The following is a 63,202-nucleotide window of genomic DNA, read 5'->3' on the forward strand; positions in this document are numbered from 1 at the left end:
AATATCTCGAATTTATCTTTATTTATTTATTTATTATAATTTTAATAATATCTAAATTATCGAAGTAAATCTGCTTATGACATCATGAGTTGACTTATTTAAAATTATATATCCACAATGACCTAAAAGTAGAGTTCTCGTTAAAGTTCCTAGCGTCCTGTACGAAATTTTCAGAGAGAGATAAGAAGTCTGCTATCTGCCTAGCATGGTGGACTTATAACCTTCAATATCCAAGGTTAAGGGAAGTTGTCAAATGTTTATTAATGGACTGTGTCATCATACCGTCATGCATGATATGATACTTATAGATGTCGCAAACACATTTCCGACGATAAGACATGATAATCGAATGAGTAGAATATTTGTTGAAAATCATGACACAAAAATAATTGTTCATAACAATAATCATCGAAAGGTGTACTTCCGGTATGATTAGGAGAATGAAGCAATTAAAATTAGTAATGTCAAATATCCAACAAACAATAGCAGCTTCAAATTGTGTTACATCCTTTATTTATTAAGCTGGCTATTTCTTAAGCGATTGCGAAGGCTCCCATCTTGTCCCATTGTGGCTTAAGTTACTGAGATTAGGTGACTGACTTAATTCTTTGCCGCTCGGTCGTCCAATTTCTTGTTTACGGGACCAAATACCGGCATTCAGACATAATAATGTAAGACTTAAATAAAAAAATCAGTAAACAGTAAATTTTATATCAGTCCGTATAATCTCCTAAAATGTCTCCGAGCAACTTTAGACAATATTAAGCACTACTTAATCGCCTAAACTACCAATACATCTGGCTATTGTAGACAACGGGTGGTCAGCCTATAAGGGCTTAATTCACTAAATTAACTAAATCAGTTCTTAACTTCTGTCAAACTAGAAATTATATTTTGTTACGAAAAAAATATGTTATAACAGTTTCTCTTACAACTAATTCAAATTTGTCTACTGTAATATTAGAACGAGTGCTTATAGAAGGATTTTCAATTTTATCTGTCCTTAAATCTTCAAAAACATCAATTTTCATTTTCACTTATTTGCTATCATCTTATAAATCTATAGAACAGTTCGAAGTATACCATTCTAACGATGGATACTAAATCAATGTCAACAGATATAAGTACTTTCGCTGTATGGGCACATAAACCATTAATGTTTTCTTGCGTCGTTACAGTTTCCGTCTTCGCTGTATAATGGGAATGTAAATTGTTGAGCTCTGTAGCAATAAACTCGTATGAGTGTTTACGACTGAATCATAAACGTTAGGCTGAACGGAAAGAATCGTTACAATTGCTTTTTACTTCTCTTCTGCTTATTTCTTGTCGTATCTGGCTTTTGCTCTCGTGGGAATCGCGTTTTATTTGTTTTTAACAACGACTCTTTCTTCGTTTCTTTTGTTTGTTAGTTTTTATCCGATTGTGGAGGGTAATGATTTTTGAGCGTATGCGTGTATATTTGTCGCATTATTTGGCATGCCCTGCAGCCTAACGGTTCGACAAGTTTTAACATAATTATGATGTGTCGTTAGATTCATCTAAATTGTGGAAGTAACATTTTAAGTAATCGAGTGTTTTTTTCTATACTTATATGTATATATATGAGTGTTTACGACTGAATTATAAACGTTAGGCTGAACGGAAAAAATCGTTATAATTGCTTCTTACTTTTTCTTTTGTTTATTTGTTTGTTCCTTTTTATCAGTCTGCAGAGGGTAATGTTTTTGAACGTATAGGTATCTCATTCTTTGGCACGATATACTCGTACAGTACAAATGGATTGATGGATTTTAACATAATTATAATGTGTTGTTGGATCCGTCTAAATTGTGGGAGGAATATAGCCTACATTTTGAAATAATCGGATTTACCTCTAATAGTACCCTTTTCTTAGTCGTTATTTACACATAGGCAGATAAGAACTTCACGTTGTCCTGAAGTCCTGAAGACGGCTTAACTAAAATTATCATCAAAGTGTTAGTCACTAATAATTACAAACTTCAGAAAATTAAAAGAAACTTTTGTTTCCAGTCATAATGTAAACTCTATAAGTAGTGTAAATATTGACTTTGAGATGGCAATAAAAATTAAAACACGGAATGAGTCACATGTAATTTGCCTTTTAACAGCAGAACGTCTTATCTTATGCCATTAGAAACACGATAACTGCGATTTGTAACACAAAAATGTATTTTCGATAATTACTTGGATTTTTTTAACTATTTCTATATACTAACTTTACAAAAGATTCAAATTAGTATTAGTATAGATTTAAATAAAATTATATATGAAAATGGATATTGACAATCTTATTTATGATTATTTTTTCTCATTACAGAGTAAGATCTTCAGATCAAAATCGAGTGACTTCGAGAATGAAGCCCTTGAAGTCCACAACGAATACAGAAGAGAACATGGGGTAGCTCCATTAGTATTGAACAAAGAAATGAGTAAAGTAAGTCAGAAATGGGCAGATGAACTAGCCAAGAAAGATGCTATGGCATACAGCCTCAATCAGGACTACGGCGAAAGCGTCTATTGTGGATGGTCACCAGATCCTAATGTTAAGATAAGAGCTAGAGACTGCATAGATAAATGGTACAGCGAAATCAATGATTTCTCTTTCGGAAGGGAACCAGAAGTGTTGAATTGTGGTCATTTCACGCAAATTGTTTGGAAGTCGACAAAGGAGCTTGGCGTGGGGTACGCCAAGAGCAAATCCGGGAAACTGTACGTCGTTGCTAATTATTATCCACCAGGGAATTACAGTAATCAGTTCGCGAAAAATGTCCCACCACCAGGAGCAATGCAATTCAGATCTTCATCAAGCTACAGCTCATCAAGTTCTACGCGTGAAGCGAATAATAATTTAGCTCCTCCATCACCTAAAGAAAAGAGAAATAGTAAAAATTTTAGTGATATCGCGTCAGATTTAGTGACTAAATTTAGATCGTCGTCTATATCCAGCGATAAAGGAGACAGATTCGAAGACGACTTCTTGAAAGCTCACAATGAATATAGGAGATTACATGGCGTTCCACCTCTTGAACTGAACAAGAAACTCTGCAAGTACGCCGACGAGTGGGCTAAAGTGTTGCTAAAGAAAGGGTCAATAATACACCGAGACCAAAATGATTATGGCGAGAACATATTCTACGCTTGGTCTTCTGATCCCAATTTTGTAGTATCTGGGAGAGACCCAGTGGATAAATGGTATTGCGAGATCAAAGACCATAAATTTGGGAAGGAACCTACCTCTTTGGGTTCGGGACATTTCACACAAGTTGTTTGGGAAGACAGTAAAGAAGTCGGCGTTGGTATAGCCAAGTCTAAAGAGGGTCAAGTTTACGTCGTAGCAAACTACTTCCCTCCAGGCAATGTAATGGGCAGTTTTGCGGATAAAGTTCGACCTCCAATAAAATAGTATAGTCCTCAGTTATATAACGTTACCAAAGACAAGTCACATTCCAAATATAATTAGGTAGATTTTTTACATTTTTATTATCATGTTATTTATTTTGTTTATTATAAATGTTATTACTTGTAAAGACGATTAGGTTATGATCGTACGAAAAAATATTTTTAATGACAAAATATTTTTTATTCCATTTTTTATCTGTTGCATTTACAATATTAATAATAATGACAGTATTATTACATAATAATGACAGTATGCTCTTTTACGCTCTTCCTAATGCAGTGTTCCTTAATTTTAGAAGAAATTTGTCTGTAGATAATTTTAAGAAATATTTTTATATTTAAGTATAAAGTAGACAAAAACATTTTACTTATAAATAGAAATAGGATTATGTAGGAGTTGTTAAAGACAATATTATATTAGAATAAAGAACTGTTAAAATAAGGTGCATTTTATTTATACCATTATTGTATTTACTTATAACATTTTTAATTATAACTTTATTCATAGGTCAACTTATAAAAAATATAATTTTACTGCACCAAAGAAAGTTATCGGAAGTAGAACTATTTTTAACAAAGGATCAATTAGAAATATTTTCGTTAAGAATTCTAGGAAGGTGTACGAATGGCTGTATAAATATTTAAAATTTTGTACAATATTTTGCATGAGCTTTATGAAATATAAACTATCATGTACTACGTATACAGAAATATTTAATTAATCTTATATATAAAATTCTCGTGTCACAATGTTAGTTACCGTTTTCCTCCGAAACGGCTTTACCGATTTTTACCAAATTTTATATGCATATTCAGTAGGTCTGAGAATCGGCTACTATCTATTTTTCATACCCCTAAGTGATAAGGGTTATTCACCCTTAACATTTTTTTATTTATATGGCAACACAACGTTTGCCGGGCCAACTAGTAATCTATACATATAAAATCATATATATATGAGTATACAGACTTCTTAAAACCCGTCAATGTATAAATCTTTGACCGTGAAACCGTTAAAACCTTAAGAACCCTCTGGATTGGTCTTGAATTGATCTGCAAGTGGCCTTACCTCCCCTGATGTAGATAAAGCATGAATACCTCCACAGCTGTCTAAGTTTACTTGTTAACTAACTGTTAGGCAAACTTCAACCTTAGGTTCTTAGTTGCAAAATATAATTTTACTAGAAATAACAAGACGTTGTATTATTTTATATGAATGAACATGATGATAATATGTAATGATTATTGTATTTGAAGGTGGTAGAATCATTTGTGGTTCGACTCCGGCGGCACCACCGCCACACCTATTTCTGCCTCATAATAGCAGTGTTAAGTGCCGCAGTGCTCTGATTTGAAGGGTGTAAGGGAGGCATACTTTTCCGATGCGTACCAGCTTAGTCCTCAGGGGTAGCGGCGCATCTGTGATTGACCTCAGGTAGGAATGTCTAATCCTATCTGAGATTGATTACTGATGTCCATGGGCGGCAGTAGCCACTTACCATCAGGTGGACTGCATGCTCAACTGCTACTCCTATATTATTAAAAAATATATATGAATGAACCTTATTCAATGTATCTTATTCATAATTATTAAAATCATTCTTCAAAAACAGCTGCATCTAAATTTTATAAAAGCTTTCTTGAAAATTGTTTTACAGAATTTCATTAAAATAATATGAGCGACATTTTGTACAAAATATATTAAATTACTTTGAAAATTTCAAGTAAGACTTAGTACAGAAGCTGGTTAATTTGGTTATGAAGTTTAAAATATCCTCATAATCTGAGATGGGAATATAATTATAGTAATATAAGAGGGTTTATTGACTTGCTTCCGTTCGTCTGAATGCTAAATGACGTGCTTCACCGTCGCCAAGTACCGATTTTTTGTATACTATAGAGACTTATAGTAAAAATAAAAAATACGACTTAAAATATAGCTTATGTCACTCCCACAATTACGACACGATTTTCAATAACACGATATTAAAATTCTATCAAGCCGTTTTGAATGCAGCGTGTGCCAAAGATTGAGGAATAAGTACTTTATATATTATATAGGGAATATTAGATATTGAAAGAGGATTGTTTTTGGAAATTAGTCGCTTTGTAAATACGAAAATACAGGCATAATGCAACATTTCTATGCTCACGAACAATTCGTCGAATAACTTGCGTAACACTGCATACGTACATAAATACAGTAGCATCATTGTGTCATTCGTACAAAAAATCATACATATTCGCTGTTATTCGTCTGTACTTGGCGGCTATCTAAATGTTGCATTAAAGTACAAAAAACAATCACTAGTTGCATCGCTGTATTTCAGTGTGAAAAAAGTGCTGTAACCTTTTTAGTTCGAACATTCGCGCAACTATTTTGACTTTAAATAATGAGGTTATAGAGTTCATTGTGGCGTAAATAGTTTATTTCAGTACTTGATAAGTTTATAACCACAATGCCACAATCTTAGCATTGTTCTATAAGGTTGGAACTATTAACTTCAGTCGAGATGTGTTTGATTAATGTATTATATTCTTGAGCTACGAGATGAAGATCTTATCTCGAGTTATCTGAGCCAGTCACTCATTTTATATTAAGATATTCATGATTCAAAATGAGATTTCGAATACTATACTAATAAATCCATTACTATTCTGCTCAGTCAGAATATCATTTTGCAATTAAGATTCACATATGTAACCCCTTTGTGGTTCGACTCCGGCACCACCGCCACACCTATTTCTGCCTAATAACAGCAGTGTTAGGCAGAAATAGGTGTGGCGTAACGGAACTGCTGTGTTCCGTTTTGAAGGGTGTGGTAAGGGAGACATGCTTTTCCGAGGCGTTCCAGCTTAGTACTCAGGGGTAGCGGCGCAACTGTGGCCGACCTCAGGTAGGAAATTCTAATCCTATCTGGGGTTGATTACAGACGTCCACGGGCGGTAATAGCCACTTACCATGAGGACTGCATGCTCGTTTGCTACTCCTATATTATAAAAAAATATATGCGCACATGCACGCATGCCCACTTTCAAGTATGTGTAGGAAACAAAGCGTTAATCAGATATTTTTCGTTTTATTCATTTATTTATTATTTTTTATATACGAAAACAGCTAAATGGTGCAGTATTTTTTATTTAGTGACACCTTTGTACCTATAACTGTACCTACACTGTAAATTTCCCTGTTAAAATAAAATCAAATTATATTTTTCTATCCAACATCCGAAAGTGATTAAAATTCAAAACATTTAAATACCTTTAACTATACATTGAATAAATCAGTCGATTTCACGGTGTGCATTCATTACTCCGGTCTCTTAGCAAGTGCAATTGATGAGAAAAGTTTATTGCCGCTGTGGAGTTGAAAACATAACTGATATTGACGTTAAGGGTGGGTTGCACCGTAGGCCCCTTAAAAATTGTATTTAAGTTAACTATAATAATAATTGTGACAATAGGGATAGAATTTAACAAATCTGTGTTGCACTAACAGAGAGGTTCATCATAGGTCTATTTAAAGTTTGCATTAAAGAGAAGTAGAATAATTACTTTAACAATAGCGACAGAATATAACAATTTTATTTTGCACTAAGTTATATCGTCATTATTTTGTGACACTCACCAAAATTTTAGTCAACGTTGACAGATACGGAAATTGACAAAAACAAAATTTTAACCGACGAAATTAAAGCTTAACGCTAAGTGTTAGTTATGACGTCTTTAACTGTAAATAAAATAGTGCAACGAATGAATTTCTTAACCGTAGATTTGATGGCTGGTTAAACTTTTGTTAACGTTAAAGTTACATGGTGTCAACCACCCGCGGTCGCGGTCTGAATTCAACCTTAACGTTCAATATCACTTGGTTGAAGTCCATGGACCTGGAGTAAAATGGATTGGACTGTGTTATTTTGTTTGCTACTCGTAAGTCCGGATTTTTTCATAACTTAATGTGTTTTAAGGGCTTTTTCAAGATGCGGTTTAATCCGGTCTATTTCTATTTCTTTTAGGACGGTATGGGATTATGTTTATAAGTTTATCTTTTTAACGTAAAAAATATAAATAGCAGTGATAGCTTAGTGGTTAAGAAACTCGGCCTCTCGATCGAGGGGTCCGAGTCACTGCTTTTCTTTGAACGAATGCCTTAACCTACTTAAATTTATAGATTTTTGAAGTAAAACCTTTTTCAGGCACGTTGGAATGAGAAAGAAGCACTAAACTCACATGAACAAATAGATTAAATGATTTTTTTTATAATATAGGAGTAGCGGACGAGCATTCAGTGCCTACTGCCGTAAGTGGCTACTGCCGCCCATGGACATCTGTAATCAACCCCAGATAGGATTAAATATTCCTACCTGAGGTCGGCCACAGATGCGCCGCTACCCCTGAGGACTAAGCTGGAACGCTTTGGAAAAGTATGTCTCCCTTACCACACCCTTCAAAACGGAATACAGCAGCGCCTAACACTGCTGTTATTAGGTAGAAATAGGTGTGGTGGTGGTGCCGCCGGAGTCGAACCACAAAGGGTTCTACCACTTTCAAGCCATGATCCAAGTAGCTAAGACATTATCCGCGGACTATATGACTATCGTCAAAAGTAATAAAAACTATTTATTATTTGCAGAATGTAGTAGCTAATGATGCCCGACACCGACAGCGCGAAATTCAAAAAATAACTGAGTATATAGAGGTAAGTTATTACTAGCAATTCCAAGGTTTCATTTCTTTGCTCCAAATGTTCCTTTTTATTACTCTCAAATATTTTATAAGAAAAGTATCAAATGGATACATACTTATTAATAATAGAAACAATTACATAGAAAATAACACAGTCTAAAATATAAATAAGTAACTGATCGAAAGGTGATATATTTGAAATAATTAAAATATAAATTACAACATATTTCGTTCGCTTGAAAATAAAATGCTATTTAAGACTCACGTGATATAAATAAACAAAGGCAGCTTAATATCCAATTCATAATAATTTATTCAGCCCTACCTAACACAGAACTCGGACTGGCTTGACACCTGCCAATAAAAGGTCCCTTTTAAAAGTATTAATCACTCAAAAAAATAATAAAACAAAATAAAAGCGCTTGTTATTTTAAAAATGTATGTCGAGGAAAAACTGCCTGTAAGAATTAACTATGAAACAATTTCTATGACATAAATGACCCGGCAAACATTGTGTTGCCATATAAATAAAAAAAATGTTAAGGGTGAACAGAACAACCCTTATCACTTAGGGGTATGAAAAATAGATAGTAGCCGATTCTCTGACCTAATGAATCTGTATATATTTATTTCTTATGTGCGTGTGTATGTCACTGAACTCCTCCTAAACGACTGGACTGATTTTGATGAAATTTGTTCTGTGTGTTCAAGGGGACTTGAGAATGGTTTAGATTCACAATTTAGTCGGTGAGAAAAGGTTTTGTTAATTAATTTTTAATTCGTAATTAGTTGTTGATTTTGGAATGTTTCACATTGGATTCGACAGACTTCGCTACCATCGCAGTTTCAAATATTCTATCTATTTTTCAAACCCGTAAGTGATAAGGGTTGTTCACCCTTAATATTTTTTTATTTATATGGCAACACAACGTTTGCCGGGTCAGCTAGTATGCATATAAAATTTGGTGAAAATCGGTAAAGCCGTTTCGGAAGAGTACGGTCACTAACATTGTGACGCGAGAATTTTATAAATAAGATGTACCTCATGAAGAATTCAAGCAATATATTTGGCAAAATCATTGTTTTGCAACTTCAAAATCTAATACACAAACAGTATTTCAAGATAGATATAAACGTCAGTGAATAGTGGAGAATTGAAATGGAATATTATTTTGAAGCGAACAATGTACAGTCTCTTTCAGCTAAAGTGACGCAACGTTATAGCTTGAAGAGAATTTATTTACATCTGAAATCTCTCAATAAAATATGAACGGAGTTTTTGAAGAACCCGTCGTGATTGGACCTCGGAGGCATCACAACACTTATTTCTATTAAATGACAACAGTGACTAGCTGCAAGCAATTACTAAGTCCACTGCTGCCCATGGACAACTGTTATCTACCCCAAATAAGAATGTTACCTGAAGTCGGCGACAGATGCCTTGCTACCCCTGAGGACTAAGTTGAAACGCTTTGTATATGCATCTATCGGCAACCACACCCTTCACACCAAAATACAGGAGCGCTAAACACTGCTGTTATTTGGCAGAATTAAATGGGATTATATACATTCATCTTTTTGTGTACATTTTGGTTATAAGTGAAGAAATATTAATAGTTATAGTGAATAGTCTTGCGACTAGAACATTACCATTCAATTTCCTTTTGAAAATAATGACCATAATTTAAAAAAAAATCAATCCCTTTCATTACTGCTCCGAGGATTAAATTGGAATTATTTATGTGCTTGGTATATAATAGGCTATGAGCTTTGATTTATTATTTCACCTTTCATTGAATTTAATAATATTCGTTAATTTTGACCTTCACTTTTTATTATTGTGACAATTTCATCCACCACACTATTTCTGCCATATTTATAACAGCAGTGGTAAGCGCTGCTGTGTTCTGAATTGATAGCTCTAAGAGAGATTAGCTGTAAGAGAGAGAGCATCATTTAACTTAGTCCTCAATTTCGGCCATGAGGATTAAGTTATATTTGTGCTTTCTCTTACTGTACCTACCATGGGTGGCAGTAGTCACGTAATATAAGGTGCACTGCCTGTATATTTGTCATTTCGATATTATAAAAAAGATTTACACCGTCCGTTTAATAACTTTAAAATCAATCACCTACTTATTTTATCCCAATTTATTATATTCTTGGAACTAGTGCTTTAAATAAATTATATACAATAATTTTACATTCATTTCAGTGAAAGATTTCAGTTGTAAATAAATTTCATAGTGTTGCGTCACTTCGTCAGCTGACAGAGGCTGAATATTGTTCGCTTCGAAATAATGTTCAATTTCAATTCCGCACACCATTCGGACGTTCATATCTGCCGCATGAAATGCTGCAGAAATTCGGTGTTAACTCGTATGAACTGAGTTAGATTCAAAATAATGATATTTGGGAAAATGTGGAGAAATAGACAATTCGGTACTGTGATTTGGTTCACAAGTAGGTAGAACCTTCTGTGGTTCGACTGCGCCACGTATCTATTTCTGCCTATTAACAGCAGTGTTAAGCGCTGTTGTATTCTGGTTCGAAGGGTGTGGTCAGCGAGACCTACTTTATCAAGATATTCCGGCTTAGTTCTTAGTTATGGCGCATCCGTGACAGACCTAAGCTAGGAATTTAGGTTGATTACAGTTCATGGGCCAGGCATAGGCAGCAGTCCCATAACAGAGGCATTGGCGCAGGATACGGGGGTGTTCTGCGTCAAACCAACAAGCCTCGAGGTGGCGCGCGCGGTGTTCCCGCACGCACCTCAACGGATGGAGCAGCTCCAGCTCCATCCCAAACCGAGACGAACCCGGACGCGGGCAAACGCTGTCGGGACTGCGGACGAGTGCTATTAGCGTACCCGTGGTCCCGACAAAGAGCGTTCAGAGGAACACCGTGTGGTTTTAGCCGGTAAGAGTCCGGCATATCCTCTCCACTGCCCCCGCAGCTGAGAGGAACCCATGAAGGGTTTCCCCACGAAAAAAAAAAAAAAAAAAAAAGAAAGGCATAGGCAGCAGTAGCCTTACCAACAGGTGGACTGCAAGGTCGTTTGCTACTCGACTTTAAAAAAGAAACTTGCAAAACAAAGCGCGATACTCGCTACCAATATAAATACAATTTTGTGAACTTTTGAGATTTAAACAACCAAACAACTGATTGAATAAACAGCAACAAAGCACAAAGCCATTTTGACGTCAGCACAGAGTCTAGGGGCGAGTGAAATTCCATGTAGAACTTAAATCCCTTTACCTGTAAACCAACTACGGACCAGCTGAAGCTATATTTGCTAATGAAATTGGTAAATTTTAAATGGATGTCAAAGTCTATTACAAAATTTTGTACTAGCATTTTCATTTAAATATGTTTGCACCTGTTGTATGAGCAATTAAAGTATCTACTGTATTCGTATGTCTATTTTTGATATATTAAAACAAGGTATATTTTTTTCTTTTTATAATAATTTTATATTTTAATTTTACCTGCAGACTCTTATGTTCAGGATAAAGATCAATAAAATGAGATAAACGATCACATGGCCTTCGTAATATCAATTAAATAGCAAAATGAAAACTTAAGTCAAATCAGTAGAAGAGCGAACAAACGACACAAACAATTTTTAATAAAGTAAAATTAACCTATTTCGAAAACGGGAAATCTTTTTCAAATTCGGTTTAGAAGTCACCAATGATAAAATAATTTGATGGTGGTTTCGTATAAATAACAAAAAAAAAAAAAAAAAATTATTTACACAAAACAGTACACAAACACGACGTCCTCTTTATTTGTAAATATCAAGCTATAACATCCATCCGTCTTGTGCCAAACGGATTGTGTTTCCAACACCTTTCACGAACATTGGAGCGTACCGAGAATTAATATCTGCCTTTGTCACAAAGAGCTTGGCTTAGGAACAACACGAATGCTTTAATCCTTTGCCTTTTACTTATCTTTTGTTTTATTCACGGTTGGGTTTAGACAATATTAATAATTTGTGTCATGGAAAAGGCGTTTGACTTAATTTTGTTGCTTTTTGTTGCGTGGGTTAAAAGGAAAATGAAAGCGGGAAATGACTATATTTGTTGTTTTGTTTTTATTATTTATTTTAAAGTAACAAATTATGAAACAAATGGTGATGCAGCCCGTATAATGTTAAATTACAGATGCCTTGGATAATAAATGTTAACTAAGGTCGAAAAAAATGTTCCTTCATACCAGGACGAATATAGATATATAGAGCTTAGAGACATCTTAATTTATTTGATGACTACACTTGGCCCAAAATCGCGCACAAGATAATATTTTTGTACAATTTTTATACATATTAAAAAATCCTAAATATTGTTCAAATTCATAGAATCCTCCAAGTCAAGACAAGATCAGGATGCTCATTACAATACAATCCATTGCCTACTTTTCGTTCCAGTAATCCATATTGGTATTACAGGGAAATGACCTCAGGGATGAAGGGATATTAGGCATGCCGAGGTTCCCAGAAGATCTGCCCCGAGCGGAACCCATCATTCCAGCTCATACGCTCCTTAAGCCAGCGCTTGGTATGCTTAAGTCATCTATCAAGTACCCACTGAGGGAAGACGACATGCCTGTTTATGGAAATTTGAATAACCTTGGGATAACGTAAGTTTTATATCCTCTGTTGAAATTACTTCAATGACACCGTAAACAATTTTCAATACAAGTATATGTTGACCAGAAACCCAGTGATAATTGGGTGTGAATAACGGCCACTCGCAATGCGGTCCAGGATTTAAATACTATCACCACAAGCATTTCTGATGTTATGTGCGTTTAATAAAATTGAATAATACATGTGCTAACACTGAAGAAAACATGATAAGAAAATGTACGTGTCTGACAGTTTCAAACATTTCTTAAAAGTATTTTAAATCAATAATTCTGCGCTAGAAGTTATGGACTTTGACCTAAACTCTTCTTATTCTAAGAAGAGGAACGTGTCCACCAGTGGAATAATACACGGTTATAATGAATCATTTTTCATTCCAAAAATAAAGTACGAACATACATACGTAATGATGTAAGACAACTAAGGGATTAAAATTAGGAACAGGGAAACTTCTTCTGAAGCTATTAACTATAATTGTTATTTTTCAGATATGGAAAAACGAATGAACGAGTTCTTTATACTGATTTCAGAAAAACTAATGATATGTTGGTAAGTTTAATTTCAAATATCTCGCCCAAAAAGTTATACTAACCTATTTGGCCATTAATCCAATTATATTAACCTATTGCGGCCGGCCACGTAGCGGAGCCGTTTTAGTATTTGTGTGACACGCAATGTGCTCCGGGTTCGATCCCCGGCCAAAGAGATATCTAAACGACAAAGAGAATCATAGTATAGTATTTATTCATTCTTATGTTTATTTATTTGCTTTAGGATATGTTACTGCAAACATTGAAAAAAGGAAACAATGTTCAAAGGCAAGTAATGATTTTTTTCGGACATAGATTTAATTAACGTTTATTATTTGCAAAACAACAGAGGTTGTTTTGTTGAGAAGTTCTAGTACATTAATTCTAAACCTAACATTTTCAGGAAACCGATAGTGGTAAGAATAATTATTAAAATCATCGTCCACATCAATACCATCATTACCGTTATAGAATGCTTAAAACAGATAACTGATCCTATTGCAGGTTTACATTGGACCGAACCCCAGATATAAAAAGTTGTAAGTAAATAAAGATACAAATTTAATAAATAAAATTATGTTAAAATGATAATCTAATAATTTAGAACCCACAAATAATAACATATGTAAAAGAACCTGATAAAATATATCTAATGCTTATTTTTGACGCTTTGAAAAGAGAAGCAGATAATCCTGAAAAGGTAAATATATTTGTTTATTTTTTAAAGAATAATACGTAAAGTCCATGTCACTACTAATACTTAATTAAATGATAAATTACATAATGTATGTTAAAGATATCTTTTCATCTATCAAATATTATCGACTAAAAATCAATAACAAAAGTTCCCCACACTTTCGAAGGTATGTGTATTGAATTCTAAGACATCTTTACGCTCAAGACAGTAATGAATTGATCATACCTGGAAGAAAGATCTTAAAGAAAAGTAGCAGCTGTTGGCATCTAACTTCAAATTTACCTCGTCAGCTCTTAAAACTTAGGCAACACATCTAAAATTTCGTCAGGTGCTAACCAAAAAGTTGCTAACAAACCGAAAGTATCAACTAAACTCGTAAAATAAGTTCGACGTTGAATTAAAAATAACGTTTCACAGGTTTTTGAAGAAGAGAATAACGCAAGTGAAATTCTAGACGAGTAAGTTCCAGTAAGTTTGGTTGAAGCTAAGTTTAAGAGAATTTATGAGCTACTGAGCTTCGAAGTTGTGGTAGTAAAATAAATAATTACTGACGGAATTTAAGAGTTCGTTTGGCTTGGCCACTCAAAGTTAGTTTATGCGAAGACCTAGATGTTTTAACGTGAAGAAATGTTTAAGTAACTTCAATTTGGAACTCTTGCCTTAAATATTTTACTACTTTTAAAGCAATGTTAATGATGAACGATTTTGTAGTTCTCTCTCGATTTCTACTAATGGCTCTTTATTAAATGCAGCCTGAGTCCGATGGATACACATACAATGAATTATAAAGCTCCATAACAAATATCTAAATTAATTTAAGTATCCCTACGTCGAGGGATCGAATTCTAGACGATGAATGTATAGATTTAAGACCGCGAGACCACGTAGTCAAATAGCAATATGCATTATAAATAATAATAATATATGTTTCTACAATAATTAAAGGATTCGTTGTGCCACGAACCCACAAAGGCACAATGCAAAAATATCCTAAAACAATACAAAATAACTGGACTCAAACCCAGGACTAACTGTACCACCACTTATAACTAACAAATGATATACGTTTATCCATACATATATCATAGATAGTACACGATATGACTTTCATAAAACTGTCCGAGAACTAAAGTAATAGCAACAATATTCCATTACAGCGTGGAGTTTGAAGAGCCTAAGAACGTGAGTATTGTTTACTCTAAACGTAAACTCTAACTAATACTGTCTAGTTTTATTTAGCTTTGTGCTTACGTTACCTCGCAGTTGTTAGACAACTTGAATGAAGCTCCAACTTGCACACATTCATAGATTCACACTACTATGAGTAACGTGAATCTGTGTGCGTGATTTCTACGTCCAAATGATTCATAAATCAAAATTTTATTACCAAGTACTTTTCGTGTCTTACGATATCTTTCGTGTCACGCGTGTGTATTCCCGCAAGCCTGAGTATAGCCCGTACAGTCACTTTGCGAACCTTGTAAAACATATGACAGGACAAGTTCTCATGAAACAATGGGATGCACGAGGGAGGTCTGCACGCGCAAATATTCCTGCGTGATAGGAAATTAACTGGTAAAAATTAATATTGAAAAGTCTATCAAAATTTTAGCGCAAGGAATTTTCATTGAACCAAGATGAATTATATTTTCTTTTTTAAAAGTGTGTTTAATATTGCGTTAATTATCATTATTTTAATTTTAAATTAATGACATTTTTTTGCAGGTGAAGAAGGTTTGTTGTCTGTAATATTTTTAAATAAACATTTTTTCTTTACTGATAAACTGATACATAATGTTGTTTATTTGTTGGTCAACCGGTATAACAGAGGTTATGAAATTTTATAGAAACGGGATTTCCGTCGACGTCGAGACGAGCACATTTACGACTATCTGGACAGCACGGAGTCTAGTGAAGACTTCTCAGAAACCTCAGCATCATCGGACTATGAGCGGAACCCTGGGAACCCGTACACAGTTCATAAGGACAAGTACCGGCAAAACTGGATGTGGAACCATTTCGTAAGTTTCTTTCGTAAAAGTCAGGAGCGGCTGTAAACTTGATCTGGAGTTGCCACTGCCAATGAAGGAACAAATATATGTATAAGCATAATATTGACTGAAATGCCTTCTATATCCTTCTATTGGGCACGTATCTATTCCTATAATGCGGAGGAAAGGCCTGAAATATATTCTATTATGCTGCTTCAATCAAAATTGTGAAATGCGAGAGTGGAGGAAAATAAATGTTACTGTTTGAACCCTTGTCGGATGCTTTGATGCAATCATACTATCTGTGATAACAATCGGAATCGATTATTTAACATCTCCGAGTAAAAATAGATTAGAGGCTAACCTTCATACCTTTGTTTTACTTGTGTATAATGTTTTATTATCTAAACCTACAATAAGGTCATCCATTTTGAGAACCTTCTAAGACCCCATGGTTCCAATTATTTCTTCAGTCACTGGATGTGACCTGATATGGACCTATACTTTGAGTAAAGTTATGGACAGACGGTTAATGGTTTCTGTTAAAAGTAAATATTCATTTCCCAGATGGATGGTGACCATATGAATATAAATCCATATGGTCCGAATTTCAACAGTCTGGGACCATCAGGCGCAACTCTTTTCTTCAACCGAAAGTGGTGGTATTATAATCAGGTAAAATAAAATGTACTTTGTTTAAAACAAGTTGAGGTGATATGAAATTTTACTTTTTTAATTTGATCACGTTTTTATTTTTTTTCAGGACGATTACAGACCATTCGATTAACATGGAACAGTTTTGTAAAATTAAATTTAAGAATTTTGTTTTCGTTATTATACTTCTATTAGTATTGTAGTTTTTCAAATTTCGTTCTCAATTAATCAATACCAGATCCGGAGTCAGAACCCACAATTTCATATACACCGACAATTTTCTAATAAAAATATTAAGGACATTTTTTATGTTCATTTGTAATTTACTTGTAGCATTGGTTAAAAAATTTAAATCTTAATAACAATTTTTCGGATTACATGACTAAATGTCATCGCACGTAACTTTATCTCAAATAAGGTAAAGTAAATTTAAATAAAAACAAAATAAAAATGTTCAGTTCCACACATTGCAGTCTAGCGTTATTTCTCCACAAAATCAAGAAATTAATTGACGTTATAACTACAGTTGTAACGTCATATAGTAAATGAACCGTTTGTTCGGTTCATTTACTATATGACACTCCAAGTGAACACTTTAGCGGCGTTATTTCGCACTAAATTCCGCCGTCATATTGCAGTTGACGTTAAACGATTTGAACTGGAACAACCTTCTTCGAGCTCCACGTACTAATGCAATAAATCTCTAAGACAGTTAAGTGAACGATAAAGCCCGTTTTATCGGTATTGTGTAGCTGTTAAATTAATTTTTACATTTTTAACACGGTTTTTTTAAAAAGCTGGTTAACAAAGAGTGGTAGAACTTTGTGGTGCGGGAGAACCACCGCTACACCTATTTCTGGGTAATAACAGCGTTTAGCAGTGTTTAGGTTTGAAGGGTATGATAAGGAAGACATACTATTCCGAGGCGTTCCAGCTTCATCCTCAGGTAGGGTTTTAATTTTATCTGGGATTAATTTCATATGTCCATGAGCGACAATATCTTCTTATCCGGTGGATTGCATGCTCCCGAGGCCCACGTCAACAGCCAAAAACCACAAAAGAAATCTGCTGTCGTGAAAATATTTAACAAGACAATGAAAGAAAGACACCTAATTCTAATAAATTTCGTTTTGATTCACCAATTTTAGAACCAGGAAATAAACATAGCGTGATCCCTGAAGGGTAAGACGCAGTACATGTTACGAGTGTCTCCATCAATCGAAGGGCACGATAAGCGTAGTTCCGACTGTTTTAGATACCAATCGTTGTGACAAATCCGAAGCATTTGGTGGCTTTATCACCCCATAAATCAGTTTACGGTTCTAGCAGACTAGCTATTTACAGGCGGTGATTCGTGTTTTAGCGGTTTAGAAGATACTGCATCCTGTTTTACCGTCTGAGTTCGACTAAAAGTGTCGGATCGCATTTTGACAAGGAATAGTTTAGAGATCGCCGATCGGCGCGACAGGCGTTTTAATGCTTGCAGAGTAAAATGCTTAGTCGCTGCATCCAGCTTTCATAAACCAGTTTAATCGTCGATCGCGTCTGTTAAATAGCTAGTTTACAGGGTATATTTTAAGTCCATACTGATTACAGCGGAAACCAATGTGGATAACATGGACACACACAAAGACGAATACACAAACACCAGAAAAGAAATCCAAATTCAACATTCATGTCTGTCTGGGCGGGAATCGAAAATGGAGCCCTTTGTGCGTCAGAGCAGTTAGTGCTTTAAAAAAGGACACTTATAATTATCATCTTGAATTACATCAAAAACTTGAAAGTTGTAAAACACAAGCAAAAGTACTCGTATATTCCTCTTTCGAATAGTGCAAAAGTTGTGCGAAATAGAAACACAAACTTATGTTTACTGGGGAACAAAATTGGAAACTGTAAGTAAGTAGACTTCAGATGTAGGTGTAAGGTGCTTCGTGAAAGTATACCTTATTTTAGGTATTTGCCGTATCGAGAACGAAGACTAAAACGTTACGTTACTAAGTAGTAAAATAATAACAAACATAAGAAAAATTTTAACAAAAAAAATACAATCGACTTCTATGTGGCTACTACGTAAAAAAATATTGAAATAAATGTTGGTTTAGTACATAGTACTGAAGTCGGCGCTCAATACATTTCGTTGCTGGAATACAACGTAATCAGCACACTAAAGATCACAATGGAATGTAGAGAAACTATAATACATTTTTCAGCATCTTGACTGACGGTAGGTCCAATAAGCGCCCCCAGCGGACTGTATCAGAACTGATTGGAAATGTAGTGGAAATACGTAAACAAATACAAGTATAGTCATTTTTATTAAAACGTAAAAACTCATACTAAGGGTACAGTACTCACAAAATTATCGCTTATCGCTTCATGTCGATAATGAACTCATTGATTAGGTTCTTCAAGCTGAAGGTGGATTAACCACCTCTCCAAATGTCTGACACCTAGAACTTTTGCGTTGGAGTATTTGGATTAAATATAAAATGAAAGCGCTGAGTCAGTAAGGATTCGTTCGGTAAGCTTATTAATATCTTCGAGATTCCACATATTTGTATTAGGATTAATTAAAAGGCTCATGCCCAACGGTTTTCATTTGAACATTTATTGAAGTTTAATACATTTATTTAGAAGATATGTATGTATGTAATACATTTATGTATAAGGCGATGGACCCGTCTGTGGTCCGACTCCGGCGATACCATCCCCATACCTATGTCTAGTTAATAACACAGGGTTAAGCGCTGCTGTCATCTTGTTTGGGAGGTTTTTTTTTGTTTAATAATATAGGAGTAGCAGACGAGCATGCAGTCCACCTGATGGCTAGTGCCGCCCATGGATATCTGTTATGAACCCCAGATAGGATTAGATATTCCTACCTGAGGTCGGCCACAGATGCGCCGCTACCCCTGAGGACTAAGCTGGAGCACCTCGGAATAGTATGTCTCACTTACCAAACCCTTCAAAACGGAACACAGCAGCGCTTAACACTGCTGTTATTAGGCAGAAATAGGTGTGGCGTTGGTACCGCCGGAGTCGAACCACAAAGGGTTCTACTACCTTCATACTCAAAGGAGTCTTACTTTTAAGAGGTATTCCACCTAAGTAATCTGGGGTAGCGGCACTTCTGTGGCCGACCTCAAGTATGAATCTCATCATATTTTACTTACCATCAGGTGGACTGCATGCTCGTCTACTACTCGTATATTATAAAAAAGGTCAATACGAATTGGGATCGGTCAGCTTTTGTTAATATCTTCGAAATTCCACATATTAGTAGTAGGCATAGATAAGAATAGATACCTCACCGCCTTATAATTGAGAGGAGCCATTAAATGGCTTAAACGGCTGACAGCCATTTAATGGCTGTCATGGTGTAATTTATGCTGAACAATGCCGACATGCGCAGTTAAGACACGTAATCAAAAAAAAATTTCGGATAAATATCGTTTCGTTCGTAAATGATGTAAAAGCTACATATTTTTAAAATTTTTCAATCTCGAAAATATATGCCAGTGACAATTGTCAAAAGGTTACATTTTCTTGTTAGGAGTGAGTAATCTTTACTAATCTATGGTGTTAGGGTTAATTAAAAAGGCTCATAACCCAGCGGTTTTAATTTGAATATTTATTGCAGTTTATTTAGAAAACTGTTTTTATAATTATGTATAAAGCGAATATATACGCAATCTTAAGCGCTTATTTTAAGTCATAACCACACTACAGCTTAACTGAGTGAACAAAATATTGACGTAACCGTGCGATATGGTTGTTGTATGTATGTAATCAAGCCCAGATTCGATTCCTACTAGAGGTCAACCACATATGCTATTGCTTGTCTTGAGGAAATAACTTGAAATGTTGTTTAACTATATTTTCCTTACCACATCCGTCAAACCAGAACACAACAGCGATTATTACACATAAATAGGTATGGCGTTGGTGCCTTTAGAACAACAAAGGATGCTTCAAGAGGAGAGAGAATAGAACGCTTGCGTTGTCTGATTCGAAAAAGAATACATTTTAAAGTTTTACAAACAAATGACAAGACATCCGCCAAGCATGACGGGTCAAAGAGAATCGTTTGAATTCACTTAAAACATAGACGTGCGTATTAAATAGACTCCAATTTGTATTGTTCACTGTATAAGAAGCAGAAAAATGTCTTACAACCATACTTATAACTTACAACCTAGCTGATTTAAGTACTTCCCACGGACATCGGTAATTTACCTTGTATATATTTTTAATTATAGAAGTAATAAATGAGCATGTAGTATCTGATGGTATATAGCTACTGCTGGAATATCTGCAATCAATTCAGATAAGATGAGAGATATGAGGTGGGCCACAGATTGCTACCATATGAAGATTACGTTGGAACGCCTCATATAATATTCTTCAAAATATCTAACACAGAAATAGAAAATAATTTGAAGATAGATAAGTGTAGACGTCTTGACACCCAAACTGAACTATACGTAAAGTAATCAGAATCATTCCAAATTTGTGAAAGCCAAGGTAGATGATTGCGCGCTGATCGATGATTGCTCTGTGATTGGTTGGATTGTGCATTGATTGACAGTGATTGACACAGAGTGCACGGTAATTGAATCGACCTGGCTTTATAATGAGACCAATAATTAATATTCGTAGATTAATACTTATTACTCTATTTTCGTAAGATGAACTACAGCCATACATCTAATGAAAGATAGGCTACGGTCACATAATAATGAAAACATTGTTAATAAGTTATGTAAAATATATGTTTTGAAAAGTTAAAGGAGAAAAAAATGAGCATGCTAATGTTTTGTGGTCACTTAGACTATAATACATCTAAGTATTTGAAACCGCTGGATCCATGCACGGATTAAGATGGAGCACCTTAGATCTCATATACTTTTCAGAATATAACAGCTTTACAAAGCAATTGAAATGTAAAATAATGAAAAATAAGGTGCATTATCAGCGTAAAACTAACATGTTTAGCTATTTAGAACCATAATTATTACAATTTTAGGAGTCTATATGTTGTTTCATCTACGTTGGCTCAGAGCACGGAATCGCGTCGTGACAACACAATCTCGCTGTCTCAGGTGTGAGCCTTCGAATGTTTACTGGGACACGGAAATAGAATCGTTGTAAGCGCTTGCAGACATCCGTTTTTGTATTGAAGATCCTGCATTTTTGCTGAATTTCTTTTTGATCTGGAATTTGTATCTAGATTTTATCGAATCGAGTTGTTTTATAGTTTACAGTTTTTATAGAAAAGACAGATGCGCTACCTGCTTGAAAGTAGTTATCGTCACCTTTGGACATTTTTAGCAGCAAAATAGTCATCAATGCATCGCCGGCTCTCTTTGCACTTTTTTTGAAGAGCCTCATATCATAGCGCTCCGAGAATAACTGAGGAGTAAGATCATTTCCCATGTTGCTCGTTTGTGGTAAGAACGTCCGTGCAAAGCAAACTGTGGAGGATCGCTAATTGGTGTGGATGGGATTTCAAGGATGGATGACGTAGCCACCAGGTATATATAGTTCATTGTTAAAAGCCAGTAGATGTTACGGTTTACCGTAATTTCCGGGTATCCAGCGTAAGATAGATCACTTCGCCGACTCTACGTTCTACTGAGTAACTGAAATACTAAAGCTCTTTTGTTTAAAATGTAAGTATTTTAACTGCTCCTTATCATGATTGACATAAATACAAGGCTACCAAATATCTACAAGGACCCTTAAACCTTCGTAACTTTAGTTTATATTTTCTTCACCTTTAAAGCTATTATATTTTATAATAAAAATTAATAATATATTTTTCTAAACTCGTACGTCCTATGTCATCTTCGAGAAGATTAAGTCTCTACAGTAAGAAAATTTTCTTTTAAATATGTAATTAAGAAACGATCATGCAGTCTATCTGTGGCTACTGGCGCGCGTGGTCATCTGTAATCAGCCAAAAAATTTTGACTTCTAAACTCCAGCACGGAAGCGTTGCTGCCCCTGAGAACGTGGAACCCCTGAGATAGATATGTCGCACTTACCCCAGTATTTAAACCAGAATGCAGCAGGGCTTAAAATTTTACTATACAGAAATAGAAGCAGTGGTGACGCTTCTGGAATTAAAGCATAAAAACTTCTAGCTTCAATTAGAATAATACACAGTACATACATTTGTAAATCATCCCTTCCTAAAATACATATTTTAAGTCCCGATATGTCATATAACTGTTATTGAAAAGATCAAAAAATAGATTCAGACGAGTTCGACTTTTCCAATAAAACGAAAAAAACGCAACTGTTCCGTCAGACATTCATTTCAGCTCGGTTTCGTCGAAAGTTATTTTCAGCGACAGAAGTAAAAAAGGCTCACGTTAGCATGTGCTTTATTTGACGAATGTTTCATTAAAACTTAAGAGTGTTGGTTATTTGTTATGTAACGTAATTAACCATTCTGATAATTATAATTTTTGTGATGATTTTATGTTTAAAATGCTTGTGTTCTGGATTTAAAAGTTGCTTTACTTTTTTAATGTCCTGATGGGATATTTTAAGTTACTCGTATATAGCATATGTATTTTGGCTTGATTTTCTATGAAATTAAGGAACTTGATGTTTCAATGTATTTATAGTGCATAATTGATTATTTTTAAGCTACATTAACAAATTAGGTTACCCTGTAATGTAAGTGAATGAATAAATAAATGTTTTAACGGATAAAACATGTTACTTATTTGCCTAACAGATATTTTAACGTGCCCAGATGTGGAATATTATTTAATAGGAATTGTTAATTACTTATTACGAGTACCTACTTTCTAAAAAGCAAAAGTATATTTTAAGAAGTTTTGTATAGTGAAATTGATTCAATAAAGATCAAGTAGGCATTTTCAAATAAAAGGCAAAACGCTACGTTACCGTATACGTTCATCTCAACGCTTTCGTCGAAAACTACTGAAGTCACTGAACCGAAGAATCGTTAAACAGTATTCGACGAATGTTTTATTGAGATCCCTTTGTATTTTTCTATATTGAAATATAACAAAAATCGAAGCCTTTAATAATGTATAATATTAAAGTAGATATATGATAAAGCCGTTACCTGAAAAACATCAAATACTACGGACACACCTGGTTTGTCACTTTGTCTATAATATAAAATATTATATACTTATGTGATTTGTTAGCAATTTTCATACTTTTTTCTTCTATGGCCAAATCCCTTCATTCTATTTTTATTTTGTGTAAACTGATTTGACTCTTAACAAGACTATTTTTTTGTTAACAGTAATTTCGATCATTATTGAGCTGACCTCTCCCATATATGGCATTAGCGAAATTTTAAAAGTGCACTTTGAAACCAAACCAAATGTATAGGGGTAGCGAAACCCTAAAGTTTACTTTACGTTTTCGTTCTTCTGTCAAGGAAATAACACAAGTCGAAACTTTATGTAACGCACGTGGACCATTCTGCTTGGGATCATCAAAGCGATAGTTTCTACTTGTTTTGAAAGAGTTCCAATTTATTATCTGTTGTCGCTTCAGTGCCTTATTTCCGGGAGTAAGTTTCCAATAAACTTTACAGCGGTTTTATCTGTTTTTCATGTGACGGGGACTCCAAATGCATTCTTGGAATAGGGCACTTCGATAATCGGTAATATATTAAATATAGCCCAGACTTTAGGCTAAGGGGTTCATTCTTGGAATTAGAGCACTTAGATTATCACCAATAGTTTAGTTATAGCCTAGACTTTAGGCTATAACTGCTACTAAAGACTGAGTTTCAATTTCTAGGGCCTAGAGATGGAAACTCAGTCTCTCAGGTGGAGGTTCCGAAGTTCAAATCCCAGATATGCATTGAGCTGATTGTGTGTATAAACGAATTTAGATACACAATAGTGGGATATAAAAGGGCTGACGACGGCGATTTTTATTGTAACCCAGTGCGCAACAGTGGTACAGATAGTGATAATGGATGGGGTTCCAAAACGGCAGTCTACGTAGAAGACAGGACATAATCATTATAATATCTAGCAGGCATTGACTATACGCGGTTTTAATTTCTTTATTGCCGATATTTCATGAGTACCCGTTACATATTAAATATCTCAATTCCACGATAACATTAGTCTAAAATCATATAGGACAGAATCACATTACGTATTCCACAAGCCCAACTTTTACGTACAAAATACAAGTGGCTTCAAGATTCAAGTCAATTTGTATAGAAATTTCACTTAATAACTTCGTAACAATTTCACGCATATTGCCTTTTAATAGCGAATAAATCAAACAATGGAAGAACTTTCTAAGAAAATTTGCAGTCGGAAGAAATAATACGGAATGACTCTGAAATGGATGCGGAAATCAAACTTTTTCTTATAATAACTGTGAGTTATTTCAGTTAGTCAGTGTTGGTTTTAGGCTTAGTTCTCACAGGGCGTTTTTCAGCCGCGAATCCACGCTGACGTGGGACCGCAATACACGTAGAAGTGTAGGTAAAAGATAGTTGCTATTTTCGCCGCGTACGCGATTGTCAATTGTTTCCGCTGTCACGGTGAACAACTTATTTCGATAGTTTTGCGATTGTTTTTCGACGAGTTTGCAGATGCTTCCATTATCTTACCATCGTTGTCACTGCATAGAACTGCAGTTGAGTGAGTTTTACAATAAAACAGCAAACGCGCGGAATGCATAAGAAAAGCGCCCCGTGCATTCTCATTCTTAGAAAAACCATTTACTCAGCTTTTAAAGAAATTTATTGTAACTGACTCTTTTAACTGATTTTCTTAAAATAATAACTTTGTTGAACTAACTAAAGCTTCACAATTTCACAATAAAATTGACTGATATTCTTTATTATTTTTTTCTTTTTGTCGGTAACGTTTTTGTCTCTTACTCGTATCAGTCATGGGTGTTTCACAACTGGAGCTAATTCTACCACTTTGCTCCATAACTGATCGGCAGAGGGACGATTCGGTCGCCGTTGGAACCACCAGACTATTTTTACAATTTACTTTTTTACCATTTTTACAATTAAAATTTTTGTTCACTAATAATAAAGAATAATAAAGAAAATGCTCCCAAAATTAATTAAGAATTTCAAGTATCTAGTGTGTTTACTCCGGATTCAGAACGCAAAGCGTTTTTTGCGCCTTTGAAGTCAGTTTCACAAAATTCTTTTGCATTTTTGCATTTTCCCTACACATTTTGGAAAAATAAAAATTATCGTGATACAGAAGAATACACAAGAAAATTTTGAAATATAGTTTACCTTTCGTATCTGTGAAATTATTTTATAATATTGGGTGCTTAATTTTCTTGTCTTTTTAATTTACGACGATATTTTAAGTTCTTCTGGGTTCTAAATATTTTTGGAATCAATTGTATGTACCTTATTCCTTTATATTTGTATATTTCCAGGGTATACTCCAAGGTAATGGTGTCAGCTTGCGTCGACAGCTGGAGCATATTGCTGTAAGATTTATGAGACTTATTTATTAATTTAAATTATGTGACAATTACTTTATATTAAGTACTAAGTTTGTAAAATTAATAATTTTAGTCGAGGTGGTACTTTGGCCAATATTTTATTAATTTAGGAGTAGAAAACAAACATGCAGTCCATGATGGTAAGTGGTTACTGCCGCCCATGGAGGTCTGTAATTTTCCTAGATAATATTTGATTCCTACCTGAGGCAGCGCATAGTTGCGCCGCTACCCCTGATGACTAAGTCGATTGATTTGATTTTGATTTGATTTGAAGTAAGCTTTAAAGTTTCAAAAACCTATTTTGTTTCAGGAAGCCCAAATTGAGAATCAAGGCCTTCATAATGAAGTGCTCCCTTCAGTAAGCGACACTTCCTAACATATTTCTATCTCTGTTACTTTCTCTATATACAGTCGTGGTCAACTAATTAGGGACATGCAAGATAGTGAAGAACAATAACCGGTTATGTACATACAAACAATAAACCCTATTGATTTCTCAGTAACTATTATTTGCATAATTTGATCCGATTATTATGCTTTAAATGGCTGTAAATAAAAGAATAAATAAATAGAAAAAAGTATTTAATATCAAAGGTTGAACATGTATTCAATTTTAAGGTATAATTCTGTAGCTGGACATTTAATTAAGGACAGTAAACTATAATGAAAAATAGAGTTAAACAAAACTAATAATCTGCAGTATTATAATATCTTTAACAGCTCCATTTTATTACGTGTAAAATCAGTACCCAGTAGCAAAACCTTTGTAAGTAATTACCGCTTGACACCGATGTGGCATAGACATTATCAGTTTCTGGCATGTTTCGACAGGAATGTTTGCCCATGCCTCACAAAAAGCTTCATTAAGTTCATCTAAAGTTGTGGTACGATAAGTGGCTACTTTTTTCTTGATTTCGTGCCAAAGGTGCTCGATTGGGTTAAGGTCCGGGCTATTTGCTGGCCAATCTAGCACCGATACTGACTGACTGGTAAGAAACGACTTGACTGAACGGGCGGTATGTTTCGGGTCGTTATCATGCTGAAACGTCCATATAATAGGGAGATGCTCCTCAGCATAGGGAAGCATCGTTTCCTCCAATATTGCCTTGTATTGATGTTGGTCTAAGTTACCCTGAACTATCCTTACAGGTCCCACTCCACGTCCAGAAAATGAACCCCACATTTTAATGTTTCCACCGCCATGTTTCACCTGCTTTTTTGTGAATCTTGGATTCATTTCCGCTTTTACTGGACGCCGTACGTATTGCCTTCCATCTGAAGAAATCAAATTAACCTTGGTCTCGTCAGAGAATAATACATGTTGCCATTGGGCGTAGGTCCAATGTCCATATTTACGTGCAAACGCCAAACGAGCATTTCTATGTTCTTTCTTCAACAACGGTACTTTGCGAGCCACTCTTCCGAACAACCCTGCTTCTACCAGACGTCGTCGAACGGTCTTCGCTGAGACACCAGCTCTTTCGTCTGTCCCAAACACTTCGTGCTTAATTAAAATAGAGCCTAGAAACGGATCTTTCTTAGCTAACGTGGTTATCATTCTATCTTCTTGCGGAGTTGTTTTTCTCGATCTTTTTGTTCTGGGCACATTTAAATCTGTGTTATTGCTTCTGACATGTTGCACTGCATTGTATACCATAGTTTTTGAACAATTTAAATGTTCTGCTATCCTTCGGTATGGCCAACCATGCTCGACAACAAACTTCATGATAATTTTTCGTAGTGTTGGATCGCAACTTTTATTTTTACCCATTTTTCTTCAAAATATTTTTCAGAACTTAAAATAAATATCGGGATTGCCGCCAAAACTACCACGAAACAATAAGAGAAGAAGTAAAAAAGTATTGAGATTCAAATTTTGAAAATAGAACGCAATATCTCAGTGTCCCTAATTAAATGGCCAGCCAGCATTATTTGAACAAATAGCACTACGATAATCTATCAGCTATACTGTAAAGAGGTTTAATGTTTAAGAAGTTGTTATTGTTTGTATAATCGGGCACATAAATGACTAATTATACTTACATGTAAGAGATATGGAATATGGTTTAGACTCGTTGGAAAATAAAAATAAATTCACAATTCGGTTTAACCAAAGAGTGTCCCTAATTAGTTAACCACGACTGTATATTATTGGGATAAAGGTTTTATTGTTGGTAACATGATCACTTTGGCAGAAAGTCACAGATGCGGCCACGGTTATTCTATTTTAAATACTTTGGGAATTTCGATTTTTATTCTAAAGGTTTCGGATTCTATCCCCGGCCAGCTAGATATCAGAATTGTAACTTTTGATATGTGTTCTGGGCTGGGTGTTTGTGTATTCGTTTTTGTGTGTCTATGACAACGACAATAAGGGCTTTTTAACCAATGCGCTTTTATATATTTTAAAACAGTTAATTGTATCAGGCGTTACTTTGCGGAAATCCATGCTATTAAGTTAAGATTAAAACTACTTCGCAACAATCCGCTACAAAAATGTATGATGATATATATTTTTTAAACCATGCAGTATGTATAGTATATATGCAGTATGTGTATATATTTTAAAACTTTAATATTTCCCCAAAGAATATTTTAAAACAAAGCAGGTATGAATTTCCTCTCGCGTATGACACGATTTTCATTCGTTCGTCTCTTTTTGAGCAAAATCACATGTTTCGTACAATATAATGCCTACGGGACAAGTCAAAGGCATTTCAGCCTCAATCACAATGGATGTATTAAAACTCGAAACTGGGTCTCATTTCTATTTTGTAATGACGAGAGCTGAAATATGCTCTTGTAAAGGACTTGTTTCACTGCTGACAAGTAACGAAAAAGCATTTTTACTGGGATTTTCTCATGGCTTCAATGGATTAACTTGATGATAGAAAATACACTTTTTGTTGATTAAGAGGAAACTTTTAAACATGTGGGATTATCCACTATTTTTTTATATAAAGACAAGTATGAAGTCCACATGATAACTGTAAGTGGCTACTGTCGCCGTGGACATCTGTGCACAACCTTAGATACGATAAGATGAGAACTACACAAGGTCAGCTACAGGTACACCGCTACCTCTGTGGGCTAAGCTGGAATGCATCAGCCAAATATGTCTTCCTTACCACACCCTTCAAACCAAAACACAGCAGCGCTTCACACTGGTTTTGCTTGCTAGAAATAGCTATGGTGTTACCGGAGTCTAACGAAAAGGGTTCTACAACCTTAAATGCATACCACGCTTTAAGCAGGTTATTTCTTGCGCAAAAAAGTTAGTTAATAGTTGAAAGTAAGACGCCAATGAAGATTGAAGAGGTTTGTTCGTAACCTCGGGGAAAGGTTTGAAAATTCAGATTTAACTTCTGGTATACAGATAAATTAGGACTCTATTCGAAAACCGTAAGGCAGGCTTTCAATTCACGTCTAAAATTCCTCTCGAAAGTAAGTACTTTTCTTGCAAAGTTTGACAATTCGCAGCTCACATTTGCTCTTTTCAATGAGTACCAATTTATGTTAAACGAGACTGCTCCTGTGTTCGTTTTGCTTTTTGGTTTACCTAAGAGCCCTAAATATTTTTAAGAAGTAAAGGTATACTTGTAGTGTTATGAAAGGTGGTAGAACCTTGTTCTACGGTACGACTGGAGAGATACAACTGCCACACCTATTTTTTACCACGCTTTTATTAGCTTGGGTTGTATCTATGTATGTATGTATGTAACGGAATCTTTGAACTCGATTTTTCCCACTTTGAACGGTCCGATTAATTTAAAATTTTGAACAATTATTAAGAACCGATGACAATAGACGATTTTAATAATTTTGTCCCATTCACCTCAACAGGATCGTCAGGAATCAAGTTAATAATCAAGGTTAACGATTTTTCCTGTGCGATTTTAGCGTGGTTTTTAGTTTTTAAACTATAATTATTGTATGTGGAATTTCTTGCGTGGATAGCGTCTGACTAAGATGACCGCCTCATATGTGATCATCGTAGTCCTCGGGAGTTTGAGTGAGATCTGAGCGAATATGTTCTATAATTGAGTTGTTGTTATTCTGAGTCGGTTACCTATGTCCATAGTTTGCATGCTAAGTATGTTTTATTATTGTAACCACACCGTATACAATTCGATAAAAAAATTGTATCCTACAATTATTTTTTCTTCTTATATCTCACCATTTGGCATGCCCTCCAACCCAAACGGTTTGACAGATTCTAACATATGTTGTATCGATTAAAGTGGCAGTAATTAATAATTATAGGCTATAATTATATGCAGTCGGGAGTTTATTTTTAATAGATAATACTGTTTACAGCGAAGGAGTTTCTACCAGTATGATCCACGTGAATTATCAAAGATTCTAGGGTTGCCTTCAATGCCTAGCCATTTGCCAGAAGCCGAGGCCATAGTACCCGGTCATACCCTTATAAAACCAGCAATGGGGATGTTGAAGTCTGCTATGAAGTTTCCCCATAAGGACTTGGAAGATGGCTTTGGTGTATATGGAAATGTGGATAATATTGGGATCAGGTGAGACTCTTCAATTTCTGTAAAATAAGAGTGGTATTAAAGCATGCGCGCACAGGGTCACATGAAAACAGTTTTTTGTTTTGTTTTACCGAATTTCCGTACGTGTTTTTTTATTTGGTAACCACGTTGTAAATACAGACAGAGAACGTATCAGACACGATCCGTGTCACGCAAAATCACATTGTAGAGAGAAATCTGCCCAGTAATATAGAAACCAATGTACCGTTATCATAAACATTATATATTTTCGCAGGTATGACTCCAAAAACGAAAGAGTCTTATACAGTGGGTTCCGTAGAATGCCGTCAGACTATGTTATGGTAAGAAAATAATGTAAATAGAACAATAAGTAAATTAGACAAACTTAGTAATTAGCTTGGGTTGTATGTATGTGGCGCTTTTCGAAAACTGATAAATTGAGCACCCCACGCTTTTTTCACAATTATACTATTTACTGTTCCTTAATTGATTCCTAGATTGAACATTATTTTCTACCTTTTAGTTGATTTTATCATACAAGCGTGTTGTTTATTTTACTAAACAAGATTTATTTCATAGTAGTAGTTGTATTATTTTATATTCGAAGTAGGATCCTCTGTGGTCACCACCGCCACACTTTGAAGGATGAGGTAAAGGACATACTTATCCGAGGCGTTCCAATTTAGTCCTCAAAGATAGCAATACATGTGGCCAACCTCAGGTAGAGCTTCAAACCCATCTGGCATTGATTATATATGTCCATAGACGGCAGAAGCCATTTACCATTAAAAAGACTATGTGCTCTTTGGCTCATTTAATATTAAGGAAAAATATATGAATGTTATGTTTATTTATTAGTTATATACCTATTATGATTACATTTTGATTCAGGTAATGCCTCCAAAATCCGGAAATTCCACACAAAGGTAATCCTTTTCCATTTCACGCGATTGTATCTTAAAATAGATTACTTAAATATTAACTGAAACACGTGTTAGGTAACTGAATAAATTACAAAAGCTTTCAGTAAAGGGATTAGTTTAAAATAAATGTTAATGTGAGTTTCCACGTTTATTTCAGTATGTTATTTAAGTAAGATGGGTATTTATATCCTCTTAATGCACTAAATATTTAATTAACTTTGAAAGTAATTACCATTAATTTTTGGTTTTAGATTTACGATCACATCAGCTGTTCTTGATTTAGTAAGTAGTTTGAGTGTTAATTTTTTGAAAAAAGATAATCTAAATATATATAACTCAAAGGAGAGTGACTGGCATAGTGATCTATTAACGCACAGCCCAAACCACTGGACGGATCGGGCTGAAATTTGACATGCATGTAGATGTTATGACGTAGGCATCCGCTAAGAAAGGATTTTGATCAATTCTACCCCCAAATGGATATAATAGGGGATGAAAATATTACTTCGTAACGCGAGTAAAGCTCGTAATTTTATAATCATGCTTATTAAAATTTGATGTATTATCAATGTTTTATCACATGTAAGAATCACAATAATTATGATGATATATTATAAAATGGAACATTTTAGGACAAGAAGGAAAATATGAATAAAGAACTGTTGAAGATTATTGATAAATTAGATATACCCAGTTTCAAACGGTATGTATTAAAATAATTGTTGTATATTAGTTGTATAGTTGTGTCTATTACACGAATAGTAATGTAATCTTTTTATTTTATTGGTATTACAGCAAAATCAAAATGTTTGTGCCGAAAACGGCCGATTTTAGGGTAAGTAGTATCCTACTTATATCTTTCTATTTATATCCTACAGGATTTCTTATATAGCAGGATCAAACTAAAATATTACATGAGGCTTCGCTAAAAAATTTACACAAATATGTTGTAGGTATGTAATTATGTATGCTGTGAGTTGAGCTATGTAATATCTTATTTTACTTGAAAAACTTATCGATACAAAAATACGAGTACTTAGGTATAAAACAGTAACATTGCAATTTTATATTCACATAAAAGATAAATTAACAAGCTGCAGCGGAAACTTACCATAAAACAGAAATAAATTAAATCAAACTACTCGTAGTATTACATTTTAATTTCATAACTGCAATATTACCTCGTTTACGCTTCCTCTCTCGTTGGGAAACTAATTAAGAAGCCAGTGTTACCTGAAGTGCCTCTGCAGCATTAAAGTAGCTTAGCTTTTGTATTTTAATACTATTTGCGTCGATGCTTCAGAATTGCATTATCATTTATACATGGAATTTACAAAAACATTATTTAACCAACGGCGAACGACGGTTTAGCTACTTTTCGGAAGTTAGATCCGGCGATCAAAAGCACACTTTAGATGCCGCAATCAACCGTACAGGTTACATGCAGCGAGCAAAAGCACACGTTAGATGCAGCGATCAAACGCAAGCGTTAGATGCAACGATCACACGCACACGTTAGATGCAGTGATCGAACGCACACGTTAGATGCCGCAATCAAACGCAAATGTTAGATGCGGTGAACAAACGCACATATTAGATGCAGCAATCAAACGCACTCGTTAGATCCAGTGATCAAACGCACTCCTTGGATGTAGCGATCAAACGCACACGTTAGATGCGGCGATCAAACAATGAAATCGCCGGTCTTAAAAGTAATACCCATGTCTGCTAAGGCCGTATACCAGAAAGAAAATTTGAGGCATCTCCTTATAGTTAATACATGTTTTATTTTTTATTAACAAATTGTAGTAATTTTATATATTACTTGCAGTAGTATGTCCAGGATTACCAAACACAAATTTAGGTAAATCCAATCATTCGGAAAAAGGAAATAGGTCAGACACGTTTATTTTTAGAAATATTACGTGGAGTAATATTTTTTCAGGCGCCTGGCTCGAAGATACGATCTAATAACGAAATATCTTTATATCTGTAAGTATGGTTCAAGTTTATTTGATCTATGTGGGTGTACAAGAGTGCGGAATGAAGATACTAACTCATCTCTTTATTACTTCAGGAATGACAATAAAGAACTACTTAGCAAGGTAGGTGGTTACTACTCGACTTTATTGTCCTGTTAAGTTAGGTATGGTATTTAAAATCTAAAGGTAGTAAAATCCTTCATAGTTCGACTGAGAAGACATGTGCATGGTAACACATATTTTTGGCGTGAGACGGATTTTCGGGTGCTTATGTAAAACATATATTTTGCGTAAGACATAGTATGCGTACTGATGTGACCCATAATTTATCTGCAGTTTTTTTCTTCATTCGCCCTTTATGCAATTCAAATGTCCTCCAATGTATACATAGTTATCCTTCAATGGTCACAGTATCTGCAGGTATAAAGCTACCCCCTATGTCTGAACTGTTATTTAACCTTTCATAAACAACATGAGTTAATAATACATAAATGTTGCATTTACAGAAAGATCGTGGAAGAATATATCTTAAAAAGTAAGACGCAAAACCCAAAAACTAAAATGCAATGAAATGTGTATTAAAATTCTAATTTTAAAATTTCCCACAGAATTCATCTCACAAAACCTGTAAGTGTTCATGATAACTTTAGAAGAATGGTCGATTTGGGCATTGAAAAAATAATTAATGATATAAAAAGTAGGCTCAATAAACTTTTAAATTGTTTACTAAAGTCATTTTGTGGGAAGAAGAAAAATGCAACAATTGCATCAACCGTTAAAGTTGAGAAGACCACAGTTAAAACAACTACTATACAGAAGAATATTGAAAGTGACAATTAATATTATAAAATTATTTTTAAAATCTTTAGAAATCACGAGGTAAATTATAGTGATGTAATTAATAGTGCAGATACTGCAGAATAGTTAGAGGATTAGTTAAATAATGGTATCATCATTGCTGGTATTTTCATTGCCTACGATTGGAACGATGAATCTTGCTTTATCTGTATAGGAATTAATATTTAATTAGGACAAAAAATAATTATAATGAAAAGAAAACGATAAAAGCAACCAATATAAGTAGCTAAAAATAGGCACTTATTTGTACTTTAAATTTGAAAATAAATAACGGATCTGTAAATTCAAATCTATTGTTTTACAGGGTACAAACCAGTTGATGGGGACTGAAAACGATCATTATCTTTAACCTAAACCATTTAACATAATAAAGAATTCTAAAGTCCTAATGTGTTTCTTTCTACAATAAATAAACCATAATAATATTTTTCACAATAATATTCAATCAGCTTTAAACATTTTGGATCAGGTAAAATTGAAAAAAGATAAATTTAACCTGATCTGTCTTTTAACTCGAATAAACGATTAATCAATAAAAAATAATCAAAAAAAGAATAAATAAAATAATAATTTTATAATTTATGAGTGAAATTTAAATTAAAAAATATGATAAAACCAATGGAGTATGAGGCGACATCTAGTGATACAATTTGTAACTTGGGCCAGTGGCGCCGCTGCACGCACAAAGTTTGTTGGACTCTAACTCAAAGTTTTATATCCTTATACTGTGGTTTTACTGAAGTAAAAACATAGATGGCGCTATTTCATTATTCTAGGTGACATTTTAAACTATTTAATTCCAATAGAGGTTTCTATCAATGATTCTATCAAAATTTGTACAATGCCCAATTTAATGGTAATGTTTATTAAATTTACGTTTGTTTCATAGATATCCTAAATTTTATAAATTAGACATTATATAAAAAAGAATTACCTACTAAAGAACATCCAAATGACAAATATAATTTGTCACTTGGATGTGGCTACTATCGTGGCTACTACCGCCCATGGACATGTAATCAACCCCAGATAAGATTAGATTCCTACCTGTGTTCAGCTACAAATACGCCGCTGCCCCTCGGGACCTCGCTGAAACGCTTCGGATGAATATTTCTTTTACGAAGCCCTTCAAAGCGGCACTCAAAATTCCTGATGCTAAGAAGAAATAGGTGTGGCTGTGGTGCATCCGCATTAAATGCAAAAATCAAGTTTAGTTTTTTGGGTATAAAAAAAAATGCAAATACAACTGGTCCCTACTGCAAAACTGGTCTTAACAAAGGTTGATCAGAATAAAAATAAAATATACGACCGTATCCAATAATATAATCATGTAATGATAGCTGTGTCTTTGTAAAATAAATAAATAAAATAAAAAAATGAGCGCCGATTTCGAAATTAAGTAATATAGCAACATTAATATCAATTACAAGCTGTGCTCTGCGTTTTTACCCGCGTTTATGTATTCTTCTTGTGCGAGACTACTTCTTGTTAAAAAGTTACTCCTTATAACATCAACTAACTGCCCGCAGTTATAGCCTTTTTTTTCTTTTTTTTTTTTTTTTTTGTCGAGGGGGAACCCTTCAAATGTACCCGACAACGTGGGAGCGACGCCGAGTTATGTGGGATTTTTACCGCACTAAAACCCCCCCGGTGGCCGTCCTCTGCGCTGCGTTGAGGGCTCCGGGATCTCCAAAGGAACGCAACCGGAGTCCTCTTAGCGCGTTGCCCCGTCGGGCTCCGCCCAGGTGAGCTTGACGCTCGCCACACCATCTGGCGTATACGACGGTATGCGACCACACATACCGTCGTCCTTCCCGGGGCCGCTGGCCGGGCGGTTCGAGCTCCCACTCTTGCCGCCCGCAACCCCGGAAGCCCCCTTTTAGTCGCCTCTTACGACAGGCAGGAGATACCGTAGCCCTATTCTAGTCCCGGAACTACAGGGACACCGCGCCGGGGGCCCTTACCTACGGCCGCGGCGGCTCCTCCTCCGAGCGGGTTCAGCGCGCTCCCTTGCTCGTTCGGCGTCTTCCTTCGCAGACATGACCACGTCGCAGAAGGTGATCATGCCGTTCCAGGCCTCGCTGCGCTGAACCATCGCTCCGACGATGGCCGACGGAGACAGATCCGGTCCCACTTTTTCGACGAGGATCCGCCGCTGCGACTCCCACGCTGGGCAGTACTGCAGCGTGTGCTGTGCGGAGTCCTCGTCGTGTCCGCAGTGATGGCAATGGGCCGTCTCCTCTCTTTGTATCCTATTCAGATACTCACCGAAACAGCCATGTCCGGTGAGTATCTGAGTAAGACGGTAGGTCATTCTACCCCTACTTTTCAGCCAGGCCCGCAAGTTTGGTAGGATAGCGTCAACCACCCATTGGCGTGTGTTCCGAGGCTCCTGGAGCCGTTCGCGCCAGCACCTCAGAGCGCGCCATCTGGCTCTCCTCCGAAGCGCTCCGATCGTCTCTTCGTCGAAGGGTTCAGTCCTCTGACGGAGGTCGCGGATCTTATAGAAGACCCGTGCGTCCATATCCGCCAGAATGTCCAGGGGCGGAAACCGCCCCAGGACTGTCGCAGTGATAGCCTAGTGATTAAGAAACTCGGACTCTCGATTGAGAGGTCCGAGGTTCAAATCTCGGGCACGCACCTCTGATTTTTCAAAGTTATGTGCGTATTAGAAATTAATTATCACTTGCTTAAACGGTGAAGGAAAACATCGTGAGGAAACCTGCATACCTGAGGGACTTATAAAAAAAAAGTTTCAAAGGTATGTGATGTCTACCAATACTCACTTCGCCAGCGCGGTAGACTACGGCCTAATCCTTCTCATTCTGAGAGGTGACCTGTGCCCAGCAGTGGGCGTATAATGGGTTGTTGATGATGATGAACTGCCCGTGAAAGTACCGTCAATTAGCGTGACAGACAGAGAAACAGTCATACAGTCATTCTTTTTAATAATTGTTTTTATAAGTACCGTATATAATTTTGACATTAAAAACAGACAAGTCAATCTTATTTATTTGTATAGATATATAGATTTTTTATTTTTTAATGCACTCGCAGTCTGTGATATTGTTTTGTTACTTTTATGTAAATTGTAATACTACAAATAGTAAGTAATAGGTAATAAATAACGTTACTATTTACCTACTATTCATTATGTGTTATTCAAAAATATGTAAACAGTTGTTGTTAAACACATATCGTATGTTACACTCAGAGAAATTGTTATCACACAAGATAAGCTGATGCACGAAGATGTAATAAAGTTTGAAGACATGATAAATGTTATATAAATAGAAACTAAATATCAAGTAGATATTGCTGTCTGATTTTTATTAATCTGAACAGCTGAATGTAATAAATGGTGGTAGAGTTTTGTGGTGAGACTCCAGAAGCACCACCACCACACATTTTTCCTGCATAGCAGTGGTAAGCGCTGTTGAATTCAGGTTTGAAGGGTATGATAAGGGGGTTATACTTTTCCGAGGCTGTCCAAATTATAGCTCAAGGGTTGCTACCCCCAGTAGCCGACGTCAGGCAGGAATCTAATCTTATCTAGGTATTTTTACAGATGTCTATGGGTGAGGGTACTAAAGGCCTACTGGATCCTCGTTTGCTACAAAAGTAGCTAATAATAAAACATATTATACGGCTGATGCGATGCAAGTTAATATCAAGGTTTTAGTTTCTTTTAAAGGTAAGGCAATATGAAAGTCTATTTAGGATTTAAATAGTGGTTCCCGCAAGCCACAATAACATCACACGCACTATCCAAAAATAGATATAGTACAAGGATTTGAAGATGAAGATAAATTAGTATGACATTGTAAAGTTAAAATAGTTTCGAAAGACACATCTAGTGTGTTTAGTAATTAAAATAAATTTGATATCGCGCTAGTTAATTTAGGAGAAGTCATTTAATATAAAGCGAAAACAAAGATCATATCCATTTAAGACTTAGAAGTGAACTCAACTAAAATGTTCAGTGTTCTAATTTAGTTTACTAAGAATAAGATAGATAAGAAACTATGTTATTTATAATACAATAAAATACAAAGATAAATGTAGATAAGGATAGAGGAACAGATAGTAACAAGAGGTTAAACGATGGAAGTATACAAACACAAATGTATTTTAATTGTGATTGCTGTTTCAGTGATTACCTTCTGTGTACTTTTGACAGCGTTTTTTGTGTTTCATAATAGAAGGTAAGTGTTAAGAAAATATATCTTGTGTAATATTCTTTACTATTCTGAGTACTATTTTGAACTTGTTAAAATATTCCTAAAAATCACATTGTAGCTGTTCCATTTTAAGAACAAACATTAACTATTTCTGTTGATAACATAAGGTGAACTTTGGAAAGCAAATCTGGTAAAAGACAATCATATTATCGAATATAGATGGCATAAAAAAATAATAAAAATAAAATAATTGATGGAATAAAAATAAGCCATTAGTAATATGTTGTATTGATGTAAACCAGTGATTTTGTTTTGTCAAAATTTAGTTGAAATATTATTTGTTTTATTTACATTTCCAAATTCATTTACATTTTATATCACTAGCTGACCCGGTAAAAGTTGTGTTGCCATATAAATAAAAAAATGTTAAGGGTGAACAACCCTTATCACTTAGAGGCATGAAAAATAGATAGTAGCTGATTCTTAGACCTACTGAATATGCATAAATTTGGTGAAAATAGGTAAAGTTTCGGAGGAGTACGGTAACTAACATTGTGGCACGATAATTTTATATATAAGATGTACTTCAATAAATAATATAATAATCAATAATATCAATAATTAATATATATTTTTTTAAATATTTCAAAGCCAAGATGCAAATCGTACACATTTATAAATTAGGTACCGTAAAAAATCAATAATTAAAAATAATTACGAAATCAATATTTTGCGGTTACCGATTTAATTCAGTTAATTTTAAATCTTACCATACAGGTGACCTTTCATGTGCCATTAAACCTTGTAGTCCACCGGCATAGATTAGTAAAGATTACTCGCTCCTAACCATAGATATCCCTACGTCAGTAGGATAATATATCTATGCTCCTAACAATAAAATGTAACCTTTTGACAATTGTCACTGTAATCTATTTTCGTGTTTGAAAAATATTAAAAAAATGTAGTTTCAAGATCATTTACGAATGAAACGATATTTCTGCGCACTTCGATTTCGTGTCTTAACTGCGCATGCATGTTCCGCGTAAATTACACCATGACAGCCATTAAACGGCTGACAGAATCGTCAGCCGTTTAATGACAGAATCGTCAGCCGTTTAAGTCATTTAATGGCGGTGAGATATCTATACTTATCTATGTACACCGGGTTAAAGTTTTCTAAATTATGCCATTTTTTACAAACTACTAATATCAATGCTTTTTATGGTAGACCGTGATTTGACTCCAGAGGCACCACTACCGTAGCTATGCCTGCTATAAAAAAGTATATGCTGGTGTGTTCTAGAATAGTTAAAACTTTTGCTACCTTCATGTTATAAACTTATTTTCAACTTAATCGCTCTTGTACATTATACAGACAGACATGTCGACTGACAAACATATAAGTGATCGTATCACTGGTCGGTTTTTTAGGTATGGAACCCTAAAAAGATGTAAAAAGTACGCGACCTTCATTATGTATCGTTTTATTACCTACATAATAATATTATCTTTTAGATACCAGTATTTTTTCATTTCACTAAACAGAATGATCGCGTTTAGTCATATCTTTCTAAGTGTAATCTTATTTTTCTTACAAATCATCTGTAGGTATGGATTTAAAATTTGTTTTAAATTTTATTATCGTTTTTGTGAGTGATTGCGTATATACGTGGATTAATTACTTATTTTTACAGTTTTATATATTTAGTTTTATATGTCACCTTAATCGGTACAACATGGCTATAAAGACAGCATGGGTCCTGTTTTAATTTTAATAAGACAAATCTATAATAGGAACTACTATTTGCATAAAAAAATCATATTAAAAAATGAGGAAAGTGTCTTTGTAAAATATTAAATTATTTTAGTGAATTTATAATTCGTAAATAAAATTTTGGTCTTAAAATATTAAAATATTATTTAAATATTCTTTAATTTTTATTTTTGAAAAACCGTTACATTTATCGTATTCTTCAATTTTAGATAAAGACTATATGATAAAAATAATGAAGACAATTAAATACGGCCCTCAAAGTGATAACGACACTATATCAGTTTTTTTTTTTTGGAGGAACATTGTTATCCAGTTGTTTATTAATAGGCCCTAACTTTTTATTTGTTTTAAAAACTTCTGTTGCTGTGGGAGTTATATAATGCGTCGGGATGCAGCAGCCAGGATACAGAAAGACCGAATTACTTATATAAATGTATTTAATCAAAATAGAATATTACATGTTTTGGATTAAATCTTACCTAAATTAAAACTAACTATCCTAAGTGACTTGCTGGGGCAATGTTAGCGCCCAGAGTCAATTCCCACGTTCGGGACTGTACGATGGAAACGGAACGGTGGTGCGGAGTCAGCGTTCCCACGGCACGGCGGCGGTGCAGGATCGGATGTCTTTCTAGTAATTTTGTTTAATTCGAATTTCTAACTATGGTGATTAAGGCCAATATATAACATGGGCAAAAATATTTATGATAAAAGTGATAAGTGTGATATACATGCTAAAATTTATAAAATCGAAAGACCATTAGTATTTTTTTTATTTTAGTGTAGAAACGACCAGTAAAAGGCTTAACCTAGTCATAGATCAAGATGGAGGTGCAGACGATGCAATGGCCATTTTCATGGCTTTGTTATACGAAAAATATTTTTATGGGTAAGTAGATTTTCCTTTATATTTTATAAATAAAAATGTTTTATTCCTAGGATAAAATGCATAAAATTGTAGAACAGTGAGATAGGAACTAGGTATCTAGGTACAGTTAAAGATGGCAGTGACTATTTAACATTTCAGGTAGGTAGATTTAATACAAAAGGTTACCTAAACCTGATCAAATCTGCCAAATTTCAATCTGCCTTCTCCCACCGAGAAGACTACGAGTATATACAGAAATTGGGTTAGAGTCATCACATTCCCAATCAATCCTAACTAAGTGTTAATCGTAAGTAATCATTTTTTAATCACTTTTCAGTCCAAAAGTAATAGCCCTGACTACCGTACATGGAAATGTAGACGAGCCACAAGTGTATATTAATACCCAGATAATTTTGGATGTAGCACGAAGACGAGATGTAAGTAACCTTTTCTCTTAAAATATATAAACATTTGAAAAGTTAAAAAATGTATATCGCTTTTTATCGTAACTTATTTATTTATATTATATTCCAAAAGGGCTGACGCCGAGGCCTCAGAACCTGTTTTATGAATTTCCAATGAACTATCTTCTTAATTGTTTTGATATAACTATGTGTTATTTGTTATCTTTATTTAATTGTTATTAGTTGCGTAATTAAAATGTAGGTGCGTGTGTTTTCACGCATAATATTTCGATAAGCATTTTATTTTTTAACCAACATCGGTATATGCGTTTGGGCTGATAGGATGTTTGTACAAACCAATGTTAGCATTTATCTCCAAAATCACTTGTACGATTTTTAACATACACTTATAGCCTATAAGTGTAGATAGCATAATTTTCCTTTCTATTCTATACGGAACAAATATTCTCAAATGGTGAATTTAATCAACAATCATCATCAAATGGTGAATTTAAATAAGGGTAGATTTCTACTTGAGGTTGGCCAAAAATGCGTTACTTTACTATTCTAAGGACTGAGTTAGAACGCATCCGATAAGTATGTCCTCTTACCACACTCTTCAAATCAGAACACAGTAGTGCTTAATACTGCTGTTGTTAGGAAGAAATAGATGTGGCGGTGGTGCCGCCGCAGTCAAACCACAAAGGGACTTCCCACATTAGATGTATATATGTTATAGGTATTTTAAATGTTAAATAATCATTTTCAGGTACCAATATACAGGGGAAGTAAATCAGCGTTAGTGGAAGGAGCCAAATCAGATTATTACTTCGGTTACGATGGCCTTGGGGACAACAGGACTGTGGAGTTTAGCTCCATTGCAGCCCGGCATACACAAGCTGCTCTGGCTCTTATAGAACTGTCGAAGAAATATGAAGGTATGGTTGAAATATGACAATTTTTATTATGACAGTTTTAGATGTATAACATAATCACTAGCGGAAAATTAAGTTTATGAATATAATGTATGTTAGAGGTTTATATGTAAATATAGAAAAGAAATAGAATTACACAAATACAATACATTTATTTTTACATTTTGAAATTAATTTTGACACCGGAATTGTTGCGTCTTAGCAACTCGTACTGCGAAGTTTTAGTTCCAATACGGTCCACGAAGGCGTTGTATGAGCGAAAATCTAAGCGGTGATTTTTTTCGAGCAAATACAAAAACTCATATTAAGGGTACTGCTTAGAAGCTTTGTGGATAAAGTGACCACAGCTTTCGTATTACTTCAAGAAACTCCTTAATGCTTCAGCTAGATCTTTAACAGTTCTTTCTTTGGTAATTTAATAATGAAATTTATTTTCATTCCCGTATCATATTTCATTCTCATTTTCGAAATCATTCGTAGCGAAGTGTGGCGGTAGGTAAATGTTAGTGACGAATAAGCACAAAAATTATAATAAATTTTACTTTTCTAATAAATATTTTTTAACTTTGCGTCGCTCATAATCCATTACTTTGTTCATGTCATCACTTCCATGAATTTTCCTATGTTTTTGTCTGTTGCAGGAGAATTATTAATACTTTCTATAGGATCTTTAACAAACATTGCATTAGCGATCAAACTTGACTGTGAATTTATGAGTAGACTCTCCCAGTTATATGTGGCAGCTGGAAATATTTACAGTAAGTACTTTATTACTCAATCAATATTTTTGTTTGGTTATTAGTCGTAATTCGATCAGAACTGTTATATTACCTTATACTTGTAATTAATTAATACAATATCTATATTGAGAAAAACGCGTTTTATATTTTTCAAACCATTTTATATATTCAAATCAAAACTGGCGTCTGACACTTGCCAAAGAGTTGCTGCCAGTACCTCATATATACAACACCCTCCCTCGCTTAAAAAATCAAATTAACTGAATTTCTATATCTTAACTAAAACATTTTCTATTCAGATATCTAATAATATTTTTGTCTACTAATTTTCATATATTTAGATACACCATCGACTTATCACTAAACACTAGTTATTGTAATGATTATAATTTATTTGGTTCAGTGTGATTCACATTACTTAAGTTAAGTTCGAAATTAGGCAATCTTACAATTGAATCAAGTTTTTCGAAATGTGGTAGGCAAAAATTGGTTTTAATTGTCACTAACGAACAATAGCTATCTAGTAGCTAAACATTATTGCTATGAAGGAGTTGTAAGGATCTCTTTGAGCATTTACTGATAAGCTTATCGATTTACATGACAAGAGACTTATGGGTAATACTTGTCGACATAAAAATGTGTCCGATAGACTATCAGATAGTTCCAGACTGTTAATGCTCAGATAATTCCAGACTCTTATGCCCTGTTTTGTATAATCAACAAAACAGGACATAAGAGTCGCGGAGTACATTACTAAGAAGTAAAAAGCCAAGAAGCCAAGAAGTTTTTGTCGTTTGAAGTTATACAACTTTAGACATATTATTAAGAAATGAAGGAATAAACTTAAGAACAATTAAAGATATATTGTACTAAGAAAAATAGTTTTAATAAAAAATAATGATTTATCAAAGGTCTCTAATGAGCCTCATTGATAAGTGATAGTTCTTATTATATTATATTAGTAAAATAATAACGTAATTTAATTTAACTCAACAGGTGAGAAGTATTCAAAACCAGAATTTAATGCAGAGATGGATGTAGAAGCGTACCACATAGTGGCCGGCGATGGAAATGCTAAAAAACTGACAATAGTACCATTTTCACAAATCCGAAATGATATACAAATAAGCAATGTAAGACTACCTTTAAATATTTTTCATGAAGATGGACTGCTAGATCGTTGATATTTCAATATAAAGAAAGCACTTCAGTCTTAATATTTTTCAGGAATGGCGTCTAAATGTATTGGGTTCGATTCCAACAGAAATAATGCAAGCTCAGAATGTTTTTGAGCAAGTGTCTATACCAAAAAGCAAAACTTGGGTTCTGTTGGACCCGGCGGCAATGGCAGTGGTACTCAATCAGTCAGTAATAGTAGTGGAAACTAGATATTCGGATAACAGTATTCATTTGTGTGGTATGTAGATATTAATTTTTATAAAAATATTTCCTCTCAGAATGAGAAGGACTTATATCATGCACTAAATAGAACAGATTGGTATACTGGTATGGTATGGTATATTGGTAGGGTTATTATTTTTAGGTGTAGCTTCATAATTTTTTTCTTTCACTGGTTAAAGAAAATGATTTAATTCCTATAATCTTATTGTATATGTCATATTATAATTTCTAAGAATGTAGATCCTCATTCAGATGTTCATATACAACTATGCTGACTTATTATTTTCTCAACCTCGGACTTACAAACTAATTTGGTGTCATTTCTAACTATTTACACAGTTTATACTAGTAGTAGAATGCATTTTTGACGGATCTTAAGATTTCCATCCCATTTCGGGTTTATTTATGTATTATCTTATATCAGTGGTGACCACATATCGTCAGATGGATTGAATTCGGCCTTAATTTTAATTAATTGAAATTATTTTTTCTCGTTTCAGGTGAAAATAGAGGAATCAACACAAATATTATGCGATCCATAGAGAATTCAAATTCAAAATTGGTATACAGTGTTAAAGAAAATACGTATAAACAGTTTTTATTGGACTTATTTTTAGCGGAATTAAAATGTTAATTGTCTTGTACTTATATACTTTTTATAGAAATTCTGTAAATAAAATTTGTTGTTTTCTTAATTACTTTTTAAGCTATAACTTGAAATTTATGAATTTTAAAGCCATTAAGTTTAATTAAATTTATTTACGTACATACGTCGACATCTTTGTAGTATGACATATACATACGCATATCTATTAGCTAATATGTGACTTTTATATTATATTATATAGCAGTAGCAGACGAGCAGGCAGTCCACCAGATGGTAAGTGGCTACTGCCGCCCTTGGACATCTGTAATCCACCCCAGATAGGATTAGATATTACTACCTGAGGTCGGCCACAGATGCGCCGCTACCCCTGCGGACTAAGCTGGAACGCCTTGGAAAAGAGTGTGTCCCTTACCACACCCTTCAAAACGAAACACAGCAACGCCTAACACCACTGTTATTAGGCAGAAATAGGTGTGGGGGTGGTGCTGTCGGAGTCGAACCACAAAGGGTTTACCACCTTTAGACTTCCAAATTCATTCGCGTTATTTGTTTTGAAAAAGTGCAAGCAATATCTATAATATCGTATCATTATCAAACAAAACATTGATATCCTTGTAGATAAAGGTACAACCGTTATATACAATCTTTTGTAAAAATGTACTAAAAATAAATAAACGTGAGTGTAATTCATGGGCATTGCTATTGTATTACGGCATTTTATACACATTAATATCGCAAAATGTCCTTAAACATTATACTCGTAGTATTTTATAATACTTTATCAGATAGTATTTCTGTACGCACTGTACCACAAAAATAGCTGTACTATGTGTTAGTATCTATGACTCAAACAAGGGACGGTATCTATTGCAAATTACAACTCGGCCAAATATAGAAAGAGATTGAACATGGCGACGTGAGATTACTGTACCGTCCCCAAAATAGTTTTTGTTAAGTGAAAAGTCAATAATATTCATAATATTAAATTATTATTATTTTGTATATTTTAAATTGTACTTCATGTAAGTAATATCTAATATCGCTAACAAGATTATGTAAATTTCAAAAAATACAAATCTGCACTTGGCGTTATAGGCAATTAATAAATAAAATATGTTTTAAGTAAGATGCACTGGGGCTATAGTAGCTAAAAAGTTGGAATTTCCAACTTTGTGATATTTTAATAGACTTTTAAATATTTCAATAAATGAGATACTACACTTTAATAATATAGCGAAAACTGTTTATTTTGAATTTTATAATGCAAACGACAACATAATAAACAAAGGATAGTAATAGGATTTTAAGATACAAGTAGAATTAGTTGCATTTGCCTCATGTCGGTAGTAAATGCTAATGTATAACGTAAATGTTTTTCTTTGTAGGTTTTCAAAATTAGGCGCGCCGGCCGGGCTATAGCTTGGCATAAATTATTTATTGATACAGGCTATTGTTAGTCGGGAGTAAACTGTACAACATCAATGTTCAAAGTTCAAAATATACGCGCCTTACACCCGCCTGGCGGTCAATTATTTATTGATACAGGCGAATGCACGGACGCTAGGACACAATACAACTCCATACAGTTGATATTGACGCGAGTGCCCCGCGCGTACCAGTCGCTCGCTCACGACACACTGCGTTGTATGTAAACACTTCTAAACAACGTCACAATATTATTTTTAGTTACCGCGAGCCCCACCTGCTACTTCAATGTACTCGTAATATGCAAATAGTGAAAACTATTTTTAACCTGTACATTTTTTCTAAATTAGCGGCGAAAGTCTTGACACGTGTCAGTCTGTCAAATTACAAGTCTGACTGTACTCGTATGTATGTGTCGGAAGACAAGTTTTCAGTTTTGTTCATAATACATTTTGTCTACTGTTAATAGTATTATCATTAGCATTTCATTCACTACAGATGAGAAAAATTCACGGTGCAGTTAATAACACATAAAATAACAATTAAAACTAATTACGTTTAAATTTTTTTGTTGTCCATACGTGAGCAGTCGGCAATATTGTGTGAGAGAGAGGCAAATAGGAACGCCGCCATGTTCAATGCCTTTCTTTATACAAGCGAATCATACGATACGCACAAGCATCTCTTTGTGTTCTAACTCCTAAGTCTTCAGTTTGGAGAATCAGTTTTTGTGTTGGTTTAATAGTTTAAGCCAAAATTAGTGGTTATGTTGTGTTTTGAAGGGGAATAAATACGCTAATGGAACTGAGAATTGTTAGTTAAGTGTATAGTGTATAAAGAAGTGTGCGTAATCCGAAGCGGTGACAGCGTTGTGGTATAAACCGCGTGTCGTTAGGGTTTATGGGTTCAATTCTGAAGTCCAGATTTTTGGAGTTATGACGTGAGTATTAGAAAGTAATTATAATAATTATGTTTATTATATACTGTTAAATAATATACTATCTATATCTAAATCATAGCTATGTCTTGCGACGATACTGGTCTAGACTATTAGATTTCTTAGAGTCGACAGCTATTCGTAACCATTATGAATATACACATACTCGGTTGCTATTTCAGTTTCCTAAAAAGATTAATAAAAACCACTAAACGAGTATTAAAACAGTATTTATAGATAAACATATAAACTACAAAGGAAGTAGTAACATGTTTGAAATATATTATTATCAATTAATTCCTACCGTCACGTAATTAGGACGTTGGTTGAATCAATGACTTTTAAACTTTATGTTTATTAAGATAAAGTAGAAAATAGATTAGTGCGTTCTGTTTTATGTTGTAATAACTAAATTTGTTAAATTAGCCTAATATTATTAAGCAACTGACTTAATAAAAATAATCTAATGAAAATAGATTTGGCGAAAAGACATTTAGGTGAATACTTTGCGTTGCTTTCCCGTGGAAACTTTGATATAAAACAAAAAATTAAAACTATAATATTAAGAATCGAAACGAAAAAGCAAGAAGTCTATTCATAGACTAATTTTTAGGTTTTCAGATACAAATATTATTTATAAATTTGTAAAAAGGATAAAGAAATGTTTTGTAACAAAAAGATAAATCTGGATCTCTACAGCGCCACCTACTGAGTTCAGCTATAATTAACTATGACCATCCAGGCGGATTTCTGTGGCAAGGAAGACTTATCCGAGGCATTCCAACGTAGGCTTCAGGCGTAGTCATTTATTTGTATTCGAAGTCTGTACCCTTACCATGAGTCTTTACATTTTGACAAATATGACTGTTTTGGTATTTATTTACGTATCTATTTGCCCATACAATTTCTATTCAGCGCCCCTAGTGGATTGTATCAGAACTATAGTGTCCGTAACGTAACATAAAAATGTCTAAATTGACAAAATGGCGCTTGATCTTTTGAAGAAAGACAGAAAGACAGAAAGACTTGAGCATTTACTTATTATTACGTTTACTCAGTCTACTGAAGCAAACAGAACAGAATATTGGATTGAATAAACGCAACGTAAAATTGTGGGATGTTTTGAATACTCATGGTAAGGGTACTAATAGGAAGGACTCTTATCTGGGTTTGATTTAAGTCCATGGGCGGCAGCAGCCACTTACCATCGAGTCGCCTGCATACTACTCAAGAGGCATGCATAAAAAAGTGACACTATAAGAAATCTTATATATAAAATTCTCGTGTGACACGAGTTACACGAGAATGTTAGTTACCGTACTCCTCGGCTTTACTGATTGTCACCAAATTTTATATGCATATTCAGTAGGTCTGAGAATCGGCTACTATCTATTTTTCATAACCCTTAGTGATAAGGGTTGTTCACCCTTAACATTTTTATTTACATGGCAACACAACGTTTGCCGGGTCAGCTAGTATTTATATATAAAATTGTAAGCAAATAGCCGAGGTACAAAGAAACTCGAATTTATTGTGCATTGTGCATTAGATATCTAAACGACTTTGTGTCCTATCCTCGTAAGATAAGATGTGATTTAGAATGACAATGAAGTGTAAATGACACAATTATTTAACGTATGCGTTGGAGAATTTCCGTTTAGTATTCGACTGAGGCGAAACAATGTAAAAGTATTTTTTATAATGTAGGAGTAGCAGGCGAGCATTCAGTCCACCTGATGGTAAGTGGCTACTGCCGCCATAGATTAATAAAGATTACTCACTCAACAAGAAAATGTACCCAGTTTTGAGAATTGAAATAGTTGCGTAAAAAAGTTTTGCCACGTCTCCGTGTTAAAATGTCCCTAAAATATTTGAAATAATTATTTATTTATTATGTAAATTACGCAGTATTACTTATTTATTCGTAAATTTTCTTTAAAAATGTTTTTATTTGTCAAGAATTCAAAAAAAGAACTTACTAATAAGCCGTTTGTGGCTTCATTCAATTTCAAGGCGGCGAAGTATCTTTACTAATCTATGACTGCCGCCCATGGACATCTGTAATCAACCACAGATAATATTAGATATTCCCCCCAGCCAGAGGTCGGCCACAGATGCGCCGTTACCCCTGAGGACTAAGCTGGAACGCCTCGGAAAACTCTTGGCGACTAACACTGCTGTTATTAGGTAGAAATAGGTGTGGCGGTGGTGTCGCCGGAGTCGAACCACAAAGGGTTCTACCACCTTCAAACAGTGATTTAAGTTAAGAGTTCCTATGTAACACACCACGAACTTAATTCTAAGGATAGGTACTTTATTGTTACGGAGGTACTGAAGTTGCATAATTATACATAATAATTAAATTTTCTTAACCTTATAATAACAACGTCTGCAACAACATATACATAATACATATACATATACATAAAATTATCTAATCTGTACGTAACAATATGCGTGAAGTAATGATAACATTATTATTAGAACCGATAATAACAAGTTAGTGACAAAGATTAACATATTTATCTTCACTATTTAGAAGTAGAAGTTTGCTTATAAAAACAAATAATTATCTATAGCAAATTGGGATGTTAGTAGCAAGTGCCCAATGGATAGGGGGTCATTTATAATATATATCAATAATTAGTAGTTAGAAAGTGGTACGTCAAATATTAGAAAATAATTTCGTTCATGAATTCTATGTACTCTAAGGCAATAGTTAATTAACACATGCTTTAATGGTTGCAAACATAAATACAATACTAACCCTATATAATACTAATAATTAAGGGCATTGTGTTAAGAGAGATTATTATTTAAATAGACAGGTTTATTATTGTTGTACACACTACAAAAAATACTTTTGACAGACTAATAATTTCAATTTATGGCTATTTGATATGAATAAATCATAAAACCGGTTTGATAAGAATTTAAAATAAAGAACCAAAACTACTTTCTCAAAGTCAAGTAACTAAACAAAATTGTTGTTTAGTTACTGGATCAAGTTACTAACTCGTTGTAAACACTCATTGGGTGCCAATAAACGGATTTTATCTCCGTTTAGTTTATCAATTGCTACATCGAGAGGAAGTCGTGTCGAAAATCTCGATAATGCTGTTCGCTTGTTTGTTCATGTGTTTTATTGTTTTTAGTGCACAGAATGAGTGAGTACATTTACATGCTAACTTGTTAAAAAATGATTAAATTCTTGCACTTTTTAGTTTCTTTTTTGTTATAAATGAAACTGTTGTAGATGGTTATCGACCTCAAAATAAACAAGGTAGACTTCCGTAATAGGCATTAAGTTTCTTACTTGGTATTTATTACACATTATAAAAAGTTTATAGTGATTTTACTGAAGTATTTAATATTTACACTGATTTTTTCTACGCTATCTTTAAATATTTGTCACATATAGGTATATAGCGGTTTGTAAGCCTACCGTCTTACCTTAATTGACAATGTTTTTAAACAAGTTTTTACAACATAACAGGATTTTTACTGTTATCTTACGATATTATTTATAATGTATTTTATTGAACAATACTGATTCTTCATACTAATCGTGATATTAGCATAATGCTAGCTGTATTTGTTGTGCCATATAAGAATAGCTCTGTCTTTAAATACATTGTATTTAAATGTCCTAATTATAATATTAACTTTGTTCGCTGTGTTGTTTGTATATCTAAAATAGTAATATTCAGTTACATCACACAGTTACATTACACATCTAAAATAGTTATATTCAGTTTGCATTTGTTTTTTTTATATTTATTACTAGGGAATAACGAAGAAAACTTCGATTTCTGTGGGACCTTTGAAATATATTTTTTGAAAACACTATTATACAGATAAAAGTTAGTCAATCAATCGATTTATTTCAATATTTGTAGCTACAAATGTAATGTAAATGGTGTAATATGTAATAATGTAAATGGTGTAATATGAAATAATGTAAATGGTGAGTTATTGTGTAAAATGATAGTAGTATCGAACAATTGTCTACCTAATAACATCAGTGAAGGTGGTAGAACCCTTTGTGGTTCGACTCCGGCGGCACCACCGCCACACCTATTTCTATCTAATAACAGCAGTGTTAGGCGCTGCTGTGTTCCGGTTTGAAGGGTGTGGTAAGGGAGACAAACTTTTCCGAGGCGTTCCAGCTTAGTCATCAGGGGTAGCGGCGCATCTGTAACCGACCTTAGGTGGGAATATCTAATCCTATCTGGGGTTGATTACAGATGTCCATGGGCGGCAGTAGCCACTTACCATCAGGTGGACTGTATGCTCGTCTGCTACTCCTATATTATAAAAAAAAAATATTCAAGTTCGCAACTCAAGGTCCTGTTCATTATTTTTGTGATCAGTTTTATCTCAAAACAACTCTTTGTCAAGGGCTCCTTCTATTATCGAATTTATGTGCATTTTTTTCTTTATCAGTAAACCTCATGACATCCCATTTCTGGGCATGGGTTACTCCAAAGTTCTGAAGCCACCTTATTTATTTTTGATCATTTATTTATTTATTGTTAATTAGAAACGATACATGAATCACCTACACTAATTAACATATCAAATTAAATGTCATAATACAGATGAATTAATTATTAAATAGAATAAAACATTTATATAACAGCTGAAAGTAAAATTGTAACATTTAAGAATTAATGAGAGATAACAATAATTAAATAATCTATGTCATAAAATTTATATATAACATAGAAAAGCAACTGAGAATGTAGGAGGTTAGAATTGATCCGTAAACTTAAGGCACACACTCAAAACTTCCTGCCATCTATCAGCAAATATATCGAAGTCAGGATATGCGTCTAGAAGACTTGTCAAACCAGCGAGGGCACGAGGTATGGCCGAATTGGCATGTGCGACTGTGTGGCTTATGCTCTTTTTTATTGTAAAAATAGTAAACGAGCATATGCTTCGCCTGATATCAGAAGGCAGCTGCCGCACATGGATATCTAAAATCAAGCGCAAATAAGATTAGAGTCCTACACGTTGCTACACTTACTACCCCTGAAGATAAAATCGGAATGCCTGATTTGTGCACCTATAGTGTGTATGTACCTATCTCATCATGTCATGGTAATATAATATATATATATTTTTTATAATATAGGAGTAGCAGACGAGCATGCAGTCCACCTGATGGTAAGTGGCTACTGCCGCCCATAGACATCTGTTATCAACCCCAGATAGGATTAGATCCTACCTGAGATCGGCCACAGATGCGCCGCTACCCCTGAGGACTAAGCTGAAACGCCTCGGTAAAGTCTGTCTCCCTTAATATTTATCAATTTGTTCTAAATTCAGAAGTAACGAGAGACTGAAGCTAGTGATAGACAACGATGCGGGTGGTGACGATGCGATGGCTATATTCCTGGCTCTTCTCAATGAGGAAAAATTCAACGGGTAAGTTAAATAAATAATTAACGCTTTTTACGATCATAATCTTACAAAAAAATGCCAAGATGAAAGATGCCGTAACGATGAAAACATAGACACTAGAATTAGAAGAAATCTATACCCCAATAGCAGAAATCTAAAATAATCATTAAGATATGTTTCTATTCTATTCTCGGAGCCTCTGATTAAGAGGTCAAGTTTAAAAAAATAGGCCATCGCTGCAGGACTGATGTATAATCCAGGGTAAGTAAGACACTTACCTAAGATTTACTGTAGATATATTTCTACCCTTAAAGATTAAATTGAAACACCTTATATTCATTACACTGCCCTACCGCAGTTTAAAGCCGATTTCAATTTTTATAACGGTTAGTAGGTTGATGATGATCTAATTATTTTAATATTAATCTTTTTCAGACCACAACTGGTTGGGCTAACAACAGGCAATGGTAATACTAATGAGGATAATGTGTACATCAACAATCAGAGGATATTAAAAGTTGCTAACAGACAAGACGTAAGTTTTTCTTCTTATAATTGCCAGCTATTAATAGCGAATATATCCAATGTTTTGCCTAATCTAAACTTAACCATTTCTCCCTATAAGGATTGTTAAAATTCGATCTTTGGTTAGAAAATATTAGAACATCTTACTAATAGAATAACGTGGAAACTGTTAACAATTTGTCAGTATATAAAAACTGCAGTTCATCTTAGGGCCATCTCTGGATAAGTAACATTAGTAATTGCTTTAATCCATTTGCCTTTATGTGTCGACTGCTAGCAGAATAGACCTAGATCTATTCTGGAAAAGGGTCTTCCCCTAATCGCTTGAATGTGGTAACCGCAGAATATCACGGTGACCTGATACTTAATTATGCAAATACTAATTGTATTCTTTGTGCAACTAAACGATACATTGTTTTAAGTTGAAATCTTTGCCGAGGTAACGGGCACACAATCTACCTACTGTTACATAATGAAGGTCGCATATTGTCAACGAGAACTATATCGAAAACGGAATCTTCAATCAAAATAACGCATGGAAAACAAAAGTATTGTACGTTTAGACAAAAGAAAATTAATGGATTATAGATTAGACTCTATAATGATTACCACATGATACCAGTAATCTCTTATTATCCAGATTATAATTTTGTTCTGTATTTTAAGCTCCATTGTTCCTTCTATCCCCATCATACATGAAAGCCATCATAGATGTAAAATAAACGATTATAATTTTTTTTGTTACGTAATATTAAATGGTTGTCGAGATTTCATTTGATTTTATTTCAGGTACCAATCTTCAGAGGTTCAAAATCATCGCTAGTCATCACACCGTATGCTGGAGCGTACTATGGCGAAGATGGTCTAGGCAATTCACCAATCCCCGATGGCTTAGTACCAGCGAAAGACCAAGACGCAGTGACGGCTCTTATTGAATTGTCTAAAAAGCATAATGGTAAGATTTTCTTTAATTTATCGATACAAGATTTGAAAGCTACAAGAGGAGTATTTTCAGAGTTTGACTTATTTATACTTATTTTTGCCCCATATTATTTTATCGATATTGTAGTCTGAAGGCTCAAGTTAGGTAGATAAAACGTTTTAATTAAGATTTCACAGATTTCTACAATTTATTATTTAAAATTAAGACTTCGAATCTATTTTAGGACAGGATCATAAACATTACAACCAGCTTAAGGTTGTGATAACTATTTGCAAGTCGGATTGTATGCTCGTTTCTTATAATCTATGAAACAAACATATTTGTTTTAATGAATATGAATTTTTTTTTTCCAGAAAACCTCGTTGTGATAACAATAGGAACATTAACAAACGTAGCGTTAGCAATTAAATTAGATCCGGGCTTCCTCGGTCGAATATCTCATTTGTATGTAGGCGCTGGTCACATTGAAAGTAAGTGTTTTTATTAACATAACGTAGTAAGTAGACTTTAAAGGTTTGAAGGTAACGTAGTAAGTAGAGAGAATGGAGACGGCAAAAGGGCAACAGTAAAGTGGACAGATAACGATCCGGATAGATGGACGACAAAATGCTAATTACGGGATGAGACTGAATGAGAACACTGCGGGAGAAGTATAAAAGTATTTCAAATACTACATAAACATATTTTTAACTGATATTACAGTAAAGGAATTAACAGGATTTTTGAATGGAACTAATTGGGTATTTCATTTAAATGTTTGACTGTCGAAGTACAGATTCATAGTCAGAATTCGTTGACAAAAAATATTTTTTTGTTTTTATTTCGATTGATTGGGCAATCAACTTAATGTTTAGACATTAAACATTAGTAAGCAAGTAATATGCAAAAAGAACTTTCCTTCAATCCCGGCAACGCACTGGTGTTGCAAACGTCCATAGGTCACGTTGACTACTTTCCATCAGGCAGCACGTCTGCTTTATCATTACGCTCTAATTAAAAAATAATGTTATAATTTTGCGATTATTTCAGGTGAAAAGAATCCAGATGCGGAATTTAATGCACACATGGACGTCGAAGCTTACCACATCGTAGCACAATACGCATCTCCAGACAAAGTTACAGTATTCCCGTTCTCACAAGTTAAGGAGCACTTGAATATTAGCAAGGTAGGTGTTTAGTTAGTAGAATGTCTGTTTCGACAAACATAACCAAGAGTCGGCATAAATATTTACATTCAGATAGAAATCCATCAGTCCGATAGAACCCAGAAGTGAACCTAGCATATGAACAATATGGTGACACCGATGACCGTCAAACAAATTCGTTGAAAGTTGAAAATTGATCACAGAAACAAAATCAATGGAGGGAATAAGACATTTTTGATTAGGAAATCAGTGTTACATATTATAAAGTAAGTTGTATTATAACACTAAATTGATAATAATAGCAGAATAATATGTGGAACCGTGCATAATCAATTAAAACACACAATAATTTAAACAATAGTATTTCCAACTACCTTTAGAGGCCTGCGAAGATTTGTTGATGCACCATCTTTCAACGATCCATTCGCTTTTTTCAATGAACAATGCACACAAATGTAAATTCAAAAGTATGACAAACAATAAAGAAACAAGCACAGATCGAATAGTGATCGAAACGAATACACCGTCTATTTAACTAAATCTCCGAATCAGGCACCATAAGCAGTACTGGTTAGCGTCTCGAATTTATGATACTTTAAGTAGGACATGAGTAGAATACACACAATTATGAACATAAAAAGTATGAGGGTACATCCAATATGACATCGAGTAAACGACAATTAGTGATACTATAATATTATACTATTGAAGAAATTTGAATTACGTTACTCTATAGGTAACTAACAAATAATAATTTTCGTAATATTTCAGAGTTGGAGAATAGACGTATTAGGTGGTATTCAGACGGATATTATAAAGGCACAAAACATGTACGAGAGCGTGGTGTTAGCCAAGGAACAGGACTGGGCTGCTTTGGATCCCGCAGTCGTGGCCGTTGTTGTGAACCCTGATCTGGTGTCAGAATACAAGTATTCGAAGAATGATATATTATTGTGTGGTATGTATTGTTTTTGCTAAAATTTTGGGTCAATTTAGAATAACATAATTTCCTGTGGATGTAGCAGCAAATTGCAACATAAAATATAAGCGGCAAGAATTTCTTGCAAAGTTAGTTTTTTTTTATAATTTAGGAGTAGCAGGCGAGCATGCAATCCACCTGATGGCTACTGCCGCCCATAGACATCTGTAATCAACCCCAGATAGGATTAGATATTCCTACCTGAGGTCGGCTACAGATGCGCGGCTACCCCTGAGGACTAAGCTGGAACGCCTCGGAAAAGTCTGTCTCCCTTACCACACCCTTCAAAACGGAACACAGCAGCGCCTAACACTGCTGTTATTAGGTAGAAATAGGTGTGGCGGTGGTGCCGCCGGTGTCGAACCACAAAGGGTTCTACCACCTTCAAATTACTCACATCTACTGCATTTCTCAACCTTTATTAAATTAATACTTGGCACAAAGACCATGTAAAGCAATAGGTTTCTTAGAGCAAATAGACACTTTTATAATTGTTTTATTCAGAGAAAACCGAGATTTCAGCATTATATTTCGAATCAAATGACTTTTGTCGATTAATTATAAATATTGATGGAAAAAACATATCAACATTTTTGTGCTAAGCTCTATTAATTCTTTTACTTATTCATTTTTAGTACTTACAAAGATATTATTTTTCAATTTCAGGAGAAAAGAGAGGAATTAATACAAATATCTTCGTGGAAAAAGAAGACGCAAACGTCAGGATGGTTTACTCAGTAAAGTTAGAAGAATATAAACAGTTTTTGTTAAATGTGTTTGCACCTAGTGAATAAAATATTAAATAAGTTCAAAAACTTCTAAGTAAAATCTATTTTTTTCTCCTACCTATCTTCTTCCTATATTAAGTTTAAATGGTTACATTAAGAAAACTGTTAAAATGCAAAAATCATTAGTAAGTAATTATCCAGTTTAATATTTTAAAATTGTCGAATATAATAGTAGAAATGGAGGAATTTAAAATAATAGTAGAAACAAAGTGTACATAACGCCATCTGTTATTAAACTTTTGAACTACGTTGTGAAGTACTTTTCCAGAGGTTTGAAAGCGACATCTACTACGAAATATTCAAGGGTATTGCTTAGTCAGTACCTTAATGCACACCTGAGATCTATGGAGACGTTTTTGTCAAGGATGCGTCACAAAGTAATTTATTATTTGTTCAATAGATGGCATTACTAATATTGTTTGAACAGGGCAGCACAACTACCACAGGTATTTTGTTCAATTATAAGAACAGTTTTCGTATCCACGCTTGAATTTCATGGAATCGCATAAAGATTCAGGTCCTAGTCATAAGTTAACGAAGCCAGCAGTTTTATGGACACAAGAAAAAACTTACATCTGATCAAATAACGACATGGATGGACTCATGAGTTTGTGCTGACTTCGAAAAAACTGTCCTAATAATGGACACGTACGCCCAACAAAATTACAAGCATTTAATAAGAAAGACATTCTTAGGTACACGAGGCATTCTAACTTAGTTTAGGGTTGACAACGCAATCACCACCGAAGATAGGGCTTAATCTGTTTATAAATTATGGTTGATTACAAAGACGCAGAAATTGTAACTTACCCGTAGACTCTCCTTAACATTGATTTAAAAAAAAAGGAAATCATTTCTGCAAAAGGAATAGAAGCACTATTTGTTACTCTGTCAGATTTGCGAAGGACCCAAGTTTAGCGATGTGAAGTAATCTGACATTGATGAAACGACGGGCGACTTTGGACAAATCGTAGATGTGTTCGTGATACGCGGAATAGTTGTGGAAACTTTTTTATGGTATAGCAGTAGCAGACGAGCATGCAATCCACCTGATGGTGAGCGGATACTGCTGCCCATAGACATCTGTTATCAACCCAAGATAAGATTAAATTCCTAGATGAGGGCGGCCACAGATGCGCTACCCCTGAGGACTAAGCTGAAACGCGGAAAGTATATCCCTTACCACAACCTTCAAATAAGAACACAGCAGCACTTAACACTGCTTAACACTGCTGTTATTAGGCAGAAGTGGCGGTAGTGCCTCTAGTATTGAACTCCAAAAGGTTCTACGACCTTTAGAATCTAGAACCAAACAGGCAGGACCTTTGGAGAACATTTTGAGCGTTTCAATACTTTATGAAGAACAAACTAAGTTTTTACTCAATTATTTTAGAAGATACGATGAAAAGAATTCCTTAGATGAATAAAAGACATAATAAAAGACAATCTATTGATAATAATAACGAATAATTTTCCGGTAATAAAATATATATTATCTACCCTGAAATCAATCAAAGGCACCTTTATAAAACTTTAGTGATGGGTCCCGAAACCCATCGAACCTTAAAATCGCTACACATGTCAATAAAAAGATTTTTTACGGCCACCATAAAATCAAAGTTCCATTATTTTATGATATTCTAGATACCATAAAAGTTTTGGCATACCTCCGCAATTGTGTCCTATTTTTATGACGTACATAAGTTATATGGTGACCACTCCACTACGCGGGTCGTCAATTTAAGACTTGTCGATATAGTGAAAGCTGATTAAACCTGAACGACTATTTTATATAGCAAGAAGCAAGTCAAGTTTATTCGTACCGCTCCTTTGATCGACAAGTTTGAATATCTTTACCGTTTAATTAATATTTTTACGCACAATTGATCCCTTGTCATTGAATCAAGCTCGTTAATCGTCGATCGCCAGAGATGCAGAACAATTGGATCAATCAAATTGTACGAAGGCCTCGGATTTCAATTAACGTCGTGTCGTGCGATAATTTCATCAATGTTGAGGACTTCTGCCGATACTGCATTTTGTGTTAAAGTCATTTATTGAACACGCGTATTGTGAGTGGTCTCAAATTTGATAATAGGTAGTCAATGCCACCCGTGGATCTGTGACTAACTCTATGCACAAGGGTTCTACGTGAAGCCGATAACAGATACGTAGCCACTCATGGTTACCTTATAATTATTTATATTACTAATTTTATTTTTTTAATAAATACCACTATAATAATCACATATTAATTTGCACAAGATAGTTTATTCATGTTAGATAAATTTGATAGGGATAAATTTTGGAAATGGGTAAATATATTTTCACTCAATTTTCAAGAAAAAGTTAATAAATTAAAAAATGTGAATGTCATGTGTAATTATAGTTATGAGAATAGCAATTAAATGCAATAAAGCCGGCAACTTTCTGTTAATTATTCTGTCGATGTGAAACGATCTTATACTCCTAAAAGTAGATAAAGTTTTCAAGATTTCAAAGCCAAATCACCTCTGTAACCTTTCGATGGACACACGGGCATTAAGATTGAACCGATATTAAAATAATGGAAAATAATAAAATCATAAAACAAATATTGCATTAATCACAAATGTATTACCTAAAATGTCATTTGCATTAATAAATACGTAATTTTGCACTCAATTTCTAACTAAAATATTATTTATTTAAATAAATACCAGTTTTTTTTTATAATATAAGAGTAACAGACGAGCATCCAGTCCACCTAATGGCAAGTGGCTACTGCCGCCCATGGACATCTATAATCAACCCCAGATAGGATTAGATATTCCTACCTGAGGTCAGCCACAAATTCGCCGCTACCCCTGAGGACTAAGATGGAACGCCTCGGAAAAGTAAGTCTCCCTTACTACACCCTTCAAACCAGAACACAGCAGCACTTAACACTGCTGTGTTGAGGTATAGGTATGAGTTATGAAGTGAGAACATCTTGTAATGAAATATATTATAAGTATATGTAATATAATATTATAGTTAATAAATTTATACGAAAGTATCCGGCAGTATTTTAGTTTCTTATATTTTGTAAAAAAAAACGGGTCTGTTTTAGTATTACGTTTATCGTTATAGCTCATATAGTAATCAATATTATGTGTCCATCTCTACCTGTCCATGAAGTACAGTATTATCTGTGTGACATTTTAAAATCACAGCAATAACTATTGTTAATTCTTTATTAAAGCAATATTCTTTTATTTCAACACACCAACATAATATATTTTATTCGCAAAGATTAACAATGTAACTCTACTCTCAAGTCTCATTTTCTATTCTAAAAGTGAAACAAGTTACTCCACTGAATGTCTATTTACATTAAGTAGTAATTACTCGTAACTAGACTTTCCGGGGACGGCTTAGTTCTTTGTCTTACTGTGTACACCTAGTTAATGTTATTTAATGAGGTACTACATGGAATGAACAAAGAAAGATGTATTACAAATACTATGGTACTCGTACTTCAAATAAAAGTCTGTTAAAGTGAATCAAACTGTAATGTAAATGTGAAGTCGGTTTTTTATATATTTTTTTACTACCCCTGAGGACTAAGCTGGAACGTCTCGGATAAGTAAATCTCCCTTACAACCAAACCAAAACACAGCAGCGCTGTTATTACACACACACGCTGCAGCTGCTGTTATAAGGCAGAAATAAGTGCCTGCGGGGTCGAACCGCAGACGGTTTTACCACCTATTTACTCTGGGTACCCCCCTAGCATGGTCTCTGAAGCTGACTGACAAGTTTCAGAGACCAGCCAATCTATTGGACCCCCTACCCTCTCCACTAAGCCATATCTACGCCTATAATTTTATGTAATTTATATCAAAACTAGCTGACCCGGCAAACGTTGTGTTGCCATATAAATAAAAAAATGTTAAGGGTGAACAACCCTTATCACTTAGAACTATGAAAAATAGACAGTAGCCGATTCTCAGACCTACCGAATATGCATATAAAATTAGGTGAAAATCGGTAAAGCCGTTTCGGAGGAGTACGGTAACTAACACTGTGACACGAGAATTTTATATATAAGATTTCAAACCCAAAGGAGTCGACCGTGAGTATCATATTACGGAGCTTTTTGATTAACATAAGTCTAAAGGCTGTTTGCATAATCGCGGTCGAAGTCAGAAGTTATAATGCTTCGAATTCTTGTAATGTGGCATATTATTCTTGCCAATGTGAGAATGTGGTATTAGAAGACCCGAAAGCGAACTCGATTCAAACTTGTCAAAGTGATTCCATATTTATGTGATACATTCATTTCGTTGAATGATTTTGTATAAAGTCTCAGGGATTATGCTAAACGTGTAGAATATTGTAATTTCGGTCTCCTATGTAGTTATATGTAGGTTAAGTAAAGATGTCTATTATAAATAAAGATGTCTGAGAGTTTGACTTTGTCGAATTAACTTTTTTTCTTTTGAACTTGGGGGCATGTAATATTTTAAGAAACCTTCTATTACTTTAAATTTTATGTATTCAGTAATTATAATTGTAAATAAATAGTCTTTGCATTACTTTCCATAGACTGTACTATTTATAGATACCTGTATATGTAATCATAGATTAGTAAAGATTACTCACTCCTAACAAGAAAATGTAACCAGTTTTGACAATTGAAATTGTCACTGTCATCTATTTTCGTGTTAATTCGTTCGTAATGTTCGTAAAATTATTAGAAACATGTAGTTTTAAGATCATTTACGAATGAAGCGATATTTCTCCGCACTTTTTCTTCCATTTCGTGTTTTTGCACCATTTAACTGCGCATGTCGGTATTGTTCCGCGTAAATTACACCATGACAGCCATTAAATGGCTAAAAGAATCGTCAGCCGTTTAAGTCATTTAATGGCTTCCTTCAATTACAGGGCGGTGAGATATCTATACTTATCTATGTATGTAATGTAAATACATTATATAAAATAAACAGTATATAGATTATACGTTAATATGTACAATCTATATACTACGTTGGAACGCCTCATATGTAGCCTTACCTCGACATTCAAACCAGAACGCAGCATCGCTTAATTGTTGTAATATATCAGAAATAAATGTGGCTTCCTGGGTTAAACCACAAATGGTTTTACCTTCAAAGATTTTCAATACTATATTGTAAGAACTGTGAGATAAATCTTTCATGATTAAATAAAATATTATTATGTGTTTAAGATGTCTTTATTTTAAGTGTATTTTTACTTGGGATTGTGTATTTTAGAGTGAAGTTAATATACAAATATTTAAAAGAATAATTATTATTTCACACGGCGTTTCCGGTATTATAAAAAAGGTTATTAAAACTGTAAGATAAATTCTATATAAATTAACATATAATATTTAATAGTGTAATTTTATTTGTGATTGTGTATTTCCAAATTAAAGTAATTTAAAAACAATTAAAAGAATAATTATTATCGCTCACGCCATTTCCGATATTATAAAAGCAGTTGATTTTCTTTAGTTTTTGTTCCAGTCACAAGGGTAGTTGGGAGGTGGCGAAAAGTGGTATTCGACTTTTAGTTCTGAGTGCGAACGGTCGTCACTGTGTATATCAGTGCAATTAATTGGAACTTGTTAAAAAAGCAAATAAATTATTGTTAAAAAAGGTGAAGAGAGTGTTATTATTTCAATGTCTAACAATAATTTTCGCGACCAATTACTATATAAAACACCAAGTACATTGGAACCTACACTTGG

General features: G+C 34.3%; 2 protein-coding genes across 2 annotated transcripts in view; both read left to right on the forward strand.

Annotated features, from left to right (window-relative positions):
* Positions 1-16,816, forward strand: part of LOC140747391 (uncharacterized) — a 21,115-nt gene extending 4,299 nt beyond the window's left edge. Inside the window, exons 2-10 of the mRNA XM_073079821.1 lie at positions 12,560-12,750; positions 13,246-13,306; positions 13,532-13,575; positions 13,691-13,703; positions 13,792-13,826; positions 15,142-15,166; positions 15,832-16,005; positions 16,543-16,650; positions 16,739-16,816. Coding sequence (XP_072935922.1) covers positions 12,560-12,750; positions 13,246-13,306; positions 13,532-13,575; positions 13,691-13,703; positions 13,792-13,826; positions 15,142-15,166; positions 15,832-16,005; positions 16,543-16,650; positions 16,739-16,762 — 675 coding nt within the window. The 3' untranslated portion in view covers positions 16,763-16,816. The remainder of the gene's footprint in view (positions 1-12,559; positions 12,751-13,245; positions 13,307-13,531; positions 13,576-13,690; positions 13,704-13,791; positions 13,827-15,141; positions 15,167-15,831; positions 16,006-16,542; positions 16,651-16,738) is intronic.
* A 21,550-nt stretch (positions 16,817-38,366) lies between these two features.
* On the forward strand, positions 38,367-57,502 carry LOC140747395 (uncharacterized). Its single transcript, XM_073079826.1, has 17 exons — positions 38,367-38,606; positions 41,138-41,245; positions 41,562-41,661; positions 42,398-42,566; positions 43,205-43,321; positions 44,300-44,436; positions 44,531-44,720; positions 45,205-45,333; positions 46,857-46,955; positions 50,705-50,840; positions 53,008-53,106; positions 53,518-53,617; positions 54,397-54,562; positions 54,904-55,020; positions 55,580-55,716; positions 56,467-56,653; positions 57,341-57,502. The coding sequence occupies exons 1-17, from the start codon at positions 38,506-38,508 to the stop codon at positions 57,466-57,468; spliced, it is 2,220 nt and encodes a 739-aa protein (XP_072935927.1). The 5' UTR covers positions 38,367-38,505; the 3' UTR covers positions 57,469-57,502.
* Positions 57,503-63,202: the final 5,700 nt, after the last annotated feature.

This window comes from Epargyreus clarus, unplaced genomic scaffold (genome assembly GCF_041222505.1).
Source record: "Epargyreus clarus isolate Ecla_fem2 unplaced genomic scaffold, WU_Ecla_fem_2.2 ptg000014l, whole genome shotgun sequence".
Lineage (NCBI taxonomy): Eukaryota > Metazoa > Arthropoda > Insecta > Lepidoptera > Hesperiidae > Epargyreus > Epargyreus clarus.

Coding starts and splice junctions, on each gene's coding strand:
- LOC140747395 (XM_073079826.1), top strand. CDS start 38,506: ATGGAAGTATACAAACACAAATGTATTTTAATTGTGATTGCTGTTTCA. Junction 38,607..41,137: donor TTTGTGTTTCATAATAGAAG/GTAAGTGTTAAG, acceptor TTTTTATTTTAG/TGTAGAAACGACCAGTAAAA. Junction 46,956..50,704: donor CGCTCACGACACACTGCGTT/GTATGTAAACAC, acceptor TTGTAAACACTC/ATTGGGTGCCAATAAACGGA.